The sequence below is a fragment of the Arachis hypogaea genome, chromosome 9 (genome assembly GCF_003086295.3).
Source record: "Arachis hypogaea cultivar Tifrunner chromosome 9, arahy.Tifrunner.gnm2.J5K5, whole genome shotgun sequence".
NCBI lineage: Eukaryota > Viridiplantae > Streptophyta > Magnoliopsida > Fabales > Fabaceae > Arachis > Arachis hypogaea.
The window spans coordinates 62,986,342-63,058,430 of NC_092044.1; the positions used below are offsets into that span (position 1 = coordinate 62,986,342).

At 38.8% G+C, this 72,089-nt stretch overlaps 2 non-coding genes across 2 annotated transcripts; both read right to left on the reverse strand.

Moving 5' to 3' along the window:
* Window positions 1–48,769: 48,769 nt before the first annotated feature.
* LOC112713649 (small nucleolar RNA R71) lies at window positions 48,770–48,876 on the reverse strand. The gene has a single exon (XR_003158619.1). It is a non-coding gene; the product is annotated as a small nucleolar RNA R71 (small nucleolar RNA).
* Window positions 48,877–55,991: 7,115 nt separating this feature from the next.
* Window positions 55,992–56,095, reverse strand: LOC112714125 (small nucleolar RNA R71). Its single transcript, XR_003159080.1, has one exon. It is a non-coding gene; the product is annotated as a small nucleolar RNA R71 (small nucleolar RNA).
* Window positions 56,096–72,089: the final 15,994 nt, after the last annotated feature.

Here is a 72,089-nt window from a genome sequence, read left to right on the forward strand (position 1 = left end):
TTAGTGTAACTAACGTGACTCTTAACGTGGCTATGCCTCACCTTCGATAGCGTTAGTGACACTTACCTTTGTCACTAACGCTCGAAGTGCCCCTACTCTCCACGTTAGAGCTCACGTTAACTAAGTTAACGTGGCCACTAACGTGGTAGTAATGCCATCTTCCAACGTTAGTGACAAAGGTGAGTGTCACTAACGTTGGCTCATCAATCTCAGCTCTACGCTAACTTTTACGTTAGTGGTCTTAATGTGACCACTAACATGGGCAATGCTAGTTGATCCAACGTTAGTGACAAAGGTGAGTGTCACTAACGTTGGCATTGTTCTTCTCTTCCACGTTAGAGTTCACGTTAACTAAGTTAACGTGACTCTTAACGTGGCTTATTGCCAAATCTTGGAACGTTAGTGGTGTTCACATTTACCACTAATGTTGGAGCTTTCTTTTATCTGCACGTTAACTACCACGTTAACTTAGTTAACGTGGGCTTATGATGGCTTCGCGGGCGTTATTGGTGATCACTTTTCTCCTTAACGTTGAAAGCTATTTACCATTCCACGTTAGTGGTCACGTTAACTAGATTAACATGAGTACTAACGTGGTTCTTCCTTGCTTCCTTTGTCCTGAAATCAAGCAAATAAAGTGCATCAAAGCTCTAACCAAAATCATGAGATTATGCATCATCCATTTATCATTCAATTCTAGCAAATCCTCATGAAATCATGTGAAATTCACAATAGTTGCTTGAATCAGGGTGTAAGTGTATTTTCATCCAAAACTTGCCTTATTCACTAAGAAAATGCATGAAACTACCTTAAAACAGTAAAGAAAAGGTCAGTGAAACTGGCCTAGATGCCCTGGCATCACAACACCAAATTTAAAGCTTGCTTGTCCCTAAGCAAGTACTGAAGCATAGGAAGAATGAATGAAAGAGCAAGAAGATAATATAGAAGTAGAATTCCTAGTTTGTGGGGTTTCATGCATAGCAACTTAGGTTCTTTCCTTTACTAGGTTTCAGGCCTTTATCAAATCCTTGGTCACTCTGTTGATTACACCCTTTGAGATTTATTAATTGTTGATCCTTCCTTCTTTTCCAAGGTTTATTACATTCTTCTTTTGGCTAAGTACTCTGTAAGAGGGTGACTTTTTATGAGAAGCTTTCAGTCAACACTCCCGAACCAGTTGGCTAAAGGTGCTAGGTGTTAAGACACCCCTACGGACTTACTCCCCCAAGTCTCTTTCCCTCATACATACACACCACAGGCACATGGTTTGTTATTTTTCTTTCTTGAGACCTTGGTGTCCAGCACCTCTTTGGGTTACTTAGTGTTCTGTAGCAAAGGTCACTCTTGATAGTGGACTTTCAGCTAGTAATCCCGAATTAGTTAATCCAAGTTACCAAGTGATGAGGCACCCCTAAGAGCTTATTCATCCAAGCATATCCTTTGCACATGAACACCACAGACACATGCCTCAATCTTTAAACCCTTGGTGCCCAGCATTGTTTCTTATTGTGTTTCTTTCCTTTTCACTTTTTCATTGGGATCCTATTATTTGGTTAGTCTCATAGAATGTGTTTCAAGCTTAGGATTCAGGATAGATAGTTGCCTTCTTTCCTTGTTTAGGTGAACCAACTTAGCTTACAAATCATCCTACCACAAACATTCAGAACTTACTTCACAATATAACTCCACTCTTGTTCTTTTCATAACATCTTTTTTTTTATTAACTTAAAAGACAAGCATACAAATAAGAAAGATGGAAGTGAACACTAGAGACATTAGGCTCAATAAACATAAACCTAAGCAATGAAAATTTAAATGCAAAATTAAAAATCCTAAGCTACCATGGAAGCATGTTCTATTTCATACATGATTTTCCTTATTTAAAGCTGTGAATTAGATAAAACTAAGAAGGAACTTCACCACCTTTCACTTATTGGCATGCTCATGTTCTTCTGCTTCCTTGCCCTCTTTATGTTCACTTTGTCCGCTTGTGCTTCCTCTCCTCCGATTCATTATAGCAATTTTCCAATCGTCCAGTGCCTTCTTTACTGACTCATGACTTTGTTCAGCCCTTTCGCACTCCACTCATGCTAATTCATCCTTTACATCTTCATATCTTGTGATTCCAGGATGTAATACAGGTAGCTGTCCAACTAGGTACCCAAGCCTGGCCTGGGTATTCACATGATATCCAGTCTCACTCATGTAGACTCCATCCGAGAATGCTTTGTATTCATCGAAAAGATCTGCTTGTTCTCTTTGTTTCCTATGCATCTCATGAATGTGTGCACCTTGATATGCTTGGATGTTGATTAGCCTTTGGATGGCTTCTTGTTGTTGATCTTGCTTCTGGTTCAGGTTATGAAACGATTCACCCCAATGCCTCTCGTGTTCCAATTGCTGGTCCATCAATTATTTTTGCCATTCCCCTTGCTGATTCATCCATCTAGAAAGTGATTCTTCTTAGCGGTCCATTAATTGCATTTGGAACTCCTTCTGTGCCCCCTAATTTTCCATGCATTGCCTAGATAAGGTATCAATAGCCTCTTGTAATTGGTGCATGCTGAAGGTGGCTGGGGCTTGCTCCTGTGGATGCTGTCCTTCTTCAACTTGATGGGCTGGCCTCTTTCTTACCCTTCGCTGAGGTAGTGGAGTTGCATCACCATGCATCCGACGATAAGTGATTAGAAGGCCAACCTTTATCCACTCGGGGTTTTCATCCTCGAATATCACCCTAGCATGGTTGCAAAGACGAAGAATAGTGCTGGGATAACCCAACCTTCCTCCAGAATCGCTCTTCTCAGCAAGCTTCCGAATACCTTGGGCTCTGAGTTCATGAACCTTGATTTCTCCTCCCTTCATTAGGCATTGCACCATTGTTGCTCTCTTAAGGTTTACCTCTGAGTTGTTTCCTGCTGGGAGGATGGATCTCCTCACGATTTCAAACCAACCTTTAGCCTCAGGGAGGAGATCTCCTCTTTTTATAAATCAGCTCCTTGCACACAGATATCCTGTAAATCTGGTCGTGGTTAGGTTTGTTGTCCATTCTTGAGTGGTAGCTCTCCTCTGCAAAGGGTAAGCTTCGCAACTTCAGCACTCTCATAATGCTCATGGGACTAAAATCTACCATGACCCCTCTCAAAAAACTTATAAGGATTCATCCGCCTTATCCTGTCTGACTGCATTTGCATAGAACTCTCTCACTAGAGTTGCGTTCACCCTTGTAATCGGATCAATAAGGAGTTTCCATCGACGTTTTTCCACCTTTTCTGTGATTTCTGGGCACTTAGTTTGCGTGACTTGAAAGCCTAATTCATAGAAGATTTCTTTTTCAGCCATCCACCCAAATTGTAGTGCATGGTAAAAGGTTCTAAATTGCTTTTCATCAAAAGGAGGCTGCTTCATGGGTTCCTTTCCTTTTCGCCTCTTGGAACATGGTGATGCCATGCAAGATGGTTGATGGGTGGTTGTGGTTCACTAGTCGTGGCTAGGAGAGTGTGTGAAACTTTTTGGAGGAGGATGAAATGTGTGTCTCCGAAAAAGGGAAAGGAGATGAATGAGAGTTTTGAAATTAGGTTTTGAAAAAGATATGATTGAAATTTATTTTGAAAAAGATTTGAAAAAGAAATTTAAAATGATTTGATTTTGAAAATTAAAGTTGATGACTTGACTAACAAGAAACTAAAAGATATGATTCCAGAATTTAAAGATTGAACCTTTCTTAACAAGAAAGTAACAAACTTAAAATTTTTGAATCAAAACATTAATTGTTAGTAATAATTTCGAAAATATGAAATAAAATTAGGAAAAAGATTTTGAAAATTTGTTTAAGGATTTTCGAAAACATAAAAAAATGAAAAAGATTTTTGAAAAAATTTATTTTGAAGAATTTTCGAAAAACATGAAAGAAGAATGAAAAAGATTTGATTTTGAAAAAGATTTGAAAAGATAGAATTTTTAAATTGAAATTTTGACTTGACTAATAAGAAACAACTATTTTTTAAAAATTTTTTGACTAAGTCAACCCAAAATTTCGAAATTTATGAGTAAAATAAGGAAAAGATATTATTTTTGATTTTTTTGAATTAATGAAAAAAGAGAAAAACAACAAAATGACACATAACATAAAAATTTTAGATCAAACAAAAGAAAACATGCAAGAACACTTTGAATGTCAAGATGAACACTAAGAACACTTTGAAGATCATGATGAATATCAAGAACATATTTTTCAAAAATTTTTAGAAAACAAAGACATGCAAGACACCAAACTTAAAAATTTTTGTCTTGAAAATCAATTTTAAAGAGTTTTTGAAAATAATGAAAAAAATGAAAAAGATTTTATTTTTGAAAAAGATTTTGAAAAGATAAGATTTTTAAAATTGAAATCTTGACTTGACTAACAAGAAACAACTAAGGGAAATATATTTTTTTGATTTTTGATTTTTTAGTGAGGAGAGAGAAAAACACAAATATGACCCAAAATATGAAAATTTTGGATCAAAACCAATGATGCATGCAAGAACACTATGAATGTCAAGATGAACACTAAGAACACTTTGAAGATCATGATGAACATCAAGAACTTATTTTTGAAAAATTTTCAAGAAAAGAAAAATATGCAAGACACCAAACTTAAAGATTTTTCATGTTTAGACACTATGAATGCAAGAATGCATATGAAACAACAAAAGACACAAAACAAGAAAATATGAAGATCAAACAAGAAGACTTACCAAGAACAACTTGAAGATCATGAAGAACACCATGCATGAATTTTCAAAAATTTTTTAGAAAAATTAAAAAGATGCAGTTGACACTAAGCTTAAAAATTGACTCTAGACTCAAACAAGAAACACAAAATATTTTTGGTTTTTATGATTTTATTAATTTTTTTTGGGTTTTTTTGAAAACTATTTTTAGAAAAACGAAAAAGAAGAAAAATTTTGAAAGGATTTTTGAAAACTTTTTGAAAATAAAATAATGGGTAAAACAAAAAGAAAATTACCTAATCTGAGCAACAAGATGAACCGTCAGTTGTCCAAACTCGAACAATCCCCGGCAACGGCGCCAAAAACTTAGTGCATGAAATTGTGATCTCAAACAATGGCGCTCAACTTGGTATGCACATTTATAATCTCAGCACTTTCCTCACAACCTCGCACAACTAACCATCAAGTGCACTGGGTTGTCCAAGTAATAAACCTTACGTGAGTAAGGGTCGATCCCACGGAGATTGTTGGTATGAAGCGAGCTATGGTCATCTTGTAAATCTCAGTCAGGCGGATTCTAATTGTTATAATGGTTTTCGAATATAAAGATAAATAAAGTATAAAATAAAGATAGAGATACTTATGTAATTCATTGGTGGGAATTTTAGATAAGCGCATGAAGATACTGTGTTCCTTCTGAATCTCTGCTTTCCTACTGCTTTCATCCAATCATTCTTACTCCTTTCCATGGCAAGCTCTATGTAGGGCGTCACCGTTGTCAATGGCTACTTCCCATCCTCTCAGTGAAAATGGTCCAAATGCGCTATCACAGCACGACTAATCATCTGTCGGTTCTCGATCATGTCGGAATAAGATTCATTGATCCTTTTGCGTCTGTCACTACGCCCAACACTCGTGAGTTTGAAGCTCGACACAGTCATTCAATCCCTAAATCCTACTTGGAATACCACAGACAAGGTTTAGACTTTTCAGATTCTCAAGAATGCTGCGAATGGATTCTAGCTTATACCACGAAGATTCTGATTAAGGAATCTAAGAGATACACACTCTAGCTTTCACAAGTAGGACGGGAGTGTTTGTCAGGCACGCGTTCATAAGTGAGAATAGTGATGAGTGTCACGGATCATCACATTCATCAGGTTGAAGTGCGAATGAATATCTTAGAATAAGAATAAGCATGAATTGAATAGAAACCAGTAGCAATTGCATTAATACTCGAGGAACAGTAGAGCTCCACACCCTTAATCTATGGTGTGTAGAAACTCCACCATTGAAAATACATAAGAACAAGGTCTAGGCATGGCTGAATGGCCAGCCTCCCCAATTGACATATGAATTCGAAAAATAGGGAAAAAGACCCCTAGTACAATAGTAAAAAGCTCTATTTATACTAAACTAGTTACTAGGGTTTATAGAAATAAGTCTAAGTGCAGAAATCCACTTTTGGGGCCCACTTTGATGTGTGCTTGGGATGAGCTTGAGCTTTACACGTGTAGAGGCTTCTCTTGGAGTTAAACGCCAAGTTGTAACGTGTTTTTGGCGTTTAACTCTGGTTTGTAACATGTTTCTGGCGTTTTACTCCAGAATGCAGCTTGGAGCTGGCGTTGAACGCCAGTTTGCGTCATCTAAACTCGAATAAAGTATGGACTATTATCTATTGCTGGAAAGCCCTGGATGTCTACTTTCTAACGCAATTAAGAGCGCACCAGTTGGAGTTCTGTAGCTCCAGAAAATCTATTTCGAGTGCAGGGAGGTCAGAATCCAACAGCATCTGTAGTCCTTTTTCAGCTTCGTATCAGATTTTTGCTCAGGTCCCTCAATTTCAGCCAGAAAATACCTGAAATCACAGAAAAACACACAAACTCATAGTAAAGTTCAGAAATTTGAATTTTTCATAAAAACTAATAAAAACATACTAAAAAGTAGCTAGATCCTACTAAAAGCTACCTAAAAATAATGCCAAAAAGCGTATAAATTATCCGCTCATCAGCAATCTCTGTGGGATCGACCCTTACTCACGTAAGGTATTACTTGGATAACCCAGTGCACTTGCTGGTTAGTTGTGCGGAGTTGTGAAAAGTTTAATCACAATTTCGTGCACAAGTTGCCAAGAGAATTCAAGGCCCTTCAAGAAGAACAATTCAAGACTTGGAGTTCAAGCATGGTGTGAAGCATAATTGGGTGATTTTCAGAGAGTGTTGGGGTACTACATGGGTCAATTGAGAGCTTGTTCATCCGGCTTTGAGCATAAAAATCCACAAGAAGGAGAACGGGAAACTCGGATATGGGATCCCGGAGGAGCTTTAAAGTGCAAGCTTGGATGGAGATTTAAGGAGGAGTGGAAATATAAGCCACCTTAACAAGAGTCTGCTCAACAAGTCCAACTTAAGGACTATAAACCAAAGTGCTAGGTGGGAGAAACCCCACCAAGGTAACATCTTTCTTATCATTTCTCTTTGTTTATAGTCTTGTCTTATTGCATTTTAAGTTTGTCTTGATTAGCTTAAGATTAGTTTAGTTTTGAGCTTAGTAGTTTGATTTGCATATAGATCATGATTTTGTGATGTTTTGAAAATTTTGGGGTTGAAATGTTGATTGGGCTAAGGCATAGCACCTTAGAAATGAAGGAAAAATTTTTGCAAAACAGGACATCTGTGTGTACGCACGCTGCTGTGCGCACACAACTATGAGTTTTGCGACCTGTGCACGTGCACACATCTATGCACCCGCACACTCTTTGTATTGCCCTCTGTTCACAGTGCCAGCACGGTCTATGCGCGTGAAGCCCTTCTCTTTTTGCTCTTGTGTGAGCGCACGGACCTGTGTGCGCACGCACACATGATCCTTGAAAAAAAAAATTGCCCTGTGCGAACACACACCTTGGTGCGTGCGCACATTTCTATATCATCGTCCAGTTCGGAGCACTCGCACAGCTTGTGCGAGCGCACACGCCCCCTGTTTGACCTTTTTGTGCGTACACACACGTACTTGTGCGTACGCACAAGTGCTGTTTTGGGCAAAATTTTTAATGCACTTTCAATTAAGCCCTAAGCGCTTCCGCCCACTCCAGCCCTCTCTTCTCTTTCTTTTACCTTATTTTCTACTTTTTTACTTTGTTTTCATTGCATCTCATTCTCATTCTAGTAGTTATATTATTTTTGGTCTACTTGATCGTTAATTGAATAAGTTGCAAGTGTTTATTTGATATTGATTGGGTTGCTTGTTGATTGAATTTCATCGATACACTTGTACTTTACCTTCAATTACTATCACCTAATTGGATTCGCCCATATGCATTTAGTTGCATATTAGGTGAACTTTTTACGAGTGCACATGGAATTTAGCGAATTCAATTGAATTACTTGTTCACTATGGATTTTAAATTAATATAATCACGTCACAAGGTCCTTGTTTCTTAATGCTTTGCATTTGTTTGAGTTGACTTGTCTTGATTCTATCAAGACTCATCACTTTTTGTAACAAACACCTTAACCATGTGATTATTTGATTTTTCCTGAGGATGAATAAGTAATTCATGTTAAATACAATCACCAAGCCAAGAATCTGTCATGAATAAGGATCTCTTGATGATGTATTAACAAAAATAGTTAAGCAGCAAACTAAATGAAAGCATTTAAAAACAAAAAACTGACTAAAGCAAGTAGAATGAAAAAAGTGTCAAATCAAAAGAGAAAAATAAAACTGCAGAGGCATTATGATTATGCAGACAAGTAGCGTTGCTTGAATAAATTGCATAGAAAATTAGTGGCATACCAAACTTAGAATCTTAGTGTGTCACTTCCATGTAGAATTGATGCAATCATCCAAAGGAATTGAAAACAAATTGTTGCAGGGCAACACCAAACTTAAAATGTAACCATATGCCAATTTATTGAGATTTAAGCTAAACAGACAGAGAAAATGAACTAGACAAAGAAGTAAAATGTTACCCAAGGTTGGGTTGCCTCCCAACAAGTGCTCTTTTAGTGTCATTAGCTTGACATGTTATTTACTTTCTTCCTCTTCTTCCAATTTGTTAAGAGGAATGACTTTAAGGGGGAGAAATTTCAGCTATTGTCCCCTTTTTTGGTTTCCTCTCAGCAAGCTTCCTTTTGTACATAGCTTGATTGAGCTTGCTTGCTGGATTAGGGGAAGGATTGTTTGTAGTTGACCTTCTCTTGAATGTTGTCCTTGGTATCTTGGTCACAATCCTCTTCTTGGTGCTTTTGTTAATTGCCTTCACTTCTTGGATGTTAAGACATGGTTGTTGTGTGATTATTGGAGTGTTTTCTTCATTAGGAGCCTCTTGAATTTGTGGTTCCATGAGCCCTTCCTTCATGTGATTTTCTGCTTCACTTGAGTTTGGACATCCTTGATTGTCCTCCTCACTTTCTTGTTTTTCCACTTCCTCTCCCACAAATTGGTCTTCATCCTCTATGTTTGATGGTTCTAAGTTCCTCCTTATGTTCTCCAAATCCTCATCCATCTTTTGGAAAAAGATTTCTAGTTCTCTCCAGGATTGTTGTTGTTCCTCCATAATTCTGTTGAACATGGACTCAAGCTTTCAGAGTCTTTGGCTTGTGGAAGTTTGTGTTGAGGCATATTTAGGTGATGAAGAATTTTCAAATGTAGAAGTGGGAGGTGAGGTTGGACAATCTCTCATGTGAATTGACTGCTCAGAATTTGTAGTTTCTTGGTAACACTCCCAACCACCATTAGAATAATGACTTGAATCATTTTATGGTGGTGAAAAATATCCCATATGATTCTCTTGCTCATCTTGTGGTTCTGAAGCAATTCTCCATGGATTGGCGTGCTTAGAGTTTGTATTTTCTTGGTGATATTCCCAACCACCATTAGAGATTGGTGATAGTGGGTAATATCTCATAAAATTTTGTTTGACCATAAGATGAGTTGAACTTCATTTGTATTTTGTAAAATGCAACATCAATGGAAATTGAAATTCATGTCACAGAGAAAGAATTTCTTAGTGAGGCAAAAACACAAACACCTTGGTTTCAACTTAGAACAGAGAATAAAAACAAAAAAATGCTTGATCTAGACTTCTCACCCACTTAATCATTGTTGATCTAATCAATCCCCGGCAATGGCGCCAAAAACTTGATGGTTTTTGCGGAAAAAGAAATTCCAAACACACAATTCACCGGCAAGTGCACCGGATCGCATCAAGTAGTAATAACTCACAAGAGTGAGGTCGATCCCACATGGATTGATGGATCAAGCAACTTTAGTGGGTGATTAGTTTAGTCAAGCTAACATTGAGTGAATTGTGTGAAGTTGATCAACGGAAAGTAAAATTACTGTGAATTAAAGGTGCAAAAGAATTAAATTACTGAAACTTAAAGAGTAAGAAAGTAAAAGAGCTGAAACTTAAATTGCAAGAAAAGTAAGTTGCATGAAAAGTAGAGGGAGTTGGGTGCAGGGAAATTAAAGGAAGCAGTAATTCAAGAATTAAAACAATTACAGAAATTGTAAATTGCAGGAAAATAAATCAATATCACAACAACTCAAATGTAAACTGCAGAGGAACAAAAGTGCAGGAAAGTAAATTGGGAACAATGAGAACAGAGGGCAATCAATCTGAGAACCAGAATATGAAATCAAATGCAGCAGATTTTAAACAAAATTTCTTGAAGAAGCAAACAGAAATTAAATTCAACTCAATTGCAAAATCAAAATGAGAGGTTGAAGATCTCAGGAGCTCAATGAGACTAGAAAACAAGTCTAGATCTCACTCCCTTCCTTGATCCAACAGAGAACAAGATACAGGAAAATTAAAGATGAAAGCAATAAATGAAAACTCAGATTCAATTCTCAATTCTCTGAAATTATGCAGAAGAACAACCAAGAGAAATCTTAGACCAAGAAGGAAACATAATTCCTTCACTTCTCAATCCAAGATTCAAATTCAAAGAAAGAAAAACTAGAAGAGAGAGCTCTCTAATCCTAATGCTCCCTAGTGGAGCCAGCCTACTAATAAAATGAAGCCGATGCCTTTTTATCGGCTTTTCACAAAATGAACATGAAAATGAAAATGAATTTCTAAACAAAATTACAATTAAAATAAATTCCTAAGCTCATTATTTCTTCTGCCTTTGATTCATGTTGATTGGGCTTTGCTTGCTTTTTTATTTGAAGAGTGGATCCAGTTGGCTTTTTAATTTGGTGAAGAATTGAATTAACTTGGATTTTTGGTTAAATTTGGACCATGGGTGCATCTCCCAGGGCAAAGCTCGGCTCTTGGCAAGAGCTTTGGCCAAGAGCTTTGGTTCCCTTCCTTGCCAAAGTGTGCGCACGTTCCTTCCTTGTGACAAGAGAACAAAGCTCTTGCAAAAGCTCTTGGCAAGAGCTTTTCTTGTCCTTGAGGTCCATGGTTCAAGCCTTGGGTCAAGCACTTGCTGGCCATTTTCCTTGGCACATGAGTAGCGCTACTTCCTTGCTTCCCTTGGTATCCCTCTTCGAATCCTGGTGGAAGCACTTTGATTCATTTTTTCTTGTTTTTGGCCCTTAAAGATGCTTTTCACCCGTGCCTCAATTCTATGCCAATTATGGATTTCCATATATCGTTGGAAAGCTCTGAATGTCAGCTTTCCAATGCAGCTGAAATCACATCAATCAAACATTTGTAGCTCAAGTTATAGCCCTTTGAAGAAGGCATGGTCATGCTATGAGTGCCCAGATTTTAACTTCGTGAAAATTTTACTTCCAAGCTCATTTTCCTTGATTTTCCTTGAAGAAGCCCGAAAAAGCTCTTGGAGAAAGCTCTTGGCAAGAGCTTTAGGCAAGAGCTTTGCTTTGAGTTTTGCCTTGCTTTTTTAAGTAAAGCTCTTGGCAAGAGCTTTAGGCTCTTGGCAAGAGCTTTGTGCCTTTGCTCCTTGTTGTGAGACACGCTTTTCTTCCCTTGGTTTGGTCATGGGCCATGCTTTTAAAAGCGTGGTCTAAGGCTCCAAAGTGTGCTCCAACTTCAAAGTGTGTCCCAAAGCTCTTTTTTCCTCCTTTTTAGCTTATTTTGTGCTTCTTTGCTTCTTTTTATTCTTATTTCCTATAAGATTTATAAAATTAAAAGATCAAAGAAATATACTATTTAAGCACAAAAGCATTCAATATTTAAGCACAAAATCATCAATTTCTTGTATGAAAAAGCATAGAAAAACATGACATAGTGAGATGTCATCACTGTGCCAGGAGTTGGGTGTCCGACCTTCCCTTAGTGTTTTTCTTTATCTGTTCGTGCTAACCAAGCCGGGGGCGGCCAAGAAGAAGGCCTCTTGGATCTCCTTCCGTGCTACCCAAGGAAGAAAGGTGTTTTTTATTTTTTATGACTCCTTTCATGATTTTAAGAATTTCTACTTTAAGGTTTGGGTAGTGGATGATGTTCATCCCTTTTTTCTTGATGAAAATAAGGAGTCCACCTTTCCCTTTTGGTGGCAAGAGGAGCCTGTAGTTCAGAAGTATTCGTGGGAGAGTTTAGATGAGGTAGAGAGGGCCTTTGTAGGTATTTTGGAGGAGAACTGGGGGGAGCCTCCTCATTTAGATACCAATAAGTTTTTAGGGGATCCTGCTCTTCTCTGTTTCGAGCTAGGTAGCGCCTGACTTCCTATAAAGAATTATTTTTTATTGTTATTTGCTTGTCATTTGTCCGTTATATGACTGTTTTTGTGCTCCCTTTCTTTTTCAGAGATGGTTGCCAGCTCTTATTTGATAAAGGTCCTTCGTAAGACCATGAAAATAGTAGCCGCTCAAAACATCCAAAGGAAGACGTTGTGGGAGGGCTCTTCCTAGGTCCCGCCGAAGAAACCGAACTCTGGTCCTCAGGGTCTGAGGAAGATCATCCCAACCCCTCATGTTCTGGCGGTGATGAGCGGATAATTTATACGCTTTTTGGCATTGTTTTTAGTATGTTTTAGTTAGTTTTTATTATATTTTTATTAGTTTTTAGTTAAAATTCACTTTTCTGGACTTTACTATGAGTTTGTGTGTTTTTCTGTGATTTCAGGTATTTTCTGGCTGAAATTGAGGGACCTAAGCAAAAATCTGATTCAGAGGCTGAAAAGGACTGCAGATGTTGTTGGATTCTGACCTCCCTGCACTCGAAGTGAATTTTCTGGAGCTACAGAAGCCCAATTTGCGCGCTCTCAATTCCGTTGGAAACTAGACATTCTGGGCTTTCCAGCAATATATAATAGTCCATACTTTGCTCGCGATTTGATGGCCCAAACCGGCGTTCCAAATCGGCTCAAGACTGCCCGGCGTTAAACGCCGGAACTGGCACAAGAATGGGAGTTAAACGCCCAAACTGGCACAAAAGCTGGCGTTTGACTCCAAGAAAAGTCTCTAAACATGAAAGCTTCAATGCTCAGCCCAAGCACACACCAAGTGGGCCCGAAAGTGGATTTTTATGTCATTTACTCATTTTTGTGAACCCTAAGCTACTAGTTATCTACAAATAGGACCTTTTGCTATTGTATTTTACATCCTGGAATCTTTTGATCACTTTAGATCCGAGGATCATCTTTGGACGTCTAGTTCTTAGATTATGGGAGGCTGGCCATTCGGCCATGCCTAGACCTTGTTCTTATGTATTTTTAACGGTGGAGTTTCTACACACCATAGATTAAGGTGTGGAGCTCTGCTGTACCTCGAGTGTTAATGCAATTACTATTGTTCTTCTATTCAATTCAGCTCATTCTTGTTCTAAGATATTCATTCGCACCCAAGAACATGATGAATGTGATGATTATGTGACGCTCATCATCATTCTCACTTATGAACGCATGCCTGACAACCACTTCCGTTCTACAAGCAAACAAGGCTTGAATGTTTATCTCTTGGATTCCTTAATCAGAATCTTCGTGGTATAAGCTAAAATTGATGGCACCATTCAAGAGAATCAGGAAGGTCTAAACCGTGTCTGTGGTATTCTGAGTAGGATTCGAGGATTGAATGACTGTGACGAGCTTCAAACTCCTGAAGGCTGGGCGTTAGTGACAGACAGAGATGATTAGCCGTTCTGTGAACCAACAGATGATTAGCCGTTATGTGACAGAGCGCGTTGAACATTTTCACTGAGAGGATGGAACTGTAGCCATTGACAATGGTGATGCCCAACATATAGCTTGCCATGGAAAGGAGTAAGAAGGATTGGATGAAGACAGTAGGAAAGCAGAGAGACGGAAGGGCCAAAGCATCTCCATACGCTTATCTGAAATTCTCACCAATGAATTGCATAAGTATCTCTATCTTTATTTTATGTTTTATTCATCTTTTAATCATTAATCCTCCATTACCATTTGAATCCGCATGACTGATATTTATAAGATGACCATAGCTTGCTTCATACCAACATTCTCCGTGGGATCGACCCTTACTCGCGTAAGGTTTATTACTTGGACGACCCAGTGCACTTGCTGGTAAGTTGTGCAAAGTTGTGATAAAGAGTTAAGATTGCAATTGAGCGTACATGTTGATGGCGCCATTGATGATCACAATTTTGTGCACCAAGTTTTTGGCGCCGTTGCTAGGGATTGTTTGAGTTTGGACAACTGACGGTTCATCTTGTTGCTTAGATTAGGTATTTTTCTTCAGAATTTTTAAGAATGAATTCTAGACTTTCAAGGTGATGTTTTCATCATCACCAATGCAATGTCCTGCTGAAGCTTGGCTAGCCATGTCTAATTTCTTTAGACTAATGCTTTAGACTAACATTGCATGGTTTCTGGAATTCTTATTAAAAATTTTGAAACTCTTTATTTTCTTTTCCACTCAATTTTCTCTAGTGTCTCATTTTAAGTTTGGTGTCAATTGCATGTTTCTATTCTTCTTTCATTTTTCGAATTCATTCATGTGTCTTCATTGATCTTCAAGTTATTCTTGATGATTTACTTGCTCTGATCTTTAAATTCTCTTGTTTTGTGTGTTTTGTTGTTTCTCATATGCATTCTCAATTTGTTAGTGTCAATAATATACAAACTTCTAAGTTTGGTATCTTGCATGCATTGTTTATTTGATCTTAGTGGCATTTTGATTATTCCCAATCAATAAAAATTCAAAAAAAGAAAATTATTTGTGTCTTTTCAAGTCAATAATACAGAAAATTGAAGATTCAGAACATATAGCAGAGGAATTACACAGAAAAAGTTGGGCGTTCAAAACGCCCAGTGAGGAAGGAAAACTGGTGTTTAAACGCCAGCCAAGGTGCCTGGCTGGGCGTTTAACGCCTAAAAAGGTAGAGTTTTGGGCGTTAAACGCCAGAATGGATACCATTCTGGGCGTTTAACGCCAGGACGGCACAAGAGGGAAGATTTTGTTTTTAATTCAGATTTTTTTTTCAAGTTTCCATAATTTTTCAAAATCAAATCTTTTTCAAATCATATCTTTTCAATCATATATTTTCAAAATCAATTTCTTTCCATTTTCAAAAATACTTGCTAACAATTAATGATTTGATTCAAACATTTCAAGTATGTTGCCTTTTCTGTTGAGAAAGGTTTAATGTCTGAATCATATCTTTTAAATTTCTTGTTAGCCAAGTCATTAGTTTTAAAAATCAAATCTTTTTAAATTATTTTTCAATCATATCTTTTCAATAATATCTTTTTGAAACCATAACTTTTCAATCATATCTTTGTGATTTCTTCTTTCAAAAATCTTTTTCAAAAATCACTTTATTTCTTTCCCAACTTTAATTTTTGAAAATCATTCTTCAATTTTTCAAAATTTCTTTTAATCATTTTAAAATCTTTTAATTTATTTTCGAAAATTCTTCCCCTCTTCTCACATCCTTCTATTTATGGACTAACACTCCTCCTCAATGAATAATTCGAACTCTATCCCTCTTGATAAGTTTGAATTCTTCTACCTCCTCCTTCTATTCTTCTTTTCCTCTGACACCTCAAGGAATCTCTATCCTGTGACATAGAGGATTCCATATTTTCTTGTTCTCTTCTCTTTCATATGAGCAGGAGCAAAGACAAAAGCATTCTTGTTGAGGATGACGCTGAACCTGAAAGGACCTTGAAGCGAAAGCTAAGAGAAGCTAAAGCAATACTCTCTGTAGAGGACCTAACAGAAATCTCCAAACAAGAAAAAGACATGGCAGCCAAAAACAACAACAATGCCAACAATGCAAGGAAGGTGCTGGGTGACTTCACTGCACCTACTCCCGACTTCTATGGGAGAAGCATCTCTATCCCGGCTATTGGAGCAAACAACTTTGAGCTTAAGCCTCAATTAGTTTCTCTAATGCAACAAAATTGCAAGTTCCATGGACTTCCATTGGAAAATCTTCATCGGTTTTTAACTGAATTCTTGCAAATCTGTGACACTGTCAAGACCAATGGGGTTGACCCTGAGGTCTACAGACTTATGCTATTCCCTTTTGCTGTAAGAGACAGAGCTAGGATATGGTTGGACTCACAACCTAAAGAAAGCCTGAACTCTTGGGAAAAGCTAGTCAATGCCTTCTTGGCAAAGTTCTTTCCAACTCAAAAATTGAGTAAGCTTAGAGTGGAAGTCCAAACCTTCAGATAGAAGGAAGGTGAATCCCTCTATGAAGCATGGGAAAGAGACAAACAATTGATCAGAAAGTGTCCTTCTGACATGCTTTCTGAATGGAGCATCATAGGTATCTTCTATGATGGTCTGTCTGAACTATCCAAGATGTCATCTGCTGGAAGATCTCTTCATCTGAAGAATACGCCTGCAGAAGCTCAATAACTCATTGAAATGGTTACAAATAACCAATTCATGTACACTTCTGAAAGGAATCCTGTGAACAATGGGACGAATCAGAAGAAAGGAGTTCTTGAGATGGATACTCTGCCATATTGGCTCAGAACAAAATATTGACTTAGCAAGTCAATATGATTTCTCAAAGTCTATCTGGAATGCAAGCTGCACCAGGCAGTACTAAGGACGCTTCATCTGAAGAAGAAGCTTATGATCCTGAGAACCCATCAATGGAAGAGGTGAATTACATGGGAGAACTGTATGAAAACATCTATAATCCTTCATCGAGAAATCATCCAATTGCAAATCTCTCATGGAAGGATCAACAGAGACACCAACAAGATTTCAACAACAATAATGGTGGAAGAAACAGGTTTAACAATAGCAAGCCTTTTCCATCATCTTCTCAGCAACAGACAGAGAATTTTAAGCAGAGCCACTCTGACTTAGCAACCATGGTCTCTGATCTAATCAAAACCACTCAAAGTTTCATGACTGAAACAAGATCCTCCATTAGAAACTTGGAGGCACAAGTGGGTCAGCTGAGTAAGAAAGTTACTGAACTCCCTCCTAGTACTCTTCCAAGCAATACAGAAAAGAATCCAAAAGGAGAGTGCAAGGCCATCAACATGGCCGAACTTGGAGAGGAGAAAGAGGCAGTGAGCGCCACTGAGGAAGGCCTCAATGAACGTCCACTGGCCTCCAATGAGTTCCCTAATGAGGAACCATGGGAATCTGAGGCTCACACTGAGACCATAGAGATTCCATTGGATTTACTTCTGCCATTCATGAGCTCTGATGAGTCTTCTTCTTCTGAAGAGGACGAAGATGTCACTGAAGAGCAAGTTGCTAAGTACCTTGGAGCAATCATGAAGCTAAATGACAAGTTATTTAGTAATGAGACTTGGGAGGATGAACCCCCTTTGCTCACCAAAGAACTGGATGACTTGACTCGGCAGAGATTACCTCAAAAGAGACAGGACCCTGGGAAGTTCTCAATACCTTGTATAGTAAGCACCATGACCTTCAAGAAGGCTCTGTGTGACCAAGGGTCAAGCATAAACCTCATGCCTCTCTTTGTAATGGAGAAGCTAGGGATCTTTGAGGTACAAGCTGCAAGAATCTAACTAGAGATGGCAGACAATTCAAGAAAACAAGCTTATGGACTTGTAGAGGATGTTCTGGTAAAAATTAAAGACCATTACATCCCTGCTGATTTCATAGTCCTAGAGACTGGGAAGTGCATGGATGAATCCATCATCCTTGGCAGACCTTTCCTAGCCACAGCAAAGGCTGTGATTGATGTTGACAGAGGAGAATTGATCATTCAAGTGAATGAAGAATCCCTTGTGTTTAAGGCTCAAGGATATCCCTCTGTAACCATAGAGAGGAAGCATGAAGAGCTTCTCTCAAAACAGAGTCAAACAGAGCCCCCACAGTCAAACTCTAAGTTTGGTGTTGGGAGGCCACAACCAAATTCTAAGTTTGGTGTTGAACCCCCACATTCAAACTCTAAGGTTTGGTGTTGGGAGGTTTCAACATTGCTCTGAGTATCTGTGAGGCTCCATGAGGGCCCACTGTCAAGCTAATGACATTAAAGAAGTGCTTGGTGGGAGGCAACCCAATATTATATTTATCTATTTTCCTTTTGTTATTTTATGTTTTCTATAGGTTGATGATCATGGGAAGTCACAAAATCAATTGAAAAAAGAAAAAACAGAATGAAAAACAAAAAGAAAAATAGCATACCCTGGAGGAAAACTTGCTGGCGTTTAAACGCCATTGAAGACAGCAAATGGGCGTTTAACGCCCAGTCTGGTACCATTCTGGGCGTTTAACGCCAGAAAGGGGCACTAGACTGGCGTTTAACGCCAGGAATAGGCAAGAAGATGGCGTTAAACGCCAGAAATGGGCACCAGCCCGGCGTTTAATGCCAGGATTGGCAGAAGGAGCATTTTTGCTCGCCACTTGGTACAGGGATGAATTATCCTTGACACCTCAAGATCTGTGGACCCCACAGGATCCCCACCTGCCCCACCACTCTTTCTCTTCTTCACCCATTCGCCAATCACCTCAACACCTCTTCCCCAAAAACCCCTCACCTATCAAATCCCACCATTCTCTTCACCACTCACATCCATCCTTCATAAATCCCCACCTACCTCATCATTCAAATTCAAACCACTTTCCCTCCCAAACCCATCTTTACTCCTTCATTTTCACACAACCTACACACTACTTCTCCCCCTTGGCCGAAAAACAAAGCCACCTCCATCTCCTCTATTTCTTCTTCTTCTACTCTCTTCTTTCTTCTTTTGCTCGAGGACGAGCAAACCTTCTAAGTTTGGTGTGGTAAAAGCATTGCTTTTTGTTTTTCCATAACCATTTATGGCATCTAAGGCCGGAGAAACCTCTAGAAAGAGGAAAGGGAAGGCAAAAGCTTCCACCTCCGAGTCATGGGAGATGGAGAGATTCATCTCAAAGGTGCATTAAGACCACTTCTATGAAGTTGTGGCCATGAAGAAGGTGATCCCCGAGGTCCCTTTCAAACTCAAAAAGAGTGAATATCCGGAGATCCGACATGAGATCCGAAGAAGAGGTTGGGAAGTTCTTACCAACCCCATTCAACAAGTCAGAATCTTAATGGTTCAAGAGTTCTATGCCAATGCATGGATCACCAAGAACCATGATCAAAGTGTGAACCCGGACCCAAAGAATTGGCTTACAATGGTTCGGGGGAAATGCTTAGATTTTAGTCCAGAAAATGTAAGGTTGGCACTCAACTTGCCCATGATGCAAGGAGATGAACACCCTTACACTAGAAGGGTCAACTTTGATCAAAGGTTGGAGTAAGTCCTCATAGACATTTGTGAAGAGGGCGCTCAATGGAAGAGAGATTCAAGAGGGAAGCCGGTTCAACTGAGAAGGCATGACCTCAAGCCCGTGGCTAGGGGATGGTTGGAGTTTATCCAACGCTCAATCATTCCCACTAGCAACCGGTCCGAAGTCACTATAGACCGGGCTATCATGATTCATAGCATCATGATTGGAGAGGAAGTAGAAGTTCATGAGGTTATTTCCCAAGAACTTTATAAGGTGGCAGACAAGTCCTCTACCTTGGCAAGGTTAACCTTCCCTCATCTCATTTGTCACTTCTGTAATTCAGTTGGAGTTAACATAGAGGGAGACATCCTCATTGATGAGGACAAGCCCATCACTAAGAAAAGGATAGAGCAAAAAAGAGATCCCACTCATCATGAAATCCCTGAGATGCCTCAAGGAATGCACTTTCCTCCACAAAACTATTGGGATCAAATCAACACCTCCCTAGGAGAATTGAGTTCCAACATGGGACAACTAAGGGTGGAGCACCAAGAACATTCCATCCTCCTCCATGAAATTATAGAATATCAAAGAATTATGAGAGAGGAGCAACAAAGGCAAGGAAGAGACATTGAGGAGCTCAAGCACTCCATAAGATCTTCAAGAGGAAGAACAAGCCGCCATCAGTAAGGTGGACCCATTCTTTAATCTCCTTGTTCTTTATTTTTTGGTTTTTCGAATTTTCATGCTTATGTTTATCTATGTTTGTGTCTTATGATCATTAGTGTCTTAGTGTCTATGCCTTAAAGTTATGAATGTCCTATGAATCCATCACCTTTCTTAAATGAAAAATGTTCTTAATTGAAAAAGAGAAGAATTGCATGAATTTTGAATTTTATAATATATTAATTATTTTGATGTGGTGGCAATACTTTGACTTCTGAATGTATGCTTGAACAGTGCATATGTCTTTTGAATTTGTTGTTCATTAATGTTGGCTCTTGAAAGAATGATGAAAAAAGGAGACATGTTACTGAGGATTTGAAAAATCATAAAAATGATTCTTGAAGCAAGAAAAAGCAGTGAATACAAAAAAAAAGAAAGAGAGATTATGTGCGAGAAAAAAAAAGAGAGAGAAAACAAGCAGAAAAAAAAAAGCCAAAAGGCAAGGGTAAAAATAAAGTCATGATCCAAGGCAAAAAGAGTGTGCTTAAGAACCCTGTACACCTCTAATTGGGGACTCCAGCAAAGCTGAGTCACATTCTGAAAAGGTTCACCCATTCGGCCATGCCTAGACCTTGTTCTTATGTATTTTCAACGGTGGAGTTTCTACACACCATAGATTAAGGTGTGGAGCTCTGCTGTACCTCGAGTGTTAATGCAATTACTATTGTTCTTCTATTCAATTCAGCTCATTCTTGTTCTAAGATATTCATTCGCACCCAAGAACATGATGAATGTGATGATTATGTGACGCTCATCATCATTCTCACTTATGAACGCGTGCCTGACAACCACTTCCGTTCTACAAGCAAACAAGGCTTGAATGTTTATCTCTTAGATTCCTTCATCAGAATCTTCGTGGTATAAGCTAGAAATGATGGCGCCATTCAAGAGAATCCGGAAGGTCTAAACCTTGCCTATGGTATTCTGAGTAGGATTCGAGGATTGAATGACTGTGACGAGCTTCAAACTCCTGAAGGCTGGGCGTTAGTGACAGACGCAAAAGAATCACTAGATTCTATTCCAACCTGATTGAGAGCCGACAGATGATTAGCCGTGCTATGATAGAGCGCGTTGAACATTTTCACTGAGAGGGCGGGACTGTAGCCATTGACAACGGTGATGCCCAACATACAGCTTGCCATGGAAAGGAGTAAGAAGGATTGGATGAAGATAGTAGGAAAGTAGAGCGACGGAAGGGACAAAGCATCTCCAAACGCTTATTTGAAATTCTCACCAATGAATTGCATAAGTATCTTTATCTTTATTTTATGTTTTATTCATCTTTTAATCATTAATCCTCCATTACCATTTGAATCTGCCTGACTGAGATTTACAAGATGACCATAGCTTGCTTCATACCAACAATCTCCATGGGATCGACCCTTACTCGCGTAAGGTTTATTACTTGGACGACCCAGTGCACTTGCTGGTTAGTTGTGCGAAGTTGTGATAAAGAGTTGAGATTGCAATTGAGCGTATCATGTTGATGGCGCCATTGATGATCACAATTTTGTGCACTAGGCGGCCTCTACTAATCTGCCTCTGACAACTTCTGGTGCTGCCTCTTTCTCTTCTTCCTCCGGGCCTTCTACCAAGAGGCCGAGGACTGCCGTGGTTTATGATCTCAATAACAAGGACTTTAACGGCATGGCCTTTGTTACGGAGCATATCGCCCCTCATGGGTTCGTTCCGATTGATGACGTGTCCATTCTCCACCACCATGACTTTATATCCTGCAATAGTATTCGGATGGCTAACCTTAGTGCTGCTCTGATGAGGGAGTTCAAGAAATATCCTATCCATGCTACTAATGCCTTTCTTGGGAAAGCTAAGTCTGAGTATGATAGGGTGGAGGGATTAAGGCTTGATCTAGAAGTGAAGAACATTGGGCTGGAGTTGTCTTTGGAGAAGGAGAAAGCCCGGGCTACTGCCGCAGAGGCGGCTACCAACTTGGCAGAAGATATGGCGAAGAAGCCTAAGGAGAGTTACACTCGGACTTATGGTGAGCTCCTGAAGGTTAAAGAAAGACTCCAGTTTTCTTATGACGATTACGCCGAGTTGCAAGGCCATATAGCGAATGGCATGACTGCTCTGTACAAGAATTTGAAGGCTCAAGTTTGGGTTCTTGCTCCAGACGCCGACCTTACCTTATTCAGTATGGATAACATTGTTGAAGATGGTAAGATCGTGCCTGCCCCAGATGATGATAAAACTCCAGCCCCTGATCCTCTCGCCGAGGCCTCTTCTATTGAGACATCCCATCCTGAGGCCGACCCTGATATGGTGATGTTGAACGGTCCTGATAGTGTGGTCGAAGCCGTCCCAATTTTAGTCATTGATGGCCGAAATTCACTCACTAATAAATGAATTCGTTCTTTGGCAAGTGCACCAAGTATCGTCAAGTAATAACCCACTACGAGTGGAGTCGAATCCACAGAGAATGATAGATTTGAGCAACTTTAATTGATGGATCAATTAGCCATGCTAATTGAGAGTGATTGTGAGTACAGAATTCTAAAAGCAGAGCGATAACTGACTAAAAAACAAAAGAAAGTTATAAAGTGCAAAAACATAAAGAGCAAGAAAATAAATGGCATAAACATAAATGACTGAATGTAAATGGGAAGTGGAATGATAATATAATTAAAGTAAGCAATAAAGAATGGGTAAGATAAGAATAGGAAAAATTCATTGGAGTTGGGAGATATTGTTCTCTCTGGATTAAAATCATATCATCTCATCTTCAATCATGCAACTCATTAACATCTTGAAAATCATGATTGATTAAACCCCAATTCCTTGGTGATTCAATCTCTCGAATCTTAATAATCAGCCAATTCCTTGGTCTAATTGCTCATGAAGAGAGATAGGCTTGGTCCTTGATTTTACCAAACATCATCATAGATCCATTTAATTGGGCAGATTTTATGTCACTATACCCAATTCCAAAAACCCAGATCTACTCAATGTGAGAGGGAATTTCAAGCATGGTTTTATGATCCCTCTTCCAAGGTTCACATAAAACCCAATTTGTATTCAGCCTCTTTTAAGAATGAAAAATGAAATTCCTTCTATCCAATCAAAGAGAAGATGAAGAGAAGAAGAAATTCAATATCAATTAATCCATCAAGTACAATAGAGCTCCCTCCCCCAATGAGAAGGAAGTTAGCTACTCATAGCTCAATACAGAATGGAAGTTCAAAACTGGAAAATAAAGCTAACTACAAAAATAAAGACTCCAAAGTCTCCAGAAGTCAAAAGTGTGCAAAAGCTCAAAAGTCCAAAAAGTCCCTTTTCAATTCAAGTCACCACCTATTTATACAAGTGTTCTGTGAGTCTTCAGGTGTACTTGCATGATCTAAAAGTGGGCCTTTCTCATTTGCAATCAGTATGACCCATTTTGGCTGAACAGAGTGCTTCTAGGAGAACGTAGCATTCGTTTTGAGATCGGAGAGTTCGGGCAACCATGCATACCGTGCTATACGCTTGTGCATCCCTTGCGTTTTATACCATCGACGCGTGCACGTACTGCATGCGTGCGCATCGATACGATCTTCAGCTTCAACCATGCTTGCGCATACCATGCGTGCGTGCGCGCCCTTAGTAGCGTTCATTGAATGAACGCTACGTTCGCGCCATTAACGCTCCTGACGCAAGCGCATTCTGTGTGCATCCGCGTGGATAGAAAAATGTCACTTCTGTGTTCCAGCGTCATGTACGCGTCTGCACCAATCACTAATAGTATCACGTCGACGTGTGCGCGTCATGCACGCGTGCGCATCGATGACCAAATTCAAATCCCAACTCTGAAAGTATCGTTAGCGTTCATTCAGAGAGAACGTTGCATTCTAGGCTTGAGAATGATGATCCTCCATCCACGCGTGCGCGCCCTGCGTGCGTACGCGTGGATATCCAAAATTGCTTCCCCACGCGTAAGCGGCTTGTACGCGTGCTTGTCGCTTGTGAACGTGGCGTTCACCAAATAAACGCAGCGTTCATCTGATTCTTGTATTTCTTTCTTCATCTTTTCACCATGCAATAATGTAGCATCACTTGTGTTCCCTGTTTCATCCTTTTTTTGTTCTTTTTCACCTAAAATTTCAGCCAAAACTCATTTCAAGGCAATGTTCATAAATTAATCATATAGCTCGTATAATTGCATCTTTGAATGAGATTTCACCAATTCTATGGTCCTTTTAAATAAGAGAAAGAGGTAAATGACGTAAGTCATCACAACACTAACCTTAAATTTTGCTTGTCCCCAAGCAACTCAATATAAATTGTTCTAAATTATTGAAACTTGACCCTTAAGAAACTGTATTCATAATTAAAGATAGAGAGTAAGCATCAAATCATGTATGAAATTTGTTATTGCTTCCATCTCATAATGAATTTTCAACCTTTGAGGATTATTTCAAGTGTCTGCTCTTAGAGCCCCTTCTATTGATTGTCACCTTGAAATAATAAGATTTTGCATTTTTCTTTTGAATGTTTTCTTTCCTTCATTTTTCTTTTATTTCTAGACCACGACTCTAGGTGTTTTGTGTCAAGATGACCCTTTAAGTTAAGCTTTCAATTAGCACTCCCAAACCAGTTGGTTTAGGGTATTAGGTGTTGAAACATGATGCACGGAAAACTTGTCTCTCAACAAATTTCCTTCGGCAAGTGTACCGAATTGTCATCAAGTAAAAACTCACTATAGAGTGAGGTCGAATCCCACAGAGATTGATTGATCAAGCAACTTTAATTAGAGGAATGTTCTAGTTGAACGAATCAGAATTTGATTTGAGATTTGCAGAAAATTAAATAGCAGGAAAGTAAATAGCAGAAAAAACTAAATGCTAGAAATAAAGAGCTGAATGTAAATGGCACAAAGTAAATTACAGAATCTTAAATGGGAATGGGGGAAATGCTCATTAAAAGTAAATGGCAGAAATTAAAGAGAATGGGTAAGATCATAAATGGGAGTTCATTGGGCTTAGGAGATGTTGGATTCTCCGGATCAAATTCATTTTCATCTTTTCCTTAATCAAAGCATTCATTGATCTCCTTGGCAATCTTAAGTGATCGAATTCCAATTCCTTGGTAATCCAATCTCTCAAATCTTGATCAATAGCCAATTCCTTGGTCAATTGCTCATGAGAAGAGATGAAGTATGGGCACTGATTATACCACATGCATTCCCAAATCAAGTATTGGTAGGATTATAGTCACATATCCATCCAAACCCAATTTGATCCAGCATGAGAAAGCATTTCTAGCATGATTTCTTCATTCCTTTTCCAAGGTTCCGAAGAGATCCAAGTATGAATAGTTTCTTTTCCAAGATAACTACCCAATTGGATGAAAATTGAAAGCTTTCTAGTAAAAATCAAGAGAAAAGATAGAAGAAGAAGAATGAAAACTAATATTGATCCATCAAATTGTAGCAGAGCTCCCTAACCCAATGAAAGGGGTTTAGTTGTTCATAGCTTTGGAAAATAAAAACAAAGATGGAGAATACATCATGAAGGTAAAACTATAAGTTGCAGAGAAAGTAAAAATACAGAGAGTAGTTCTATGCCCCCCAGGCTCCTAAAGTTTCCATCCCCTTTTAAATTCAAATCTACTCCTATATATACTACTCTTCTGATCTTCTAGTTGGCTCTTCAAATCTTGGGTATGGGCCTCTGGATCTTGAGTTTGAAGCAGTTATCCTCTTTATTGGGCTTAGCTTTGCTTGCAGAGAGAAAATGTGAAGTAGGCAGGGACTTTGGCTCAGGACGTTAGTGGTGTCAACGTTAAGTGAAAGTGTGGGTTCGAGAACGTTAGTGACAATCACCTTTTTCACTAACGTTCCTAACCCAAATATGATCACATTGACTTCAACGTTAGTGGCACTAACGTGACCACTAACGTTGCCTCTTGGCCCTTCGCATACGTTATTGGGACTTACCTTTCCCTATAACGTGATGAGTTACCCTTTCTCCTTACGTTAGAGTCCACGTTAACTAGGTTAACGTGGCTTCTAACGTAGTAATGCCAATCCTTCGAGAACGTTAGTGACACTTACCTTTGTGGTGCACGAAATTGCAATCACACTTTTGCAATTCTGCACAACTAACCAGCAAGTGCACTGGGTCGTCCAAGTAATACCTTACGTGAGTAAGGGTCGATCCCACGGAGATTGTCGGCTTGAAGCAAGCTATGGTTATCTTGTAAATCTTAGTCAGGATATAAGAAATTATCAGGATTGATTGTGAAAAGTAAAAGAACATGAAATGAATACTTGTTTTGCAGTGATAGAGAATAGGTTGAGGTTTTGGAGATGCTCCATCTTCTGAATCTCTGCTTTCCTACTGTCTTCTTCTTCAAGCACGCAAGGCTCCTTCCATGGCAAGCTGTATGCAAGGGTTTCACCGTTGTCAGTGGCTACCTCCCATCCTCTCAGTGGAAATGTTCAACGCACCCTGTCACGGCACGGCTATCCATCTGTCGGTTCTCAATCAGGCCGGAATAGAATCCAGTGATTCTTTTGCGTCTGTCACTAACGCCCCGCCTTCAGGAGTTTGAAGCTCGTCACAGTCATTCAATCATTGAATCCTACTCAGAATACCACAGACAAGGTTTAGACCTTCCGGATTCTCTTGAATGCCGCCATCAGTTCTAGCTTATACCACGAAGATTCTGATTAAAGAATCCAAGAGATATCTACTTAATCTAAGGTAGAACGGAGGTGGTTGTCAGGCACACGTTCATAGTTGAGAATGATGATGATTGTCACGGATCATCACATTCATCCGGTTTAAGAACAAGTAATATCTTGGAATGGAAGCAAGCATGATTGAATGAAAAACAGTAGTAATTGCATTAATCCATCAAGACACAGCAGAGCTCCTCACCCCCAACCATGGGGTTTAGAGACTCATGCCGTGGAAAGTACACAAAGAAACGTGTAAAGTATCATGAGGTACAGATACAATGTCAAAAGATCCTATTAATAGTGAACTAGTAACCTAGGGTATACAGAAATGAGTAAATGACGTAAAAATCCACTTCCGGGCCCACTTGGTGTGTGCTTGGGCTGAGCATTGAAGCATTTTCGTGTAGAGACTCTTTCTGGAGTTAAACGCCAGCTTTGGTGCCAGTTTGGGCGTTTAACTCCAATTTTTATGCCAGTTCCAGCGTTAAACGCTGGAAATTCTGAGGCTGATTTGCCACGCCGGTTTAGGCCATCAAATCTTGGGCAAAGTATGAACTATTATACATTGTTGGAAAGCCCAGGATGTCTACTTTCCAACGCCGTTGAGAGCGCGCCAATTGAACTTCTGTAGCTCCAGAAAATCCACTTCGAGTGCAGGGAGGTCAGAATCCAACAGCATCTGCAGTCCTTTTCAGTCTCTGAATCAGACTTTTGCTCAGGACCCTCAATTTCAGCCAGAAAATACCTGAAATCATAGAAAAACACACAAACTCATAGTAAAGTCCAGAAAAGTGAATTTTAACTAAAAACTAATAAAAATATACTAAAAACTAACTAGATCATACCAAAAACATACTAAAAACAATGCCAAAAAGCGTATAAATTATCCGCTCATCACAACACCAAACTTAAATTGTTGCTTGTCCCCAAGCAACTGAAAATCAAAATAGGATAAAAAGAAGAGAATATACTATAGACTCCAAAATATCAAGGAAACTTAGCTCCAATTAGATGAGCGGGACTAGTAGCTTTTTGCCTCCGAACAGTTTTGGCATCTCACTCTATCCTTTGAAGTTCAGAATGATTAGCATCTATAGGAACTCAGAACTCAGATAGTGTTATTGATTCTCCTAGTTAAGTATAATGATTCTTGAACATAGCTAGTGTATGAGTCTTGGCTGTGGCCCAAAGCACTCTATTTTCCAGTATTACCACCGGATACATACATGCCACAGACACATAATTGGGCGAACCTTTTCAGATTGTGGCCCAGCTTTGCTAGAGTCCCCAATTAGAGGTGTCCAGGGTTCTTAAGCACACTCTTTTTGCCTTGGATCACAACTTTATTTCTTTCTTTTTCTTTCTCTTTCTTTCTTCTCTCTTTTTTTTCGAAATTTTTTTTTGTATCCACTGCTTTTTCTTGCTTCAAGAATCAATTAAATGATTTTTTTTAGATCCTCAATAACAGTTCTCTTTTTCCTCATCCTTTCAAGAGCCAACAATTTTTTAACATTCTCAAAACAACAAATTCAAGAGACATATGCACTGTTCAGGCATTCATTCAGAAAACAAAAAGTATTGTCACCACATCAAACTAATTCAACTAGTTTCAAGGATAAATTTCGAAATCCTGTACTTCTTGTTCTTTTGTGATTAAAGCATTTTTCATTTAAGAGCGGTGATGGATTCATAGGACATTCATAGCTTTAGGACATGAATTTTAAATTTTATTAATTATGAATTAAGAACAAGACTAAAAAATAGATATAAGATTAGACTAGAAAATAAAAATAGAAAACAAAAATTTTTAAATAGGCTCCTAATGATAGAGGTTTTCACAGAGTTAGGACTCAACAACCTTGATTTTGAGAAGTGGATGCTCCCTCAACTTGAGATGAAAGCTTTTGGCGTTTCAACTCTTGGAGTTCACGCCCCTGCTTCTCTTGTTCCTTCAGCAATTTGCAGAGCATGCAGTTCTGATTCTGCTGTTCTTCCTTCAGTTGCTCCATAGTTTCTTGTAACTTGATGATAGATGCTTCTAGGCTGGTCCAGTAGTCAATTTTAGGAAATTCAGGGAGGAACTCCTGCGCCCTCCTTTTGATAGAGTTGTCTTGCATTTGTCCTTCCATTGATTTCTTGGTGATTGGATGTTCAATGGGTATGAATTCATCTACTCCCATCTTTACCCCAGCCTCTTTACAGAGCAAGGAGATCAAGCTTGGGTAAGCCAATTTGGCTTCAGTGGAATTTTTATTTGCAATTGTGTAGATCTCACAAGCAATCACATAATGAACCTTCACTTCTTTTCCAAGCATAATGCAATGAATCATCACTGCTCTCTTGATAGTGACCTCAGAACGGTTGCTAGTGGGCAATATGGAACGCCCAATAAAGTCTAACCAACCTCTTGCAATTGGTTTGAGGTCTCCCCTCTTGAGTTGGTTTGGGACACCCTTTGAATTGGTTATCCACTTAGTTCCAGGGAGGCATATGTCCTCTAGAACTTGATCCAACCCTTTATCTGCTCTCACCATTCTCCTATTAAAGGATTCAGGATCATCCTGCAGTTGAGGCAATTTGAAGATTTCTCTTATTTTGTCCAGATGGAAGTACATAACTTTCCCTCTGACCATGGTTCTGTAGGTATGGTAAGCAGTTCCAGTCATTCTCTGCTTATCTGTTAGCCACAGATTTGAGTAGAATTCCTGAACCATATTCCTTCCAACCTTTATCTCAGGATTGGTTAGAACTTCCCATCCTCTGTTTCGAATTTGCTCTTGGATCCCCGGATATTCATCTTCTTTTAGATCAAATTTAACTTCCGGGATCACTGACCTCAGACCCATTATTTTGTGATAATGGTCTTCATGTTCTTTGGTTAAGAACTTCTCTTGATTCCAAAGATTCTTTGAATTATTCTCTTTCTTTCCTCTTAAATTGGTTTGTTTTCCCTTAGGAGCCATGATCTTGATGAATCTTGGCTTAGTGATCACGGAAAAGCACACCAAACATAGAGGTTTGCTTGTCCTCAAGCAAAAGAAATGAAAGAAGAGAGAGAGAGGAGGAGCAAATTCGAATGGTGTGGGGCAATGAGGGGGCTGAACGTGTATTTATAAAGTGGGGAGGAGAGATTTCGAAAAAAAAGAAAAATTTGAAAGGAGATTTGAGAAGATATGGAAAGAATTTGAGAGAAGGGTGAGTTTTTGAACAAGATTTGGGATTGATTTGAGAGATTTGAAGAGTGATTTTAGATTTTTGAAGATTTGAAAGTGAATGATGAAAGATTGAGATGTATTTATGTAGAAAAGTATGGGTAAGAAAAGGAAAATTTGAAAAAAATTTGATTGAAAATCAAAATCTTGGTTCCCCACCTTTCTGGCGTTAAACGCCCAGAATGGCACCCATTCTGGCGTTTAACGCCCATTTGTTGCCCATTGTGGGCGTTTAACGCCCAGCCAGGTGCCCTGGCTGGCATTAAACGCCAGAATTCCTTTATCACTGGGCGTTTTTCTAAAACGCCCAGGATGCTGCACACCTGGCATTAAACGCCCAGAATGGTGCCCATTCTGGCGTTTAATGCCCAAAATGGTACCTTTACTGGCGTTAAACGCCCAGAATGGTGCCCATTCTGGCGTTTAACGCCCAAAATGCCCCTTACTGGCGTTTTTTCGCCAGTAAGCTCTTTTTCTCTGCTTTTTGCGCTGAATCCTTCTGTAACTGTGAATTCCTTTATTTTTGATACTTGCCTTTGTAAAAACAAAACATATAACCCGCTAATGACTGGGCTGCCTCCCAGCAAGTGCTTCTTTACTGTCTTTAGCTGGACCTTTACTGAGAATCACTCAAGTCTCAATTTTGAGCATTCCTGCTCAAAATTGCCTTCAAGATAATGCTTGATTCTCTGTCCATTGACAATGAACTTTTTGTCAGAATCAATATCCTGAAGCTCAACATATCCATATGGTGACACTCCTGTAATCATATACGGACCCCTCCACCGGGATTTGAGTTTTCCTGGGAACAATTTGAGCCTTGAGTTGAAGAGCAGGACTTTTTGTCCCGGCTCAAAGACTCTGGATGACAACTTCTTGTCATGCCACTTCTTTGCCTTTTCCTTATAAATTTTTGCATTTTCAAAGGCATTGAGTCTGAACTCTTCTAGCTCATTTAGTTGGAGCAATCTTTTTTCACCAGCTAACTGAGCATCCATGTTTAGGAATCTGGTTGCCCAGCAGGCTTTATGTTCCAGTTCCACGGGCAGATGACAGGCCTTCCCATACACCAGTTGGTATGGAGAGGTTCCTATAGGAGTCTTGAATGCTATTCTGTATGCCCACAGAGCATCATCCAAGCTCTTTGCCCAATCCTTTCTTCGGGCTATCACAGTCCGTTCCAGGATTCTTTTTAGCTCTCTGTTAGAGACTTCAGCTTGCCCATTTGTCTGTGGATGATACGGAGTTGCCACTTTGTGGCTAATTCCATATCTAACCATAGCAGAGTATAGCTGTCTATTGCAGAAATGAGTGCCCCCGTCACTGATTAGTACTCTGGGAACACCAAATCTGCTGAAGATGTGTTTCTGGAGAAATTTCAGCACGGTCTTGGTATCATTAGTGGGTGTAGCAATTGCTTCTACCCACTTAGATACATAGTCTACTGCCACTAGAATGTAAGTGTTTGAGTATGATGGTGGGAATGGACCCATGAAGTCAATTCCCCATACATCAAACAATTCTATCTCTAATATCCCTTGTTGAGGCATGGCATATCCGTGAGGTAAGTTACCAGCTCTTTGGCAACTGTCACAGTTACGCACAAACTCTCGGGCATCTTTATAGAGAGTAGGCCAGTAGAAGCCACATTGGAGGACTTTAGTGGCTGTTCGCTCACTTCCAAAATGTCCTCCATACTGTGATCCATGGCAGTGCCATAGGATCCTTTGTGCTTCTTCTCTGGGTACACATCTGCGGATCATTCCGTCTGCACATCTCTTAAAGAGATATGGTTCATCCCAGAGGTAGTACTTGGCATCTGAAATTAATTTCTTTCTTTGCACTCTGCTGTACTCCTGGGGTATGAACCTCACAGGTTTAAAATTTGCAATATCTGTAAACCATGGAGCTTCCTGAATGGCAAAGAGTTGCTCATCTGGGAAGGTCTCAGAGATCTCAGTAGAAGGGAGGGATGCCCCAGCTACTGGTTCTATTCGGGACAGATGATCAGCTACTTGGTTCTCTGTCCCTTTTCTGTCTCTTATTTCTATATCAAACTCTTGCAGAAGCAACACCCATCTGATAAGCCTGGGTTTTGAATCCTGCTTTGTAAGTAAGTATTTAAGAGCAGCATGGTCAGTGTACATAACCACTTTGGACCCCACTAGATAGGATCTAAACTTGTCAATGGCATAGACCACTGCAAGTAACTCTTTTTCTGTGGTTGTGTAATTCTTCTGTGCGTCATTTAGAACACGGCTGGCATAATAAATGACGTGCAGAAGCTTGTTATGCCTCTGTCCCAACACTGCACCAATGGCATGGTCACTGGCATCACACATTAGTTCAAATGGTAATGTCCAATCTGGTGCAGAGATGACTGGTGCTGTGACCAGCTTAGCTTTCAGGGTCTCAAATGCCTGCAGACACTGTGTGTCAAACACAAATGGTGTGTCAGCAGCTAGCAGGTTACTCAAAGGTTTTGCAATTTTCAAAAAATCCTTTATAAACCTTCTGTAGAATCCTGCATGCCCCAGAAAGCTTCTGATTGCCTTAACATTGGCAGGTGGTGGTAATTTTTCAATTACCTCTACCTTTGCCTTATCCACCTCTATTCCCCTGCTTGAAATTTTGTGCCCAAGGAGAATTCCTTCAGTCACCATAAAGTGACATTTTTCCCAGTTTAAAACCAGGTTAGTCTCTTGGCACCTTTTCAGGACAAGTGATAGGTGGTTAAGACAGGAGCTGAATGAGTCTCCATATACTGAGAAGTCATCCATGAAGACTTCAAGAAATTTCTCCACCATATCAGAGAAGATGGATAGCATGCATCTCTGAAAGGTTGCAGGAGCATTACACAGACCAAAAGGCATCCTTCTGTAGGCAAACACGCCAGAAGGGCAAGTAAATGCTGTTTTCTCTTGGTCCTGAGGATCTACTGCAATTTGGTTGTAACCTGAATAGCCATCCAAAAAGCAGTAATAATCATGACCAACTAGTCTTTCTAGCATTTGGTCTATGAACGGTAAAGGAAAATGATCCTTTCTGGTGGCTGTATTGAGCCTTCTGTAGTCAATACACATACGCCACCCTGTGACTATTCTTGTAGGAACCAGTTCATTTTTTTCATTATGAACCACTGTCATGCCTCCCTTTTTGGGGATAACTTGGACAGGGCTCACCCAGGGGCTATCAGAAATAGGATAAATAATCCCAGCCTCTAGTAATTTAGTGACCTCTTTCTGCACCACCTCCTTCATGGTAGGATTTAGCCTCCTCTGTGGTTGGACCACTGGTTTGGCATTATCCTCCAACAGGATTTTGTGCATGCATCTAGCTGGGCTAATGCCCTTAAGATCACTTATGGACCACCCAAGAGCTGTCTTGTGTGTCCTTAGCACTTGAATCAGTGCTTCCTCTTCCTGTGGATTTAAAGCAGAGCTTATAATCACTGGAAAAGTGTCACTTTCTCCCAGAAATGCATACTTCAGGGATGGTGGTAGTGGTTTGAGTTCAGGTTTGGGAGGCTTATCCTCCTCCTGAGGAATTTTCGAAAATTCCTTTGTTTCCACTGATTCTTCTTGATCAGGTTGAGCATCCTTGAAGATGTCCCCAAGCTCTGATTCTAGGCTTTCAGTCATATTGACCTCTTCTACCAGAAAGTCAATAATGTCAGCGCCCATGCAGTCATTTGGTGTGTCTGGATGCTGCATAGCTTTTACAGCATTCAACTTGAACTCATCCTCATTGACTCTCAGGGTTACTTCCCCTTTTTGTACATCAATGAGAGTTCGTCTAGTTGCTAGGAAAGGTCTTCCTAGAATGAGAGTTGCACTCTTGTGCTCCTCCATTTCCAGCACCACAAAGTCAGTTGGAAAGGCGAATGGCCCAACCTTGACAATCATATCCTCTATTATGCCTGATGGATATTTAATGGAGCCATCAGCAAGTTGGAGGCATATCCGGGTTGGTTTGACTTCCCCAGTCAACCCAAGCTTTCTGATAGTGGATGCAGGTATTAGATTGATGCTTGCTCCAAGATCACATAGGGCTGTCTTGGTGCAAGCACCTTCTAATGTGCATGGTATCATAAAGCTTCCTGGATCTTGAAGCTTTTCTGGTAAGCTTTTTAGAATGACTGCACTGCATTCTTCAGTGAGAAACACTTTTTCAGTTTCTCTCCAATCCTTCTTATGACTTAAGATTTCTTTCATGAATTTAGCATAAGAAGGTATTTGCTCAAGTGCCTCTGCAAACGGAATCTTTATTTCAAGAGTCCTTAGATAGTCTGCAAAGCGGGCAAATTGCTTATCCTGTTCCGCTTGGCGGAGTTTTTGAGGATAAGGCATCTTGGCTTTATATTCTTCAACCTTAGATGCTGCAGGTTTATTCCTTATAGAAGTGGTTGAAGAAGCCTTCTTAGAGGGATTACTGTCAGCACTCTCAGGTGTCTGATCCTCCCTTGGCGTCTGAACGCCAGGATTGGGTGGAAAATGGGCGTTTAACGCCAACTTTTCCCCCTTTTCTGGCATTTGAACGCCAGAACTGGGCAGGGAATGGGCGTTTAATGCCAGCTTTCCCTCCCTTTCTGGCGTTTGAACGCCAATAACATTCCTATCTGGGCTCTTACTGTCCTCAGAGGGATTTTGAACAGTGGTTTGGTTATCCCCTGTCAATTGTTCCTTGTTTGGCTTTTTGCTACTTTGAGCAGTGTTATTCAGTGTCTTCCCACTCCTCAGTTGAACTGCTTGACATTCCTCTGTTATCTGTTTAGATATTTGCTGTTTTGCTTGATTCAACTGCAGTTCTATGTTCTTGTTAGCAACTTTAGTTTCATGGAGCATTTCTTTAAATTCTGCTAACTGTTCTGTCATCAGGAGCAATTGTTGATTAAGCTCAATCATCTGTTCTTGAGGATTAGGATCAGTGACTACTGTCATGACTTCCTCTTTTGGAGAGAACTCATTGCTAGAGTACAAATATTGGTTTCTAGCAACAGTGTCTATAAGCTCTTGAGCCTCTTCAATTGTCTTCCTCATGTGTATAGATCCACCAGCTGAGTGGTCTAAAGACATCTGAGCTTTTTCTGTAAGCCCATAGTAGAAGATGTCTAACTGTACCCACTCTGAAAACATTTCAGAGGGGCATTTTCTTAGCATACCTCTATACCTCTCCCAGGCATTATAAAGGGATTCATTATCCTCTTGTTTAAAGCCTTGGATGTCCAGCCTTAGCTGTGTCATCCTCTTTGGAGGGTAAAAGTGATTCAGGAATTTGTCTGATAACTGTTTCCATGTCTTTATGCTTGCTGTAGGTTGGTTATTCAACCACCTTTTAGCTTGATCTTTTACAGCAAATGGAAATAGTAATAGTCTGTAGACATCCTGATCCACCTCTTTATCATGTACTGTGTCAGCAATTTGTAAGAACTGTGCCAGAAACTCAGTAGGCTCTTCTTGTGGAAGACCGGAATACTGGCAATTTTGCTGCACTATGATAATGAGTTGAGGATTTAGCTCAAAGCTGCTTGCTTTGATGGGAGGTGTACAGATGCTACTCCCATATGCAGCTGTAATGGGGTTAGCATATGACCCCAGAGTCCTTTTGGACTGATCAATCCCACTTATGTCCATAATGGATAAAGGGAAATGATATGGATTGCAAATAGATAAATTTTCTTTTGTTTTTTTTTTTAAATGACCGAAAAAATGAAATAAAAAAAACAAAAGGAAAATAAAATCAAAAATCAAAAATTAAAAGAGAAAAATATCAAAGCAAATTGAAAACTGAATCAATTAGTTAATTAAAAAGATTTTGAGATTAGCAATTAGAAAGATATGATTGAAAAGTTTTTATGAAACAGATTTGATTTTTGAAAAGAGGAAAGAGAAAAACAACAAAATGACACCAAACTTAGAATTTTTTAGAAAATCAAACACTAATTTTTCGAAAATCTTAAGGGAAGAACACAAAGAGGACACCAAACTTAGAATTTTTATGGATCAAAAAGGGACTAAGGACATGCAAATTCGAAGATTAAAGGAAAAACAAAAGCATGCAATTGACACCAAACTTAAAATATGAAACTAGACTCAACTAAAAGACTCTAAATCAACAAAAATAAAACAGTCCTAATCTAAGCAACAAGATAAGCCATCAATTGTCCAAACTCGAACAATCCCCGGCAACGGCGCCAAAAACTTGGTGCACGAAATTGCAATCACACTTTTGCAATTCCGCACAACTAACCAGCAAGTGCACTGGGTCGTCCAAGTAATACCTTACGTGAGTAAGGGTCGATCCCATGGAGATTGTCGGCTTGAAGCAAGCTATGGTTATCTTGTAAATCTTAGTCAGGATATAAGAAATTATCAGGATTGATTGTGAAAAGTAAAAGAACATGAAATGAGTACTTGTTTTGCAGTGATAGAGAATAGGTTGAGGTTTTGGAGATGCTCCATCTTCTGAATCTCTGCTTTCCTACTGTCTTCTTCTTCAAGCACGCAAGGCTCCTTCCATGGCAAGCTGTATGCAAGGGTTTCACCGTTGTCAGTGGCTACCTCCCATCCTCTCAGTGGAAATGTTCAACGCACCCTGTCACGGCACGGCTATCCATCTGTCGGTTCTCAATCAGGCCGGAATAGAATCCAGTGATTCTTTTGCGTCTGTCACTAACGCCCCGCCTTCAGGAGTTTGAAGCTTGTCACAGTCATTCAATCATTGAATCCTACTCAGAATACCACAGACAAGGTTTAGACCTTCCAGATTCTCTTGAATGCCGCCATCAGTTCTAGCTTATACCACGAAGATTCTGATTAAAGAATCCAAGAGATATCTACTTAATCTAAGGTAGAACGGAGGTGGTTGTCAGGCACACGTTCATAGTTGAGAATGATGATGATTGTCACGGATCATCACATTCATCCGGTTTAAGAACAAGTAATATCTTGGAATGGAAGCAAGCATGATTGAATGAAAAACAGTAGTAATTGCATTAATCCATCAAGACACAGCAGAGCTCCTCACCCCCAACCATGGGTTTTAGAGACTCATGCCGTGGAAAGTACACAAAGAAACGTGTAAAGTATCATGAGGTACAGATACAATGTCAAAAGATCCTATTAATAGTGAACTAGTAACCTAGGGTATACAGAAATGAGTAAATGACGTAAAAATCCACTTCCGGGCCCACTTGGTGTGTGCTTGGGCTGAGCATTGAAGCATTTTCGTGTAGAGACTCTATCTAGAGTTAAACGCCAGCTTTGGTGCCAGTTTGGGCGTTTAACTCCAATTTTTATGCCAGTTCCAGCGTTAAACGCTGGAAATTCTGAGGCTGATTTGCCACGCCAGTTTGGGCCATCAACACTTGAGAAGAGTATGGACTATTATACATTGCTGGAAAGCCCAGGATGTCTACTTTCCAACGCCGTTGAGAGCGCGCCAATTGGGCTTCTGTAGCTCCAGAAAATCCACTTCGAGTGCAGGGAGGTCAGAATCCAACAGCATCTGCAGTCCTTTTCAGTCTCTGAATCAGATTTTTGCTCAGGACCCTCAATTTCAGCCAGAAAATACTTGAAATCACAGAAAAACACACAAACTCATAGTAAAGTCCAGAAAAGTGAATTTTAACTAAAAACTAATAAAAATATATTAAAAACTAACTCGATCATACCAAAAACATACTAAAAACAATGCCAAAAAACGTATAAATTATCCGCTCATCACTTTGTCACTAACGTTCCAATGTACCCCTACTTCCCACGTTAGAGTCCACGTTAACTAGGTTAACGTGGCTTCTAACGTAGTAATGCTAGCCATCTCCAACGTTAGTGACAAAGGTGAGTGTCACTAACGTTGGCTCATTATCTCTTTATCCACGTTAACTTCCATGTTAACTAAGTTAACGTGGGAGTTAACGTTGCTCATGTGGCTCTTGGTGGTTCAACCCAACGTTAGTGACAAAGGTAAGTGTCACTAACGTTGGCGATCAATTGCTCTCTCTACGTTAGCTTCCACGTTAACTAAGTTAACGTGGGAGTTAACGTGGCTCATGGAGGCTTGGCCAACATTAGTGACAAAGGTGAATGTCACTAACGTTGGCTTCTCTTTTTCTTTCCAACGTTAGAGTCCATGTTAACTAAGTTAAAGTGGCAACTAACGTGGCCAATTATGAGCTTGGTCCAACGTTAGTGACAAAGGAGAGTGTCACTAACGTTGGCCTTGTTGTATTCTTCCACGTTAGAGTTCACGTTAACTTAGTTAACGTGACTCTTAACGTGGGCTGTGATGGCTTCGAGGGCGTTATTGGCGATTACCTTTCTCACTAACTTTGCAAACTAGCTCCCATTCCACGTTAGAGGTCACGTTAGTTGAACTAACGTGAATGCTAACGTGGTTCTTCTTTGCTTCCTTTGTCCTGAAATCAAGCAGCAAAGTGCATAAAAGTTCTAAGCCAAGTCATGAGACATGCATCATCCACTTTGTCATATAATTCATGCAAAATTCTCATGAAATCATGTAAAATGCATAATGTATACTTGAAACAAGATGTAAGTGAATATCTACCCAAAACTAGCTTATTTCTTAAGAAAATGCATGAAACTATCTTAAAAACAGGAAAGAAAGGTCAGTGAAACTGGCCAAAATGCCCTGGCATCACAACACCAAACTTAAAGCTTACTTGTCCCAAAGCAAGTATTGGAACAAGAGAATGATGAATGGAATTCCAAGAGAAATGAGTCATTCTTGTGGAAGTCATGTCCCTGGTTTTATGGTGGTTTCATGCATAGCAACTTAGGTTCATTCCTTCACTGGCTTTTAGACCTTTATCATGTCCTAAACTACTCACTTGATTGTACCCCATGAGACTTTTATTCATTGATCCTTTTGTTGTCATTTCAGGGCTTATTTGTGTTCTTAGGCTAAGTGCTCTGTAAGGGGGCAACTCTTTAGAATAAGCTTTCAGCCAACACTCCCGAACCAGTTGGTTCAAGGTGCTAGGTGTTGAAATACCCCTAAGGACTTACTTCCTCAAGTCTCTCCCCCATACATACACACCACAGGCACATGGTTTGTTTATTTTCTTTCCTTGAGGTCTTGGTGTCCAGCACCTCTTTGGGCTACTAAATGTTCTGTAGCAAAGATTGCTCTTGATAGTGGACTTTCAGCTGATAATCCCAGGTTAGCTAACCCAAGTTACCAGGTGATAAAGCACCCCTGAGAGCTTAGTAATCCAAGCAGATCCTTGGTACAAGAACACCACAGACACATCCCTCAAGACTCAACCCCTTGGTGCCTAGCCTCTTTTCTTGCTATTTTTCTTTTATTCTTCACTTTCCCTTTTCTTTCCCTTTTTCTTATTAGGATCTTGTTATTTAGTTAGTCTCATGGGGTGTGTTCAAAGCATAGGATTCAGGACAGATAGTTATCTTCCCACCTTGTTGGTGAACCAACTTAGCTAACTTATGATTACACCACAAACTTAGGAACTTACTCCATAATATGAACTCCACTCTGGTCCTTTATAAAACACTCATTCTCTTTTCATTTGGTTAAAAAGGACAAGCATACAATTAAGTAAAGAAAAGATGCAGTGACATTCAGACTAGCAAATATAGACCTAATCAACGAAAAGTTTTAAAGACAGATTAAAAAAATTCCAACTATCATGGAAGCATGTTCTATTTCATACAAGATCTTCCTTATTTAAAGCATAGAAAAAAATGGACCAAAGAAGGAACTCCACCACCTTTTACTCATGTGGATGCCCATGCTCCCCACCTTGTTTGTCTTCTTTTTGTCCCTCTTGAGTGCTTGAACTTCCACTCACTTTGCTTTTTCCAATCAACTTCTTCCAAAAGCCAGTATCTTCCATCTTCTTCTTTAATGTTTCCTTCTGCTGTTTCACCTTCCTTTCTACTTGTTCTACAAAGTCTTTTTGGACCTCATCATATGTAGGGATGGCATAGTGTAGATGATGCATATGACTAGACATGTAATTCAACTTGGCTTGAGTGTTTACGTTGAGCTCCTCCCTATGTAGTTGCCGTCCTTCATTAAGTACACTAAACTCGTTGAATGCTTTCATTTGAGCTTGCTGCCGCTGGTTGAGTTCCTGCAAGCACTTATCTTGACGCTCTTGTCTCTCATTCACTTGGTTGATGGCTTGAGTAAGCTGGGAATAGTGCTCTTGTTGCTACTCCACTAGCTGTTTCTGCCATTCTCTTTGTTGATTCATCCAATTTGTTAGCATTTCCTCTTGCTGATCCATTCTCTGAGATTGAAATTGTAGTTGTTGTTCTTGTCCTTCCATATATATCCTTGATAAATCATCGATGGCTCCTCTAATGTGACCCAAGTTGATGTTAGTTGGGTCATGATATCCTTCTTGATGATACTCCATGGGTTGAGGTTCTCCTTGGAAAGGCTCTTCCCCTTGTGCTTCTTCTGATGTCCTCTTCCTTAGATGAGGTCTTCTTTGTTGTTGGGCAGGTGTCACATATGTCAGACACTGAAAGACTACTTTAGCCTCCCAGGATTTACCCAATCTGGATTACTATCCTCAAAGACTACTTTGGCCTTTGTACACAATCTGAGAATGGTGCTGGGATACCAAAGCCTGGCACCCGAATCCATCTTCTCAGCTGACTCTTGAATCCCTTCAGCTATAAGTTCATGCACATTGATATCTCCCTCTTGTACTAGGCAATGTACCATAGTAGCTCGAGTAATGTTTACCTCAGAATTATTTGCGGCTGGGAGGATGGATCTCCTCACGAGTTCAAACCATCCCTTGGCTTCTGGCCTGAGGTCTCCTCTCTTGATGAACCTTGGCCTCCCATCCGCATATCTTTCCCAGTCAGTTCCTATAACACATATGTCATTCACTATTTCTTCGAGTTCATCCTTGTTAGGGCTCTTACTTATCCATGCATGATAACTAGGCACATCAAAATATGGTGATTTCAGTTGAAGAAGTCTTGTTATAGCATTTGGGCTAAAGTCCACCTCTTTTCCTCTTACATAGCTTTTGAAGTTGGGGGCCTTGGTTTTATCCTCTCTGACCACGTTTGCATAGAACTCCTTTATGAGGTTTGCATTTATCCTCCCTTCTGGGTTTGTGAGCTTTTCCCAGCCCCTTTGTTCAATCTTCTCCCAAATCTGTGGGCACTCATCCTCATTGATTTGGAATGTTAACTCAGGCAGTATCTTCCTAAGCTTTATTCATTCAAATTCGAGCTCATGGAATGCACTTTTGAATCTCCTTGCATCGAACTGACGTTGCTCCATGGTTTCCTTTCCCTTTCTTCTTTTAGAGCTTGGAGATGCCATGATTGGGAGTTAATGTGTGATGGTGGTGAAGTTTGTGGACAGATAATGATTATTGGTGAGGTTGAAATAGAGTGGTAGAGGGTATTTTTGATGCTGAGTTCCGAAAAGGAGAAGCACAAAAGAAGGGAATTTGGAATGTGAAAGGGGTATGGGGGGAGAACTACTTATATAGGGAAGTGGTGGGTAAATGAAGGGTTTGGATGGATGTTGTGAGTGGAAAATGGACGGACGGGGTTTAGCATGGAGAAAGGACAAGGATCATCAACTTTATGAAGAATTTTGTCCGGTCTTCAATGGTCTCATCCTTTTCAATGTTGCATGGCAACATTTTCCAATGCATCCCCCCTTGAGGCACGTGTGTAGTACCCTCCTTTTGTAGTGTCCAAACCTTCCTTATTTAATTGTCTAATCAATCCCCTTCAATGCTCCTTTCCTTTTTCCTATAAAATAAAATAAAGAAAAATTAATATCATTGAAAGAGCTAAACTTTTCGGCCAGAGTAATAAGGAAGGAAAAAAATTAGATTGCTTATTCATGAATACCAACTAACCAACTACTGTGTATCCTTATATGCACCTTGGTAGCACCATGGGTGACACCAAACTTAGTTTGTAGCAATGTGATGAAAAAGGTTCTGTTCAAGGCTCCAAGGATAGCATGATCTAAATTGCATTCATGCTTTCTTGGTATGCCTTGAACACCAAACTTGTTCTTCACTATATACTGCATAATAAGGATTTCACTAAGTGTTTGTCAAGGTTGGTCTGGAACTCATGAATATTGAATTATTCACTATTCTAAAAGCATATAAAACATGGGTTGCCTCCCATGAAGCGCTTCTTTAGCGTCACTAGCTTGACATTTTTCCTTTATCAGGGTGGTTAATAGTGCTTCAAGTCTTCTCTTCTGACAGTAGACCTATATCCATTGGTTGTATCAATGATCTCTACATATTCCAAGGAGAGAACTCTGTTGATGGTGAAAACTTTAGGTAATTATGATGGTACAGTGGGGAGATCAGGGGGGATGTTTGGGAAGTAAGCTGAGATTACTTTATCCCCTGGAGATAAGTCCTCTGTAGGGATCTTCCTGTTCCTCCACCTCCTTGGAACCTTCTTCTTTGTTCTTTGTGATGTTGTCTTGCTCTTCGTGACCTCCTCCTCTAAAGAAATGTTGTTGCTGGTCTCATATGATTCTCTTGGTTTAGGTTCCTCCTGATTTTCTTTGAGCTGTGGCAATTGTTGTTTGCCTTGTTCCTCAATCAATGAGATTCCCAGATGTGCTGGTTATGCTTCAGTTCTTGTTTCTTCCTTTAGTATCTCACATTGATCTTTCCTTGGTTCATTGTTCTCTTGATCTGTTTCTTGTGAGCATTTGAAAACATTGAAGGTGAGCTGTTCATCATGGATCCTCAGAATTAGCTCCCATCGCTCCACATTTATGAGAGCTCTGGCTATAGCTAGGAATGGTCTTCCCAATATGATTGGGTGAGTGCGACTCTCTTCCATGTCCAATATGACAAAGTCTGTTGGGAGGAAGTATTTCCCAACCTTTACCAACATATTTTCCACCACTCCTATTGCTTGTTTTTGAGTTTTGTTGGCCAGCCTGATGACTACATCTGTGGGCATTATCTCATTGATCTGCAGCCTCTTCATAAGGGATAAGGGCATTAAGTTGATGCTTGCTCCCAAATTGCAGAGTCCTTTATCAAACATGGTTTCTCCTATGGCACAGGGAATGTAGAAAATCCCTGGGTCCTTTCTTTTTGTAGGCAACTCTGGTTGAATGAGAGCACTACACTCCTTATTCATCACTATAGTTTGCCCTCCCTTGAGTGAACTTTTCCTGGGAAGCAGCTCCTTCATATACTTGATGTATGCCGGCATTTGTTGGAGGGTCTTGATGAATGGTATGTTTACATGGAGGGATGAAAACAAATCAAGAAACCTTGAGTATATTCTCTTCTCCACAGCACCATTGAGTAATTGGGGAAAGGGTGCATAGAGTCTCAGCAACTTCTGTTGTGAGATTTTGGGTTCTTAGTGATCTTTTTCCTGCTTCTCTGTTGAGGTATCTTCAGGCTATTCTGACAGCTTGTTTGGCTCATCCTTGGTCTCCTGATCACTTGTAGTGACCATTTTGCAATCTTCCCATCTTACTTTCTTTGTTCTCCTCTCGGATTTTTTCCGTATCACTTGGGAATCCATCTGTAGGTTTGGGAATGTGCTAAGAGAGATAACCTACTTGAGATTCCAACCTCTTGATGGTGTCTCCCTGGTTCTTGAAGTTAGCTCGCACTTCCTCCTTGAACACCTTGTTGTCTTGAATCTCTTTGTATATACCCTCAAGTAAGTTCTCAATCCTTGAAAGTCTGTCATCAGAAGGTGATGGTGAGTTGAGATTGGAGGGAAGAGAATGGTTAGGTTGGCTTTGGTATAGATGTTGAGAGGGGTTGTTATGTGAGTGTTGATATGGTCTAGGTGTGGCATGTTGGTGAGATATATTGCTGGGATTTGGACGTCTTTGATCTTGGCCTTGATCTTGTTGATTTCCCATCCAAAGTTGGGGTGATTTCTCCATCCACAGTTGTAATTTTTGGAGTATTGGTGCACGAAATTGTGATCATCAATGGCGCCATCAACATGGTACGCTCAATTGCAATCTCAACTCTTTATCACAACTTTGCACAACTAACCAGCAAGTGCACTGGGTCGTCCAAGTAATAAACCTTACGCGAGTAAGGGTCGATCCCACGGAGATTGTTGGTATGAAGCAAGCTATGGTCATCTTGTAAATCTCAGTCAGGCAGATTCAAATGGTTATGGAGGATTGATGATTAAAAGATGAATAAAACATAAAATAAAGATAGAGATACTTATGTAATTCATTGGTGAGAATTTCAGATAAGCGTATGGAGATGCTTTGTCCCTTCCGTCTCTCTGCTTTCCTACTGTCTTCATCCAATCCTTCTTATTTCTTTCCATGGCAAGCTGTATGTTAGGCATCACCGTTGTCAATGGCTACAGTCCCGTCCTCTCAGTGAAAATGTTCAACACGCTCTGTCACAGCACGGGTATTCATCTGTCGGTTCTCGATCATGTCGAAATAGAATCCAGTGATTCTTTTGCGTCTGTCACTAACGCCCCACAATCGTGAGTTTGAAGTTCGTCACAGTCATTCAATCCCTGAATCCTACTCAAAATACCACAGACAAGGTTTAGACCTTCCAGATTCTCAAGAATGCCTCCAATGGATTCTAGCTTATACCACGAAGATTCTGATTAAGGAACCCAAGAGATATCCACTCAATCTAAGGTAGAACGGAGGTGTTTGTCAGGCACACGTTCATAGGTGAGAATGATGATGAGTGTCACGGATCATCACATTCATCAAGTTGAGGAACAAGTGATATCTTAGAACAAGAATAAGCTGAATTGAATAGAAGAACAATAGTAATTGCATTAATACTCGAGGTACAGCAGAGCTCCACACCTTATTAATGCAATCTCCGTGGGATCGACCCTTACTCATGTAAGGTATTACTTGGACGACCCAGTGCACTTGCTGGTTAGTTGTGCGGAGTTGTGACAAAGTGAGATTCACGTTTGAGAGCACCAAATCTTTGGAGCCATTGTTGATGATCACAATTTCGTGCACCAAGTTTTTGGCACCGTTGCCGGGCATTGTTCGAGTATGGACAACTGACGGTTCATCTTGTTGCTCAGATTAGGTAATTTTCTTTTCAAAAATTTTTCAAAAATTTTTTTCTTTATTTTCATTTTTCAAAAATATAATTTTCAAAAAAATAATAAAAATACAAAAAAATTCATAAAATCATAAAAACAAAAAATATCTTGTGTTTCTTGTTTGAGTCTTTAGTTAATTTTTAAGTTTGGTGTCAATTGCATGCTTTAAAATTTTTTCTTGCATTTTTTGAAAATTCACACATTCATAGTGTTCTTCATGATCTTCAAGTTGTTCTTGGTAAGTCTTCTTGTTTGATCTTGATGCTTTTTTGTTTTGTGTCTTTTGTTGTTTTTCATATGCGTTTTTGCATTCATAATGTCCATGCATTAAAGATTTCTAAGTTTGGTGTCTTGCATATTTTCTTTGCATCAAAAATTTTTTAAAAATATCTTCTTGTTGTTCATCATGATCTCCAAAGTGTTCTTGGTGTTCATCTTGACATTCATAGTGTTCTTGCATGCATCATATGTTTTGATCCAAAATTTTCATGTTTTGGGTCATAATTGTGTTTTTCTCTCTCATAATTAAAAATTCAAAAATCAAGAAAATATCTTTTCCTTATTTATCTCAAAAATTTGAAATTTTGGGTTGACTTGGTCAAAAAATTTTAAAATAAGTTGTTTTCTTGTTAGTCAAGTCAAAATTTCAATTTTAAAAATCTTATCTTTTCAAAACTTTTTCAAAAATAAAATCTTTTTCATTTTTTTATATATTTTCGAAAATTACTTTTAAATTAATTTTTAAAATATTTTTTATCTTTACTTCATAGTTTTCGCAATTACACTAACAATTAATATGATTGATTCAAAAATTTGAAGTTTGTTACTTTCTTGTTAAGAAACGTTCAATCTTTAAATTCTAGAATCTTATCTTTTAAGTTTCTTGTTAGTCAAGTAATCGATTTTAATTTTAAAAATTATTTTTTTCTTTTTTCAAAATATCTTTTTCTTAAAAATCTTATCTTTTTATCTTATCTTTTTATCATATCTTTTTCAAAATTTTATCTTTTTCAAAAATTTGATTTTAAAATATCTTATCTAACTCCTTATCTTCTTATCTTTTCAAATTTGATTTTAATATCTTTTTCAACTAACTATTTGACTTTTTGTTTGTTTTTTATCTTTTTCAAAACCACCTAACAACTTTTCTCTCTAATTTTCGAAAATACCTCCCTCTTTTTCAAAAATTCTTTATTTAATTAATTAATTGTTCTAAATTTTAATTTTAATTTTATTTCTTATCTTTATTTTTCGAAATCATTTAACTCTTTTTTAAAATTTATTTTCGAAAATTTCTCCTTCTCTCATATTATTCTATTTATTTATTCATTCACTAACACTTCTCTTCACCTCTCTTCATCTCAATTCACTGCCCCTATCCTTACCCTTCTGTTTGGATTCTTCTTTCTTTATTCCTTTTTTCTTCTACTAACAATAAGGAACCTCTTTACTATGACATAGAGGATTCCTCTTTCTTTTCTTGTTCACTTCTTCCCTATATGAGCAGGAACAAGGAAACAGGCATTCTTGTTGAAGCTGACCTTGAACCTGAAAGGACTCTGAAGAGGAAATTAAGATAAGCTAAATTACAACAATCCAGAGACAACCTTACTGAAATTTTCGAGCAGGAAAAAGACATGGCAACCGAACCTAACAACAATAATGCAAGGAGGATGCTTGGTGATTATACTACATCTACTTCCAAGTTTGATGGAAGAAGCATCTCAATCCCTACTGGTGGACGAAATTGTGATCACATCAATGTAGTACTCTTTGTTATTGTATGGAATCATTATTGTGGCTCTTTGCCATGTGTGGACACAACTCCGTTCAACTTAACCAGCAAGTGTACTGGGTCATCCAAGTAATACCTTACGTGAGTAAGGGTCGATCCCACAGAGATTGTTGGTATGAAGCAAGCTATGGTCACCTTGTAAATCTCAGTTAGGCAGATTAAATAGTTTATGATGAGTTCGAAAATTAATAATAAACAGAAAATAAAATAGGATAGAAATACTTATGTAAATTAATGGTGGGGATTTAAGATAGGCGTGTGGAGATGCTAGAATCCTCTCGAATCTCTGTTTTTCTATTGTTTTCATCCAATCCTTCTTACTCCTTTCCATGGCAAGCTGTATGTAGGGCATCACCGTCGTCAATGGCTACTTTTCATCCTCTCGGGAAAATGGTCCTATGCGCTGTCACTGCACGGCTAATCGTCTGGAGGCATCACCCTTGCCAATGGCTACATCCCATCCTCTCAGTGAAAATGGTCCAAATGCTCTGTCACAGCACGCTAATCATCTGTCGGTTCTCAATCAGGTTGGAATAGAATCCATTGATTCTTTTGCGTTTGTCACTAACGCCCAGCCTTCAAGAGTTTGAAGCTCGTCACAGTCATTCAATACTGGAATCTTACTCGGAATACCACAGACAAGGTTAGACTTTCCGGATTCCCATGAATGCCGCCATCTATCTAGCTTATACCACGAAGATTCTGTTGGGGAATCTAAGAGATATGCGCCCGGTCTAGAGTAGAACGGAAGTGGTTGTCAGTCACACGCGTTCATAGGTGAGAATGATGATGAGTGTCACGGATCATCACATTCATCAAGTTGAAGTGCAACATATATCTTGGAATAAGAATAAAAGAGAATTGAATAGAGAGTAATAGTAATTGTATTGAAACTTGAGGTACAGCAGAGCTCCACACCCTTAATCTATGGTGTGTAGAAACTCCACCGTTAAAAATACATAAGTGAAAGGTTCAGGCATGGCCGAATGGCCAGCCCCATGAAGGTGATCAAAAGACCGAATGGTCAAAAGATACTGAATACAATAGTAAAATGTTCTATTTATACTAAAGTAGCTACTAGGGTTTACATGAGTAAGTAATTGATGCATAAATCCACTTCCGGGGCCCACTTGGTGCATGCTTGGGTTGAGCTTGGTCTATCCACGAGTTGAGGCTTTTATTGGAGTTGAACGCCGAGTTATAGCGTGTTTCTGGTGTTCAACTCCGGGCTGTGACGTGTTTCTGGCGTTTAACTCTAGACAGCAGCATGTACTTGGCGTTGAGCGCAACTTGACGTCGTCAATTCCCGAATAAAGTATGGACTGTTATATATTGCTGGAAAGCTCTGGATGTCCACTTTCCAACGCCGTTGAGAGCGCGCCATTTAGAATTAGGTAGCTCCAGAAAATCCATTTTGAGTGCAGGGAGGTCAGATTCCAACAGCATCAGCAGTCCATTTGTCAGCCTTTTTCAGAGTTTTGCTCAAGTCCCTCAATTTCAGCCAGAAATTACCTGAAATCATAGAAAAACACACAAACTCATAGTAAAGTCCAGAAATGTAAATTTAACATAAAAACTAATGAAAACATCCCTAAAAGTAGCTTGAACTTACTAAAAACTACCTAAAAACAATGCCAAAAAGCGTATAAATTATCCGCTCATCACCTACCATTGGGGCAAACAATTTTGAGCTGAAACCTCAACTAGTTGCTCTAATGCAACAAAACTGCAAGTTTCATGGAGTTCCATTAGAAGATCCCTATCAGTTTTTAACTGAGTTCTTACAGATCTGTGAGACTGCAAAGACGAATGGAGTAGATCCTGAAGTCTACAGACTCATGCTTTTCCCTTTTGCGGTAAGAGACAGAGCTAGAACATGGTTGGATTCACAACCTAAAGATAGCCTGGACTCCTGGGATAAGCTGGTCACGGCCTTCTTGGCTAAGTTCTTTCCTCCTCAAAAGCTGAGCAAGCTTAGAGTGAATGTTCAGACCTTCAACCAAAAAGATGGTGAATCCCTCTATGAAGCTTGGGAAAGATACAAATAGATGACCAAAAGATGTCCTTCTAATATGTTTTCAGAATGGACCATGATAGATATATTCTATTATGGTCTATCTGAGTTCTCTAAGATGTCATTGGACCATTCTGCAAGTGGATCCATTCACCTAAAGAAAATGCCTGCAGAAGCTCAAGAACTTATTGATATGGTTGCAAATAACCAGTTCATGTACACTTCTGAGAGGAATTCAGTGAATAATGGGACGCCTTAAAGGAAGGGAGTTCTTGAAATTGATGCTTTGAAAGCCATATTGGCTCAGAACAAAGTGTTGACTCAGCAAGTCAACATGATTTCTCAAAGTCTGAATGGATGGCAAAATGCATCCAACAGTACTAAAGAGGCATCTTCTGAAGAAGAAGCTTGTGATCCTGAGAACCCTGCAATGGCAGAAGTAAATTACATAGGTGAACCTTATGGAAACACCTATAATTCATCATGGAGAAATCATCAGAATTTCTCATGGAAGGATCAACAAAAGCCGCAACAAGGCTTTAATAATGGTGGAAGAAATAGGCTCAGCAATATCAAGCCTTATCCATCATCTTCTCAGCAACAGACAGAGAATTATGAACGGAATACCTCTAACTTAGCAAATTTAGTCTTTGATCTATCGAAGGCCACTTTAAATTTCATGAATGAAACAAGGTCCTCCATTAGAAATTTGGAGGCACAAGTGGGCCAGCTGAGTAAGAAATCACTGAAACCCCGCCTAGTACTCTCCCAAGCAATATTGAAGAAAATCCAAAACGAGATTGCAAGGCCATTGATATAGTCAATATGGCCGAATGCAAGGAGGAAGGTGAGGACGTGAATCCCAATGAGGAAGACCTTATGGGACGTCTCCCAACCAAGAAGGAGTTCCCTATTGAGGACCCAAAGGAATCTGAGGCTCATATAGAGACCACAGAGATTCCATTAAACCTCCTTCTACCATTCATGAGCTTTGAAGACAATTCTTCCTCTGAAGAGGATGAAGATGTAACTGGAGAGCAAGTTTCTCAATATCTAGCAGCCATCATAAAGCTAAATGCCAAGTTATTTGGTGAATAGAGGAAGCATGAACAGCTTCTCTCAATGCAGAGTCAAACAGAGCCCCCACAGTCAAGTTCTAAGTTTGGTGTTGGGAGGCCACAATCAAACTCTAAGTTTGGTGTTGAACCCCCACATTCAAACTCTAAGTTTGGTGTTGGGAGGTTCCAACAATGCTCTGAACATCTGTGAAGCTCCATGAGGGCCCACTGTCAAGTTATTGACATTAAAGAAGCGCTTATTGGGAGGCAACCCAATTTTTATTTTTCTAATTTTATTTTTTATTTTATTATTCTTTTATGTTTTATTAGGTTCATGATCATGTGGAGTCACAAAAAAAAATATTAAAATTAATATAGAATCAAAAACAGCAGAAGAAAAATCACACCCTAGAGGAAGGACTTACTGGCGTTCAAACGCCAGTAAGGAGCATCTGGCTGGCGTTCAATGCAAGAACAGAGCATGGAGCTGGCGCTGAATGCCAGAAACAAGCATGGACCTGGCGTTCAACGCCAGAAACATGCTACACATGGGCGTTGAACGCCTAGAATGAGCATCACTTCGGCGTTTAAACGCCAGAATTGTATGCAAAGGCATTCTACATGCCTCATTGGTGCAGGGATGTAAATCCTTGACACCTCAGGATCAGTGAACCCCACAGGATCACCTCAGGATCTGTGGACCCCACAGGATCCCACCTACCTCAACTCACCTTCTCTCTTCTTCACCACTCACATCCATCCATCTCTTCCCGACCCATACCCACCCTACATAGCTGAATACACACCTCTCTCCCTCTCCTCCATATCTTCTTCTTCTTCTTCTATTCTTTCTTCTTTTGCTCGAGGGCGAGCAACATTCTAAGTTTGGTGTGGTAAAAGCATAGCTTTTTTGCTTTTCCATAACCATTAATGGCACCTAAAGCCAGAGAAACCTCAAAAAAAAAGAAGACAAAAGGGAAGACAAAAGCTTCCACCTCTGAGTCATGGGAGATGGAGAGATTCATCTCAAGGATCCATAGCTCAGTAATAGAGCATTTGACTACACATCAAGAGAGCATGAGGAATTCCCTCATCAAGAGATCCCTGAGATACCTCAGGGAATACATTTTTCTCCACACAATTATTGGGAGCAACTAAGGATAAGAGCACCAAAATCATTAGGGATCATGCAACAAAAGGCAAGGAAGAGACATAGAGGAGCTCAAAAAGCACCATTGGTCCTTCAAGAAGGCGCCACCCTCACTAAGGTAGACTCATTCCTTGTTCTTATTTTTCTGTTTTTCGATTTTTATGCTATATGTTTGTTTATGTTTTGTGTCTCTACCTCATGATCATTAGTATTGAGTAACTATGTCTTAAGGCTATAAATAATTTCATAAATCCTTCATCTCTCTTAAATGAAAAATGTTTCTAAATCAAAAGAACAAGAAGTACATGAATTTCGAAATTATCATTGAATTTAGTTAAATTATATTGATGTGGTGACAATACTTTTTATTTTCTGAATGAATGCTTAAACAGTGCATATTTTTTATCTTGTTGTTTATGAATGTTAAAATTGTTGGCTCTTGAAAGAATGATGAACAAAGAAAAATGTTATTGATAATCTTAAAAATCATGAAATTGATTCTTGAAGCAAGAAAAAGCAGGGAAAAAGCAAAAGCTTGCAAAAAAAAAGAAGAATTTTGGCAAAAAAAAATAGAAAGAAAAAGAAAAAGAAAAAGCAAGCAGAAAAAGCCAATAGCCCTTAAAACCAAAAGGCAAGGGTAAAAAGGATCCAAGGCTTTGAGCATCAATGGATAGGAGGGCCCAAGGAAATAAATCCATGCCTAAGCGGCTAAATCAAGATGTCCTTAACCATGTGCTTATGGCATGAAGGTCCAAGTGAAAAGCTTGAGACTGAGTGGTTAAAGTCGTGATCCTAAGCAAAAAGAGTGTGCTTAAGAGCTCTGGACACCTCTAACTGGGGACTCTAGCAACGCTGAGTCACAATCTGAAAAGGTTCACCTAGTCATGTGTCTGTGGCATTTATGTATCCGATCGTAATACTGGAAAACAAAATGCTTAGGGCCACGGCCAAGACTCATAAAAGTAGCTGTTTTCAAGAATCAACATACTTAACTAGGAGAATCAATAACACTATCCGAAATTCTAAGTTCCAAGAGAAGCCAATCATTCTAAACTTCAAAGGAAAAAGTGAGATGCCAAAACTGTTTAGAAGCAAAAAGCTACAAGTCCCGCTCATCTAATTAGAATTAATATTCATTGATATTTTGGAATTTATAGTATATTTTCTTCTTTTTATCCTAATTGATTTTCAGTTGCTTGGGGACAAGCAACAATTTAAGTTTGGTGTTGTGATGAGCGGATAATTTATACGCTTTTTGGCATTATTTTTAGGTAGTTTTTAGTATGATCTAGTTACTTTTAGGGATGTTTTCATTAGTTTTTATGCTAAATTCACATTTCTGGACTTTACTATGAGTTTGTGTGTTTTTCTGTGATTTCAGGTATTTTCTGGCTGAAATTGAGGAACCTGAGCAAAACTCTGATAGGAGGCTGACAAAGGACTGCTGATGCTGTTGGAATCTGACCTCCCTGCACTCAAAATGGATTTTCTGGAGCTACAGAACTCCCAATGGCGCGCTCTCAACGGCGTTGGAAAGTAGACATCCAGCGCGTTCTAGCAATATATAATAGTCTATAGTTTATTCGTGATTAGACGACATAAACTGGCGCTCCACGCCGGTTCTATGTTGCTGTCTGGAGTCAAACGCCAGAAACACGTCATGAACCGGAGTTGAACGCCCAAAACACGTTACAACTTGGCGTTCAACTCCAAGAGAAGCCTCAGCTCGTGGATAGATCAAGCTCAGCCCACACATACACCAAGTGGGCCCTGGAAGTGGATTTATGCATCAATTACTTACTCCTGTAAACCCTAGTAGCTAGTCTAGTATAAATAGGATAGTTTACTATTGTATTAGACATCTCGGGACGCCTAGTCCTTAGACCTTGGGGGCTGGCCTCTCGGACATGCCTGAACCTCTATCACTTATGTATTTTCAACGGTGGAGTTTCTACACACCATAGATTAAGGGTGTGGAGCTCTGCTGTACCTCAAGTTTTAATGCAATTACTATTATTTTCTATCCAATTCGATTTATTCCTATTCTAAGATATTCGTTGCACTTCAACTTGATGAATGTGATGATCCATGACACTCATCATCATTCTCACCTATGAACGCATGTGACTGACAACCACTTCCGTTCTACCTTAGACCGGGCGCATATCTCTTGGATTCCTTAATCAGAATCTTCGTGGTATAAGCTAGAATTGATGGCGGCATTCATGGGAATCCGGAAAGTCTAACCTTGTCTGTGGTATTCCGAGTAGGATTCTGGGATTGAATGACTGTGACGAGCTTCAAACTCCTGAAGGCTGCGCGTTAGTGACAGACGCAAAAGAATCACTGGATTCTATTCCAAGCTGATTGAGAACCGACAGATGATTAGCCGTGCTGTGACAGAGCATTTGGACCATTTTCACTGAGAGGATGGGATGTATCCATTGACAACGATGATGCCCTACATACAGCTTGCCATAGAAGGGAGTGATAAAATTGGATAAAAGCAGTAGGAAAGCAGAGATTCAGAAGGAACACAGTATCTCCATGCACCTATCTGAAATTCCCACCATTAATTTACATAAGTATTTCTATCCTTTATTATTTAAGCAAGTATCTCTTTATATTTCCCATAAACAATTATTATCCGCCTGACTGAGATTTACAAGATGACCATAGCTTGCTTCATACCAACAATCTCCGTGGGATCGACCCTTACTCACGTAAGGTATTACTTGGATGACCCAGTACACTTGCTGGTTAGTTGTGCGGAGTTATGACAAAGTGAGATTCACGTTTGAGAGCACCAAATCTTTGGAGCCATTGTTGATGATCACAATTTCGTGCACCAAGTTTTTGGCGCCGTTGCCGGGGATTGTTCGAGTATGGACAACTGACGGTTCATCTTGTTGCTCAGATTAGGTAATTTTCTTTTCAAAAAGTTTTCAAAAATTTTTCAAAAATTTTTTGCTTTATTTTCGTTTTTCAAAAATATAATTTTCAAAAAAATAATAAAAATACAAAAAAATTCATAAAATCATAAAAACCAAAAATATCTTATGTTTCTTGTTTGAGTCTTGAGTCAATTTTTAAGTTTGGTGTCAATTGCATGCTTTAAAAAATTTTCTTGCATTTTTCGAAAATTCATACATTCATAGTGTTCTTCATGATCTTCAAGTTGTTCTTGGTAAGTCTTCTTGTTTGATCTTGATGCTTTTTTGTTTTGTGTCTTTTGTTGTTTTTTATATGCATTTTTGCATTCATAATGTCAATGCATTAAAGATTTCTAAGTTTGGTGTCTTGCATATTTTCTTTGCATCAAAAATTTTTTAAAAATATGTTCTTGATGTTCATCATGATCTCCAAAGTATTCTTGGTGTTCATCTTGACATTCATAGTGTTCTTGCATGCATCATATGTTTTGATCCAAAATTTTCATGTTTTGGGTCATAACTGTTTTTCTCTCTCATAATTAAAAATTCAAAAATCAAAAAAATATCTTTTCCTTATTTATCTCAAAAATTTGAAATTTTGGGTTGACTTGGTCAAAAAATTTTAAAATAAGTTGTTTTCTTGTTAGTCAAGTCAAAATTTAAATTTTAAAAATCTTATCTTTTCAAAACTTTTTCAAAAATCAAATCTTTTTCATTTTTTTATATATTTTCGAAAATTACTTTTAAATTAATTTTTAAAACCTTTTTTTATCTTTATTTCATAGTTTTCAAAATTACACTAACAATTAATATGATTGATTCAAAAATTTGAAGTTTGTTACTTTCTTGTTAAGAAAGGTTCAATCTTTAAATTCTAGAATCTTATCTTTTAAGTTTCTTGTTAGTCAAGTAATCAATTTTAATTTTAAAAATTAATTTTTTTTCTTTTTTCAAAATATCTTTTTCTTAAAAATCTTATCTTTTTATCTTATCTTTTTATCATATCTTTTTAAAAAATTTGATTTTAAAATATCTTATCTAACTCCTTATCTTCTTATCTTTTCAAATTTGATTTTAATATCTTTTTCAACTAACTATTTGACTTTTTGTTTGTTTCTTATCTTTTTCAAAACCACCTAACAACTTTTCTCTCTAATTTTCGAAAATACCTCCCTCTTTTTCAAAAATTCTTTATTTAATTAATTAATTGTTTTAAATTATAATCTTAATTTTATTTCTTATCTTTATTTTTCGAAAATCATTTAACTCTTTTTTAAATTTATTTTCGAAAATTTCTCCTTCTCTCATATTATTCTATTTATTTATTCATTCACTAACACTTCTCTTCACCTCTCTTCATCTCAATTCACTACCCCTATCCTTACCTTTCTGTTTGGATTCTCCTTTCTTTATTCTCTTTCTTCTTCTACTAACAATAAGGAACCTCTTTACTATGACATAGAGGATTCCTCTTTCTTTTCTTGTTCTCTTCTTCCCTATATGAGCAGGAACAAGGAAAAAGGCATTCTTGTTGAAGCTGACCTTGAACTTGAAAGAACTCTGAAGAGAAAATTAAGATAAGCTAAATTACAACAATCTAGAGACAACCTTACTAAAATTTTCAAACAGGAAAAAGACATGGCAGCCGAACCTAACAACAATAATGCAAGGAGGATGCTTGGTGATTATACTACACCTACTTCCAAGTTTGATGGAAGAAGCATCTCAATCCCTACCATTGGGGCAAACAATTTTGAGCTGAAACCTCAACTAGTTGCTCTAATGCAACAAAACTGCAAGTTTCATGGACTTCCATTAGAAGATCCCTATCAGTTTTTAACTGAGTTCTTGCAGATCTGTGAGATTGTAAAGACGAATGGAGTAGATCGTGAAGTCTACAGGCTCATGCTTTTCACTTTTGCTGTAAGAGACAAAGCTAGAACATGGTTGGATTCACAACCTAAAGATACCCTGGACTCCTGGGATAAGCTGGTCACTGCCTTCTTGGCTAAGTTCTTTCCTCCTCAAAAGCTGAGCAAGCTTAGAGTGGATGTTCAGACCTTCAAACAGAAAGATGGTGAATCCCTCTATGAAGCTTGGGAAAGATACAAACAGATGACCAAAAGATGTCCTTCTGACATGTTTTCAGAATGGACCATGATAGATATATTCTATTATGGTCTATCTGAGTTCTCTAAGACGTCATTGGACCATTCTGCAGGTGGATCCATTCACCTAAAGAAAATGCCTGCAGAAGCTCAAGAACTTATTGACATGGTTGCAAATAACCAGTTCATGTACACTTCTGAGAGGAATTCTGTGAATAATGGGATGCCTCCAAGGAAGGGAGTTCTTGAAATTGATGCTCTAAAAGCCATATTGGCTCAGAACAAAGTGTTGACTCAGCAAGTCAACATTTTTTCTCAAAGTCTGAATGGATGGCAAAATGCATCCAACAGTACTAAAGAGGCATCTTCTGAAGAAGAAGCTTATGATCCTGAGAACCCTGCAATGGCAGAGGTAAATTACATAGGTGAACCTTATGGAAACACCTATAATTCATCATGGAGAAATCATCAGAATTTCTCATGGAAGGATCAACAAAAGCCTCAACAAGGCTTTAATAACGGTGGAAGAAATAGGCTCAGCAATATCAAGCCTTATCCATCATCTTCTCAGCAACAGACAGAGAATTATGAACATAATACCTCTAACTTAGCAAATTTAGTCTCTGATCTGTCGAAGGCCACTTTAAATTTCATGAATGAAACAAGGTCCTCCATCAGAAATTTGGAGGCACAAGTGGGCCAGCTGAGTAAGAAAATCACTGAAACCCCTCCTAGTACTCTCCCAAGCAATACTGAAGAAAATCCAAAAAGAGAGTGCAAGGCCATTGATATAGTCAATATGGCCGAATGCAAGGAGGAAGGTGAGGACGTGAATCCCAATGAGGAAGACCTCATGGGACGTCTCCCAACCAAGAAGGAGTTCCCTATTGAGGACCCAAAGGAATCTGAGGCTCATATAGAGACCACAGAGATTCTATTAAACCTCCTTCTACCATTCATGAGCTTTGAAGACTATTCTTCCTCTGAAGAGGATGAAGATGTAACTGGAGATCAAGTTGCTCAATATCTAGCAGCCATCATAAAGCTAAATGCCAAGTTATTTGGTGATGAGAGGAAGCATGAACAACTTCTCTCAATGCAGAGTCAAACAGAGCCCCCACAGTCAAATTCTAAGTTTGGTGTTGGGAGGCCACAATCAAACTCTAAGTTTGGTGTTGAACCCCCACATTCAAACTCTAAGTTTGGTGTTGGGAGGTTCCAACAATGCTCTGAACATCTATGAAGCTCCATGAGGGCTCACTGTCAAGCTATTGACATTAAAGAAGTGCTTATTGGGAGGCAACCCAATTTTTATTTTTCTAATTTTATTTTTTATTTTATTGTTCTTTTATGTTTTATTAGGTTCATGATCATGTAGAGTCACGAAAAAAATATTAAAATTAAAAACAGAATCAAAAACAACAGAAGAAAAATCACACCCTAGAGGAAGGACTTACTGGCGTTCAAACGCCGGTAAGGAGCATCTGGCTGGCGTTCAACGCCATAACAGAGCATGGAGCTGGCGCTGAACACCAGAAACAAGCATGGACCTGGCGTTCTACACCAGAAACATGTTGCACATGGGCGTTGAACACCTAGAATGAGCATCACTTCGGCGTTTAAATGCCAGAATTGTATGGAAAGTCATTCTACATGCCTCATTGGTGCAGGGATGTAAATCCTTGACACCTCAGGATCAGTGAACCCCACAGGATCACCTCAGGATCTGTGGACCCCACAGGATCCCACCTACCTCAACTCACCTTCTCTCTTCTTCACCACTCACATCCATCCATCTCTTCCCCACCCAAACCCACCCTACATAGCTGAAGACACACCTCTCTCCCTCTCCTCCATATCTTCTTCTTCTTCTTCTATTCTTTCTTCTTTTGCTCGAGGGTGAGCAACATTTTAAGTTTGGTGTGGTAAAAGCATAGCTTTTTTGCTTTTCCATAACCATTAATGGCACCTAAAGCCAGAGAAACCTCAAAAAAAAAAAAAGAAGAGAAAAGCCAGGGCCCACTTGGTGTATGTTTGGGCTGAGCTTGATCTATCAACGAGCTGAGGCTTCTCTTGGAGTTGAACGCCAAGTTGTAATGTGTTTTGGGCGTTCAACTCCAGTTCGTGACGTGTTTCTGGCGTTTGACTCTAGACAGCAACATAGAACTGGCATGGAGCGCCTGTTTACGTCATCTAATCACGAATAAAGTATGGACTATTATATATTGCTGGAACGCGCTGGATGTCTACTTTCCAACGCTGTTGAGAGCACGCCATTTGGAGTTCTATAGCTCCAGAAAATCCATTTTGAGTGCAGGGAGGTCAGATTCCAACAACATCAGCAGTCCTTTGTCAGCCTCCTATCAGAGTTTTGCTCAGGTTCCTCAATTTCAGCCAGAAAATACCTGAAATCACAAAAAAACACACAAACTCATAGTAAAATCCAGGAATGTGAATTTAGCATAAAAACTAATGAAAACATTCCTAAAAGTAACAAGATCATACTAAAAACTACCTAAAAATAATGCAAAAAAGGGTATAAATTATCCGCTCATCACAACACCAAACTTAAATTGTTGCTTGTCCCCAAGCAACTGAAAATCAATTAGGATAAAAAGAAGAGAATATACTATAAATTCCAAATATCAATGAATATTAATTCTAATTAGATGAGCGGGACTTGTAGCTTTTTGCTTCTGAACAGTTTTGGCATCTCACTTTTTCCTTTGAAGTTTAGAATGATTGGCTTCTCTAGGAACTTAGAATTTCGGATAGTGTTATTGATTCTCCTAGTTAAGTATGTTGATTCTTGAACACAGCTACCTTTATGAGTCTTGGCCGTGGCCCTAAGCATTTTGTTTTCCAATATTACCACCGGATACATAAATGCCACAGACACATGACTGGGTGAACCTTTTCAGATTGTGACTCAGCTTTGCTAGAGTCCCCAGTTAGAGGTGTCCAGAGCTCTTAAGCACACTCTTTTTCCTTAGGATCACGACTTTAACCACTCAGTCTCAAGCTTTTCACTTGGACCTTCATGCCACAAGCACATGGTTAGAGACAGCTTGATTTAGCCGCTTAGGCCTGGATTTATTTCCTTGGGCCCTCCTATCCATTGATGCTCAAACCCTTGGATCCTTTTTACCCTTGCCTTTTGGTTTTAAGGGCTATTGGCTTTTTCTGCTTGCTTTTTCTTTTTTTTTTCTATTTTTTTTTGCCAAAAATTCTTCTTTTTTTCGCAAGCTTTTGCTTTTTCCCTGCTTTTTGTTGCTTCAAGAATCAATTTCATGATTTTTCAGATTGTCAATAACATTTTTCTTTGTTCATCATTCTTTCAAGAGCCAACAATTTTAACATTAATAAACAACAATATAAAAAATATGCACTGTTTAAGCATTCATTCAGAAAACAAAAAGTATTATCACCAGATCAATATAATTTAACTAAATTCAATGATAATTTCAAAATTCATGTACTTCTTGTTCTTTTGATTTAGAAACATTTTCCATTTAAGAGAGGTGAAGGATTTATGGAATTATTTATAGCCTTAAGACATAGTTACTCAATACTAATGATTATGAGGTAGAGACACAAAACATAAACAAACATATAGCATAAAAATCGAAAAACAGAAAAATAAGAACAAGGAATGAGTCCACCTTAGTGAGGGTGGCCCCTTCTTGAAGGACCAATGGTGCTTTTTGAGCTCCTCTATGTCTCTTCCTTGCCTTTTGTTGTATGATCCCTAATGATTTTGGTGCTCTTATCCTTAGTTGCTCCCAATAATTGTGTGGAGGAAAATTTATTCCCTGAGCTATCTCAGGGATCTCTTGATGAGAGAATTCCTCATGCTCTCTTGATGTGTAGTCAAACGCTCTATTACTGAGCTATGGATCCTTGAGATGAATCTCTCCATCCTCACTTAGGCATGCCACTTGAATACCAAGGCGTGGCACGCCAACCCTCATTGATCATCTGGGCGTGCCACTTGCATGCTAGACGGGGCACGCTAGCCACTGGAGCATGAAAAACACTGGGCATGGCACGCCACACAGTGGGCGTGGCACGCCTGCTCTATTTTTCAGAAGAGGGAGTGAAACACATACAAGGGGCATGGCACGCCAGACCCTGGGCATGCCATGCTAGTCCAACTTTCCAGAAGAGATAAGAGGAAGACAAAGGCTTTGGCGTGCCACTTGGGATCGAAGGCGTGGCACGCCAGGCTAACAAAGACCCAACAAAAGCCTGAGCGTGCCACTTGGGCTCGAAGGCGTGGCACGCCGGGCTAACCAAAACTTGAGAAGACCTTGGGCGTGCCACTTGGGATCGAAGGCGTGGCATGCCAAGGGTATCAACACATGGGGTCGTGCCACTTGAGAGCTGGGTGTGGCGCGCCAAGCCAAATTGGAGGCTGGGCATGGCACGCCACTCAAGCGCCTATCACACGCCAAGCTGGAAGGTCACGTTTATTGGGTTTTCTTTCCCTCCAATTGTAATTTTCTTTTCCTCTTTTGTATTTTCTTTATTCCTGTGTTAGGAGTAGTATAAATAACCCATGAGAGTTTTGAGAAAAGGGTTGGGTAGTAGTTTGTTAAAGTAGAGTTAGATTTACTTTTATATCATCTCTTCCATCTCTTGTAGTTTTCTCTAAGCTATGAGTAGCTAAATTCTCTCTCATTGAGAGAGGGACAATAGTTTCATTTGCTTAGTCTTAGTTCAAATAAATTGAACATGTGATTGCATTCTAAGTTTGGTGTTGCTATGCAACAAAATTTGGTTCCAATATCTACTAGATACTTGCATCAATTCCAAGTGAAAGTGTCACACTAAGTTTGGTATGCCACTTATATCTTTTTATACAATGTATCATGCACACCTACTTATGCTTGCAGTGCCTTGATAGTTATTCCTAATTTTGCTTGCTTAAACACATATACCACTAACATTTCATTGTGTAAGACACTCATGATCTATCTTAGCCCCATAGCCACGGTTCTAATAGTTGCTTGAGGATGAGCAAGCATTCTGAGTTTGGTATGTGAAGGAGAAGAATGGGAGGAGAATTACAATAATAGAGAAGATGAATTATAATGTTGTAAAGTTCCTTTTCCTCTCAATTATTTCCAGCACTATACATTGCATGATTGTCTTTATCCTATCTGTTTACATGTGTGTATGAATAAGCATAGCCTAAATCTTGATTGTAACATGGTGCTGTGACATTATAACTATCAACTTAAATTTTGTGAGCTCAAAGGCAATAAAGCATCATGATCATGAACAAACAAGGAATTAAAGAAGAACCTAGCATGTGCATACAAGTATTGGAAAGCTAGTATGTTTGATTGTTGCTTAATTGCATTAGATTTTATTTAATTGAAGTTTTCATCTAGGACATTTTGTGAAATCTTTTGAAATCATGAAAACCTTGAAAAAAGAAAAAAAAGGGCAAGAAAAGAAAAAGGAAAAGAATGAGAGAGCTGAAGGCTCTGAGTACCAATGGCAATTTATTTGTTAAGTACTTGTGGTGTTTATGTATCAAGCCAAATGCTTGAAAACAAAACACTTAGAAGTCAAGGCTAGGCTCAAGTGCAAAAGCACTCCCTCAAACCTCAAAGTTCTGAGCATCAATGATTAGAGAGTCAAAGAAAAAAAAATGAGCTTAATGAAGTCCTCTAATTCAAATGCTTGTGGTGCTTATGTATCAAGTGGTAACACTTGAAAACAAAGCATTTAGAATCGTAGCTTTGTTATTAACTCATGGGGAAAAGCACCCAAAAGGAGAAGCTAATAAGAAAATCAAAAGCTTGTTTCAAGGAAGAATTATAAGGAAAAAGATTTCACAAATTGAGCTAGATAGAAGCATCAATCATTTACATTTCTTTTGTGATTGTAGCATGCTTAGAAAACTAGCTTATCGTGAACATTAACTTGCTATTCTTCTCTCCTTGGATTGTCAATCTTAATTGCATGATTCTTTTCTTGCTTGGGGACAAGCAAGGTTTAAGTTTGGTGTTGTGATGACATGTCACCATGTCATGTTTTTCTATGCTTCTTCATACAAGAAATTGATGATTTGTGCTTAAATATTGAATGCTTTTGTGCTTAAATGGTATATTTCCTTGATCTTTTAATTTTATAAATCTTGTAGGAAATAAGAAGAAAAAGAGGCAAAGAAGCATAAAATAAGCTAAAAAGGAGAAAAAAAGAGCTTTGGGACACACTTTGGAGCCTTAGGCCACGCTTTTAAGAGCATGGCCCATGACCAAACCAAGGGAAGAAAAGCGTGTCTCACAACAAAGAGCAAAGGCACAAAGCTCTTGCCAAGAGCTTTACTTCAAAAAGCAAGGCAAAACTCAAAGCAAAACTCTTGCCTAAAGCTCTTGCCAAGAGCTTTCTCCAAGAGCTTTTTCGGGCTTCTTCAATGAAAAATCAAGGAAAATGAGCTTGGAAGCAAAATTTTCGCCAAGTTAAAATCTGGGCACTCAAAGCATGACCATGACTTCTTCAAAGGGCTATAACTTGAGCTACGGATGTCCGATTCATGTACTTTCAGTTGCGTTGGAAAGCCGACATTTAGAGCTTTAAGAGCCAAATTTGGCATAGAATTGAGGCATGAGTGAAAAGCATCTTTAAGAGCCAAAAACAAGCAAAAATGAATCAAAGTGCTTCCACCAGGATTCGAAGAGGGATACTAAGGGAAGCAAGGAAGTAGCGCTACTCATGTGCCAAGGAAAATGGCCGGCAAGTGCTTCACCCAAGGCTTGAACCATGGACCTCAAGGACAAGCAAAGCTCTTGCCAAGAGCTTAAAGCTCTTTGCTTGTTCTCTTGTCACAACAAAGGAACGTGCGCACACTTTGGCAAGGAAGGGAACCAAAGCTCTTGCCAAGAGCCGAGCTTTGCCCTGGGAGATGCACCCATAGTCCAAATTCAACCAAAAATCCAAGTTAATTCAATTCTTCACCAAATTAAAAAATGGTGGGCGAAATCGTGATTCATTCTTTTCACTTCAACAGTCCAAGGTAATGGCTCCAAAGACTTGGTGCACAGAACCATGGTCCAAAATTAACTTCACAGTCTCGCTCAACTAACCAGCAAGTGCACTGGGTCGTCCAAGTAATACCTTACGCGAGTAAGGGTCGATCCCACGGAGATTGTTGGTATGAAGCAAGCTATGGTCATCTTGTAAATCCCAGTCAGGAGGATAAAATTATGGAATTTATAAAATCAAATATGATTAATAAAAATAAACAGAAAATAAAAGGGATAGAGATACTTATGTAAATCAATAGTGAAAATTTCAGATAGGCGTATGGAGATGTTGTGCTCCTCTTGAATCTCTACTTTCTTATTACATTCATCCAATCCTTCTTACTCCTTTCCATGGCAAGCTGTATGTAGGGCATCACCATTGTCAATGGCTACATCCCATCCTCTCAGTGAAAACGTTCCTATGCTTTGTCACAGCACGGCTAATCATCTGTCGGTTCTCAATCAGGTTGGAATAGAATCCCTTGATTCTTTTGCGTTTGTCATCACGCCCAGCCTTCAGGAGTTTGAAGCTCGTCACAGTCATTCAATCCCAGAATCCTACTCGGAATACCACAGACAAGGTTTAGACTTTCCGGATCCTTATGAATGCCGCCATCTATCTAGCTTATACCACGAAGATTCTATTGAGGAATCTAAGAGATATGCGCCCGGCCAAGAGTAGAACGGAAGTGGTTGTCAGTCACGCGCGTTCATAGGTGAGAATGATGATGAGTGTCACGGATCATCACATTCATCAAAGTTAAGTGCAACGTATATCTTGGAATAAGAATAAAAGAGAATTGAATAGAAAGTAATAGTAATTGTATTGAAACTTGAGGTACAGCAGAGCTCCACACCCTTAATCTATGGTGTGCAGAAACTCCACCGTTGAAAATACATAAGTGAAAGTGGTTCAGGCATGGCCGAATGGCCAGCCCCCCCTGGTCTAAGGACTAGGCGTCCAGAGATGTCTAATACACTAGTAAAAAGTCCTATTTATAATAAACTAGCTACTAGGGTTTACATGAGTAAGTAATTGATGCATAAATCCACTTCCGGGGCCCACTTGGTGTATGTTTGGGCTGAGCTTGGTCTATCCACGAGCTGAGGCTTTTCTTGGAGTTGAACTCCAAGTTATAACGTGTTTTGGGCGTTCAACTCCGGATCATGACGTGTTTCTGGCGTTTAACTCCAGACAGCAGCATGTACTTGGCGTTCAACGCCAAGTTACATCGTCAATTTCCGAATAAAGTATGGACTACTATATATTGCTGGAAAGCTCTGGATGTCTACTTTCCAACGCCGTTAAGAGCGCGCCTTTTGGAGTTCTGTAGCTCCAGAAAATCCATTTTGAGTGCAGGGAGGTCAGATTCCAACAGCATCAGCAGTCCTTTTGTCAGCCCTTTTCAGAGTTTTGCTCAAGTCCCTCAATTTCAGCCAGAAATTACCTGAAATCACAGAAAAACATACAAACTCATAGTAAAGTCCAGAAATGTGAATTTAACATAAAAACTAATGAAAACATCCCTAAAAGTAGCTTGAACTTACTAAAAACTACCTAAAAATAATGCCAAAAAGCGTATAAATTATCCGCTCATCACAAACCTTTTCAGATTGTGACTCAGCTTTTGCTAGAGTCCCCAGTTAGAGGTGTCCAGAGCTCTTAAGCACACTCTTTTTGCTTTGGATCACGACTTTAACCACTCAGTCTCAAGCTTTTCACTTGGACCTTCATGACACAAGCACATGGTTAGGGACAGCTTGATTTAGCCGCTTAGGCCTGGATTTTATTTCCTTGGGCCCTCCTATCCATTGATGCTCAAAGCCTTGGATCCTTTTTACCCTTGCCTTTTGGTTTTAAGGGCTATTGGCTTTTTTTTTCGCTTTTTCTTTTTCTTTCTATTTTTTTCGCAACCTTTTTTTTTCTTTCGCCACTTTTTTTTTCGCAAGCTTTTTCTTTTTCACTGCTTTTTCTTGCTTCAAGAATCAATTTTATGATTTTTCAGATCATCAATAACATTTTTCTTTGTTCATCATTCTTTCAAGAGCCAACAATTTTAACATTCATAAACAACAAGATCAAAAATATGCACTGTTTAAGCATTCATTCAGAAAACAAAAAGTATTGTCACCACATCAATATAATTAAACTAAATTCAAGGATAAATTCAAAATTCATGTACTTCTTGTTCTTTTGAATTAAAAACATTTTTCATTTAAGAAAGGTGAAGGATTAATGGATTTATTCATAACTTTAAGGCATAGTTACTACATACTAATGATCATGAAGTAGAGACACAAAATATAGATAAACATGAAGGATAAAAACTGAAAAAACAGAGAAAATAAGAACAAGGAATGAGTCCACCTGAGTGAGGGTGGCGCCTTCTTGAAGATCCAATGGTGCTTTTTGAGCTTCTTTATGTCTTTTCCTTGCTTCTGTTGCATGATCCCTAGTGATTTTGGTGTTCTTATCCTTATTTGCTCCCAATAGTTGTGTGGAGGATAATTTATCCCCTGAGGTATCTCAGGGTTCTCTTGATTTGCAGTCAAATATTCTACCACTGAGCTATAAACCCTTTAGATGAGTCTTTCCATCTCCCATGACTCGGAGGTGGAAGCTTTTTTGTCTTTCCTTTTTGTCTTTTTTTTTTTGAGGTTTCTCTGAATTGTTGATTTTTAGTTTCTCTTGACTTCCTCTTCAGACTCCTTTTAGGTTCATGATCTGCTTCAATAAGAATGTTCTTGTCTTTGCTCCTGCTCATATAGGGAAGAAGAGAACAAGAAAAGAAAGAGGAATCCTCTATGTCACAGTAAAGAGGTTCCTTATTGTTAGTAGAAGAAGAAAGGAATAAAAGTGGAGAATCCAATCACAATGGTGAGGATAAAGGCAGTGATTGAAGATGAAGAGAGGTGAAGAGAAGTGTTAGTAAATAAATAAAATAAATAGAAAGAGATGAAGGGGAGAGAAATTCGAAAATAATTTTGAAAAATGGGTTTGTAATTTTCGAAAATTAAAACTAAAATTTGAAACAATTAATTAATTAAAAAGAATTTTTGAAAAAGAGGGAGGTATTTTCAAAAATTAGAGAGGGAAAAGTAGTTAGGTGGTTTTGAAAAAGATAAGAAACAAACAAAAAGTTAATTAGTTAGTTGAAAAGAAGATATTAAAATCAATTTTGAAAAGATAAGAAGATAAGAAGTTAGAAAAGATATTTAAAAATTTTTTTTTTTTTAAAAAGATAAAATTTTTTTGGAAAAGATATGATATAAAAGATATGATAAAAAGATATGATAAAAAGATATGATTTTTGAAAAGATAAGATTTGAAAAGATATTTTTGAAAAGATATTATTGAAGTTAGTTTTGAAAAAGATTTGAATTTTAAAATCACAATTAATGACTTGACTCACAAGAAATCACAAGATATGATTCTAGAATTTAAAATTTGAATCTTTCTTAACAAGAAAGTAACAAACTTGAAATTTTTGAATCAAAACATTAATTTTTGATGCAATTTTCGAAAATATGATGTAAAGATAAGAAAAAGATTTTGAAAATATTTTGAAAAAGATTTTTTTGAAATTTTCGAAAATGATGAAAAAATGGAAAAGATATTATTTTTGAAAAAGATTTTAAAAAGATAAGTTTTAAAAAGATAAGATATTTTTTTTTGAATTTTTTTTTATGAGAGAGAAAAACACTAAAAATACTCAATGCATGAAAATTTTGGATCAAAACACATGATGCATGCAGGAACACTATGAATGTCAAGATGAACACCAAGAACACTTTGAAGATCATGATGAACATCAAGAACATATTTTTGAAAAATTTTCAATGTAAAGAAAACATGCAAGACACCAAACTTAGAAATTTTTCATGTTTAGACTCTATGAATGCAAGAATGCATATGAAAAACACCATACAACACAAAACAAGAAAATATGAAGATCAAACAAGAAAGTTCATCAAGAACAACTTGAAGATCATGATGAACACTATGAATGCATGAATTTTTTCGAAAATTTTATGCAAGAAAAAGATGAACATGCAATTGACACCAAACTTATGACTTGACACAAGACTCAAACAAGAAACACAAAATATTTTTTATTTTTATGATTTTCTAATTTTTTTGTATTTTATTTGATTTTTTTCGTAAAATATATAGGAAAAATAAAATAAGAAATTCAAAATTTTTAATATAAATTCCAAGAATCTTCGCAATGTTAGTTTAAAGCTCCAGTCCAGGAATTAGACATGGCTTAATAGCCAGCCAAGCTTTTGTGAAAGCCCCGGTCCAAAACACTAGACATGGCCAATGGCCAGCCAAGCTTTAGCATACAGCTAATAATCAAATTAGCTTGCCTCTATGAAAATGGTTTTGAAGCCTCAGTCCAAAAGAATTTAGACATGGCTTTACAGCCAGCCAGGCTTCAACATGCTTCATGAAACTCTAGAATGCATATTAAAAAAATTTTTTTGAATAATTTTCGAAAATAGGGAGAAGATTTTGAAAAGATTTTCGAAATTTTTTTTTTATAAAATAAAAATTACCTAATCTGAGCAACAAGATGAACCGTCAGTTGTCCATACTCGAACAATCCCCGGCAACGGCGCCAAAAACTTGGTGGGCGAAATCGTGATTCATTCTTTTCACTTCAACAATCCAAGGTAATGGCTCCAAAGACTTGGTGCACAGATGCATGGTCCAAAATTAACTTCACAGTCTCGCTCAACTAACCAGCAAGTGCACTGGGTCGTCCAAGTAATACCTTACGTGAGTAAGGGTCGATCCCACGGAGATTGTTGGTATGAAGCAAGCTATGGTCATCTTGTAAATCCCAGTCAGGAGGATAAAATTATGGAATTTATAAAATCAAATATGATTAATAAAAACAAACAGAAAATAAAATGGATAGAGATACTTATGTAAATCAATAGTGGAAATTTCAGATAGGCGTATGGAGATGTTGTGCTCCTCTTGAATCTCTACTTTCTTATTACATTCATCCAATCCTTCTTACTCCTTTCCATGGCAAGCTGTATGTAGGGCATCACCATTGTCAATGGCTACATCCCATCCTCTCAGTGAAAACGTTCCTATGCTCTGTCACAGCACGGCTAATCATCTGTCGGTTCTCAATCAGGTTGGAATAGAATCCCTTGATTCTTTTGCGTTTGTCATCATGCCCAGCCTTCAGGAGTTTGAAGCTCGTCACAGTCATTCAATCCCAGAATCCTACTCAGAATACCACAGACAAGGTTTAGACTTTTCGGATCCTCATGAATGCCGCCATCTATCTAGCTTATACCACGAAGATTCTGTTGAGGAATCTAAGAGATATGCGCCCGGCCAAGAGTAGAACGGAAGTGGTTGTCAGTCACGCGCGTTCATAGGTGAGAATGATGATGAGTGTCACGGATCATCACATTCATCAAAGTTAAGTGCAACGTATATCTTGGAATAAGAATAAAAGAGAATTGAATAGAAAGTAATAGTAATTGTATTGAAACTTGAGGTACAGCAGAGCTCCACACCCTTAATCTATGGTGTGCAGAAACTCCACCGTTGAAAATACATAAGTGAAAGAGGTTCAGGCATGGCCGAATGGCCAGCCCCCCCTGGTCTAAGGACTAGGCGTCCAGAGATGTCTAATACACTAGTAAAAAGTCCTATTTATAATAAACTAGCTACTAGGGTTTACATGAGTAAGTAATTGATGCATAAATCCACTTCCGGGGCCCACTTGGTGTATGTTTGGGATGAGCTTGGTCTATCCACGAGCTGAGGCTTTTCTTGGAGTTGAACTCCAAGTTATAACGTGTTTTGGGCGTTCAACTCCGGATCATGACGTGTTTCTGGCGTTTAACTCCAGACAGCAGCATGTACTTGGCGTTCAACGCCAAGTTACATCGTCAATTTCCGAATAAAGTATGGACTACTATATATTGCTGGAAAGCTCTGGATGTCTACTTTCCAAAGCCGTTGAGAGCGCGCCTTTTGGAGTTCTATAGATCCAGAAAATCCATTTTGAGTGCAGGGAGGTCAGATTCCAGCAGCATCAGCAGTCCTTTTGTCAGCCCTTTTCAGAGTTTTGCTCAAGTCCCTCAATTTCAGCCAGAAATTACCTGAAATCACAGAAAAATATACAAACTCATAGTAAAGTCCAGAAATGTGAATTTAACATAAAAACTAATGAAAACATCCCTAAAAGTAGCTTGAACTTACTAAAAACTACCTAAAAATAATGCCAAAAAGCGTATAAATTATCCGCTCATCAAAAAGCCAACCGGATCCACTCTTCAAATAAAAAAGCAAGCAAAGCCCAATCAACATGAATCAAAGGCACAAGAAATAATGAGCTTAGGAACTTATTTTAATTGTAATTTTGTTTAGAATTTCATTTTTCATTTTCATGTTCATTTTGGGAAAAGCCTATAAAAAGGCATCTGCTTCATTTCATTAGAAGGCTGGCTCCACTAGGGAGCATTAGGATTAGAGAGCTCTCTCTTCTAATTTTTCTTTCTTTGAATTTGAATCTTGGATTGAGAAGTGAAAGAATTATGTTTCCCTCTTGGTCTAAGATTTCTCTTGGTTGTTCTTCTGCATAATTTCAGAGAATTGAGAATTGAATCTGAGTTTTCATTTATTGCTTTCATCTTTAATTTTCCTGTATCTTGTTCTCTGTTGGATCAAGGAAGGGAGTGAGATCTAGACTTGTTTTCTAGTCTCATTGAGCTCCTGAGATCTTCAACCTCTCATTTTGATTTTGCAATTGAGTTGAATTTAATTTCTGTTTGCTTCTTCAAGCAATTCTGTTTAAAATCTGCTGCATTTGATTTCATATTCTGGTTCTCGAATTGATTGTTCTCTGTTCTCATTATTCCCAATTTACTTTCCTATACTTTTGTTCCTCTGCACTTTACATTTGGGTTGTTGTGATCTTGATTTATTTTCCTGCAATTTACAATTCCTGCAATTATTTTAATTCTTGAATTACTACTTTCTTTAATTTCCTTGCACCCAACCCCCTCTACTTTTCATGCAACTTACTTTTCTTGCAATTTAAGTTTCATCTCTTTTACTTTCTTGCTCTTTAAGTTTCAACAATTTAATTCTTCTACACCTTTAATTCACTACAATTTTACTTTCTGCTGATCAACTTCACGCAATTCACTCAATGTTAGCTTGACTAAACTAATCACCCACTAAAGTTGCTTGATCCATTAATCCCTATGGGATCGACCTCACTCTTGTGAGTTATTACTACTTGATGCGACCTGGTGCACTTGCCGGTGAGTTGTGTGTTTGGAATTGGTTTTTCCACAAAAACCATCACACAGTAGTTGAAAAACTTTCATAGGAGCCTAGGAGTTAGGATGAAGTTTGGAAGGGGCAAGGTTGAAGTTCTAAAGCAGGTCGTTTTCAAACTCAGTAAAGGGAAGGGTAATACCTAACTTTGTGAAAAAGCAGTCATAAGCATAAAAGAAGGGATGCTCTGCCCGACTTAAGGGAGGAAAACTGACCCTCTCCTCAGGATCGTGCGATAACAGCTCGTAGTTCTTCTCATCCTCCTTATTCCCACAGATCCTATGAAACCTCCTAAACTTCTCACAGTATTCCGGGTCTGCTAAAGTAACACATCCTAACACTATAGAATCTAACCAGTCAGCTATAGCGGAAGGAACCTTTCTGGATATTTGAACAATATTTCTAGAGAAAACATAGAAACTGCACCTACAGCAAGAAAATGACAGGGGCATCACTACCAAGTAACTCGGCCAGAATGAAGAAGATGAAAAATAACAGCCAGCAAACAAGCAACATAACAAACAAAGAGCGCCCCAGGTTTCACAAAAGCAAAGATCACCACTGAAACCCAGAGGCACCCTTTGGAGGCAATGCAGACACAGAAAGGAAGAAACGCAAGGAATCAACGAAAATCAAAACCTTAGCCCTTTCAGCAAACAAGAAAAGCACGAAAAGTCAAAATCAAAAAGCTTCGACCTTTTTCAAAACAAACAAAAAATAAAGATAAAAACTTTAAAATGAAAAATAGAAGCATGCAGCAGAAATAAAACACCAAGCAGAAGAATCGCAACCAGGAAAAGAAAGGGAAGTGAACGAAACAGAGTACTAACCTGCGATGAGAAGAAGCAGTAAGCGACGGACACACGAGCAAAAACACGAACGGACCATGCCAGCAAGGGCCTCGAAAGCCTCAGGGAAAGGAAAAGCTTGGAGAAAATAAAAAAATGAAAGAAGGATCTTACTCTCAAAAAGCAAGAGAAAATAGATAGAAGCAAGAAAACTAAAGAATGTGAAACCCCTTTGATTTCAAACAAGATACAAAGAGGAAAAAGAAATGGCAAAGGAAATGAAAGCCCAATTAAAAGGCTTGCACGCTTCCAAGAAACTAACGCACTCGAGAATAACGCAGCATTTAAAAGCAAAAACTCTTCGTGTTTCGAAAGCATTAAAGACGCAAAATTCGCACGAGAAGGAGCAAACCAGGCGCGACTGAGCAGATGCTTGAACACGACTTCGCTAAAGAGGTCGAAGCTCAGAAGCACAACCTCATGGAAAGGTCGAAGCTCAAGCAAGGCCACTGTTCATACCCTGGACCAAGCTATAAGGTCCGGGTTGGACGAAGACAAAGGGACCGACCTCTTGAAAGGTTGGCCCATTAAACAACCTCTTCGCAAAAAGTCTGGAAGATCGCCAAAGAGGCCCAAGGAGGCCCAAATTAAAAGAACCACCGCCTACTAGAAGGCGGCTGGCCAATGATATGATCTCACTCACAAAAGATAAGATAAGATAATAAACTTATCTCAAGGAAGGTCAGCCAGCACTACTATAAGTACACTGGAGCACCCAAGTATAACTCATACTCCAATTCTATAAAAAATCTGCCTAAAGCCCATACTGACTTAAACATCGGAGTCTCTTGTAGGTACCTCCACCCACCGGTGACCAAGGACCA